At 38.4% G+C, this 72089-nt stretch overlaps 1 protein-coding gene across 1 annotated transcript; it reads right to left on the bottom strand.

Annotated features, from left to right (window-relative positions):
* Positions 1–66276: 66276 nt before the first annotated feature.
* On the bottom strand, positions 66277–71429 carry LOC114256142 (receptor protein kinase TMK1). The gene is made up of 2 exons (XM_082893773.1): positions 68811–71429; positions 66277–67091 (listed from the first exon to the last, which is right to left on the bottom strand). The coding sequence occupies exons 1-2, from the start codon at positions 71134–71136 to the stop codon at positions 66562–66564; spliced, it is 2856 nt and encodes a 951-aa protein (XP_082749899.1). The 5' UTR covers positions 71137–71429; the 3' UTR covers positions 66277–66561.
* Positions 71430–72089: the final 660 nt, after the last annotated feature.

Genomic DNA, 72089 nt, shown 5'->3' with positions numbered 1-72089 from the left:
AGTTTCGAACCAAAAATCCAAGATTTGTTCAAAAGTCTATTTCTTTCGCAAGGTGGTTTTATAAAAACGAATAGCTAGGTTAAAACTCATAAAGAGGTGCGAAGAATCCCTCCCTGAAGCTTAAAAGTGTGAAAGACAAGAAGTTGGAAAAACTCAACGTCAACGAAATCACGAACCACTCAGATTAATGGAAAGCTCTTGACGCGATCTACACTTTATCTCGAAGGATCAAGATGAGAAGACACCTCTAGGTAAGTAGATCTAAGGATTCAAGTGAGAAAACGTGAATGTTGAGAGAGAGAGAGAGAGAGAGAGAGAGAGAGAGAGAGTTACGAGTGACAGAGGGAAAAAGAGAAACAACTTATGAGAAAAGAAGACTTTGGTTCGATATATAGTGACTAGGTATTAGTGGAATAGTAGTTCCAAGGTCAAATGAAAGAATAAGTCAAAAATCCCCAAAAAGTAGGGTCCAAGCCGAACAAAATCTGGAAAAAGAGTCACAAGGGTGGACCCCTGCGACAGTGGTGTCGACCCTAAGAAGAAAAGCAAAAACACTTGTATTAGGCAGCAGACAAGGTGTTAACCCTTGTAACCAAGGTGTCGATACTAAATTCCAGTAGGCAATCCTAGATTCTGCAATAGACAAGGGTCGACACCTCCCAGACTAGTGTCGAACCCAAAGGCCAACAAGAAAAGGCAGGTGTCGACACCACCAGGGGCTGGTGTCGACACTAAATTTCAATAACGATCTAGGCACACATCAGCTAGATGGTGTAGACACCTCCAAGGCTGGTATCGACCCTTGGAGCAGAAGAAAGCAAGGAATAGAAGGCAGAGTCGACACCAACAAGGAAACTGTCAACCCCTGAAGCCAAAACCAAACATGAAGAGAAAGGAACGACCATCACAAATATAGTTTCCCAGATTCAAAAGGAATAAATGGTTCCGGTCTAAATCAGGATCGCTATAACCTCCCCCCTTTAAGGAATTTCATCCCTAAAATTTTAAATCAACATAAAACCAAGTTTATACCAAATACAACCATAACAGTAAGTCAATCATCCCCATAACCCATTCACCGGTCAATCACTCACATCACAATGATAACCAATTTCTCGAAAATTGATATACAATTCACATGTCCAAAAATACACAATGTTTATATTACATTAACATAACAAATATTCAATACAAGTTCAAATATTAACAAATAGGTCCAGATACTTCTCTCAGACTTTTAATTCAAGCTCCTAAGTGGCTTCCTCAACCCCATGATGTCTCCACAACACATTCACTAAGGAATTGTCTTGCCACACAAGACTTGGTCTCAAGTATCCAAAACTCTAATCGATCTCTCTTCATAAGAGGCATCTTCGTCTACCTCTAACTCGGTCCATTCCAACACATGTGATGGATCCGATTCATACTTCTGAAGCATACAGATATGAAACACGTCATGAACCCCGGAAAGCTGTGGCAGTAAAAGCAAACAATAAGCTACCTCCCCAATCAACTCTAGGATCTCAAAAGGTCCGATAAATCTACGTGACAACTTCCTACTCTTTCCAAACCTCATCATACCCCCCTTGGGTGATATCTTCAAAAAGACGTGATCTCCTACCTTAAAGGATAATAGTCTCTTCCTACGATTGACATAGTTCTTCTAATGACTTTGAGCCGTAACTAACCTCTTAAGAATAAGCGCAACCTTTTCTGTCATTTCCCGAACTAGCTCAAGACCTATCATAGGTGCATCACCCACCTCGGCACAACATACAGGTGATCTACATGGTTGACCATATAAGGCCTCAAATGATGCCATGCCAATACTCGACTGAAAGCTGCTGTTGTAAGCAAACTCCACCAAAGGTAAGTGCCTCTCCCATGACCCGCTAAAGTCAAGGACACAACCTTGAAGTATATCCTCTAGGATCTAAATGGTACGCTCTGACTGCCCGTCAGTCTGAGGATGATAGGCGATGCTAAACATCAACTTAGTTGCCAAGGTCTTCTGTAGAATTTGCCACAACCGAGCCGTGAAATGTGGGTCTCTATCCAAAACAATAGTGTAGCTCGACTTTCTTCGCGCCCCCTTTTCGGAGAGCTTGAATTGGTCCTACAGTTCGGACTCCTGTCACGGTTTTGAATCTAGTCTCACAAAGTGCAATGTGAACCTGATAAACACCAAAGAGTCCAATCCGACAAATCATTTTGAAAAATCGATTTTGAATCAAATAATGCTAAAGCTGGACTGATTTGCCAGATTACAGAGTCGCCACCTTAACATTTTGTTTTTTGAAAATTTAGAAAACCCTGACTCGTGCCAAAGGCCACGTGTTCATTATCACCAAAGTTTTGGCTCGGGAACTTGGGTAGAAGAGGGGAAGGTCTTGAACTGAGCACCCCCGCTTGCCCGATCAAAGATCGGCCTCTACTAATCATGATATGTTGTGTTTTATAAACATTATGTGTTCTTGTTCCGGTTATTAATCTAACTTTACTATGTGACGCACACAAGCAAGTATAGACTAAAATCGCAAGAATTTGAACGAATTCAACTCATGTTTGTTTTTGAAAATGGGTTGAATTTGACACCCTCAAGTGGGCTAAAACGCGGAGTTGCCACCCTCAAGTGGGCTTAAAACATGATTTGATACTTCGCAAAGTGGGTTTAAAACTCACACTTGTTGATTTGTTCCAATTCAAGCAACAAAGCCTTCATCCACAGGCATTCATGCCGTTTAGCATTTAAGCACATAGCCTCATGGCAAGTATGCGAAACATGGCAACACTCACACTCATGCAAGTATGCTAAAGCATAAAAGCTTACCGAGTACTCCAAGCCAAAACAAAAACTAGTTAGAAACAATGCATGATCCTAACTATGTTAAAATGCCTAATGCAACACATGTAATATGCAATTAATAGGTTCGGCTACTAATATGGCATATGATACAATTTGATAACATGCTTTGAAACACATATTCAAATAAGTGTATGAAATTCAATGCAGTTTGAATGATGTGCAGAACCTCGGTGTATGCAATACAAATGAATGATGCAAACATGCGAGCATAAGGTATGCTAATCGAAAATGTCCCTAATCTAACCATCAAAAGCGGTTAAGTAAAAGGGAGAAAGACGCCGGGTTGGAAGACATGCACATACACACGCACACTTATTACAACATTGTGCCCTCGCGAAGGAGTGTCCAAATGAATAAGATAAGCTACACTAAGCTAAGCTAAGCTAATCAAATTAATCTAATTAAACTAATTAGACTAATTATTACAAACCAAACGAATAACTAGTAAACTAATTACTAATTATTACAACACTTTAACAAATTAGCAAACTAGTTAAGCAAATGTATACTAACTAATTATGCAAGATATTTAAACTACACTCCTCAGCTCTACCTCGGGTAATGGAGGATGCATGTACTCAGTTTTCGCATCGAAAAGCCTTCCGATTTGCTCTTGAGAGGCTTTGTTTGCTGGGTTGACTACACTCCAGAACCTTCTGCTCCAACTTACCAATTCAATGCTAAGGATTGCACTAGTGGCCTGCCGGCCATGAATGCTTGCTGCCGACCCCCTGTCGGCCAAAAATGTGCCTCTGCTGGCCAAAGGTGAGCCACTGCCGACCACCAATGAGCCACTGCCGACCACTGGTGCTCTAAGTCACCACATTGCAACAGAGCACAAACAGAGGAAAATTGAGGGTTTTCCAAGGGTATGTTTGTACTGTGCCCCCTCTTTATCATCTCAAAACATCAAAGGAGTGGCACTCTTGGATCCAAAACCACCAATCAAGCATTTTCAATGCATGATGGCCAAAGATCCAAGGAGTACAATTTTAATAAATGCACAAAACAAGACTCAAGACCACTATCTTGTCATGGATGATCAAAGGCAATGGAGACTAAGGAGATTGGCTCATTTCATCACTTTGAGTATGAAATGCTTCAATCTACTTTGTGTTTAATATAACATCCGATTGAACACATGCAATGCAAACACAACATGCTTATCTTGTTCATGTTTTACTAGTCCAATTTTTTTTTACACATTTTACATTACCAAACCATTCTTTAACCAGTTAAGTCCAACGTGAGTGTCCTCTAATGAGAGGGGTGTCAACCAAAGGATGATTTAAGACATGAGAGAGATCATGCCATTGGTTAGTAGAAACCCTCAACAGAGGATTAAAACCATTAAGCACAAGTCTCAATCTCAAGCTTGAACACAACCTTAAGGCTAACCAATCCTTAAAGCAAATGAAAAAGTGAAGAACTGAGGGAGGTTGCAGATGTTTCAGTACTGAAATGACATGCAAAATGATACTACAACATGCAAGCAACTCAGGCACAACATGTTCAAAAGCCAAAAACACCAAACTAGTGAAGATCACTACACTATAGGCATGCAATACAAAGCTCAAAAGGTACAAACACTTCAAAATAGTCCTAAAACAGCTTAAAAGGAGTCCTAAAACATGCTTGAAGTAAGCTAAAAAAAGACTAGAATGAAAGACCAACACATAGCACAAACTAGACTATTAAGCATAATTGCACTACAAGCATACAAAGCAAGCCTCAAGTGACTAAACCAGCTAAAAACAGAGCTAAAACATGCCAAAATAATAGCAAAAACATGTTGAGATCAAGTCACAAAAAGCTAGAAAAATATGCTCACATGTTAAGCTATCTACTCATGCAAACAAGACACAAGGAGGGAAGGCTACCCCCTCCCATTTTGGACCTCAAAATAATGTTTATACCACTGAAAATCCCCTGGATTTTAGTGGTTAAGGGAGCCAAAAAAGTTGTTTTAGAAAGCTTTGAAAGATGGCACAACAACTTAGCAAGCAAGCTACAAAAAGGGTGGACCACCCCTAGCTCCAATCAAACCTCAAACCACCATTTTCGTCCATGAAAATAGAGATTTTCAGAGGTTAAAACCAGCCTCAAAACAGCATGCAAAGATGGACAAACAAGTATTTAACTTAAGCTTAAAATACAAGTGTTCTACCTCTTGAAGACAAGATGCTATTTAGGCAACAAAGGCAAGTCAAACCAAGCCAATATCCCCTTTTAGAGCTCAAATAGGACCTCAAACAACCTCAACTCAATGGTGATCAAGTTTGATCAAGGGCTCACATGCAAGAGTGTAGAGAATTTAGGCTTTAAGGCATAAAATATCAAGAGAGAAAGGATTCTAGAGAGAGAGAGAGAAATTTTTTTATCTTCAAAATTTCCAACCCTTCACATGCAAGAGGAAGGCTTTTATATATAGAAGATACAAAATCCCCTCAAAGAGATCCAGCCATACACGTGTAAGAAGATGGCTCAACCTGTGCGAACAACTGGCATAAAATATCAGAAAATATCTACTGATACACTGGTGGCCGGCCGGCAGTGCCTCAACATGGCCGGCAGAGCATCAAAAATAACATGCTGAAAGGACCAGAACATGGTCCAAAAATGAGATAGAATTGATGCAGGGTTTGGAAAACTCAAACCTGTGGCGTTCCGTGGCAGATTTCGAGCGCTCAACGAGCAATCAAACCCGTCACTGGTTGTACCTGCAAGAACATCCAAGTCTTAAGGACAGCCAAAAATGGAGTGTCTACAAATAGTCACTGGGACCTCGTGAAGTTGAACTATGTCCCTAATGTAAAGGTTGGCAACATAATCTACTGAGTCATTTGTGCTCATAGGTACAAAGTACGCTGACTTAGTTAACCGATTAACTACTACCCAAATGGCATCATCACCCCGTTGAGTCCTCGAAAAACCCACAACAAAATCCATCATGACATGCACCCACTTCCACTCAGCTATCGGTAAGTGTTGCAACAAACCTGCTGGTCTCTAATGCTCGGCCTTCACTTGCTGACAAGTAAGGCATTCCGATACAAACACGGTTACGTCCTTCATTATACCTCTCTACCAAAACTGGTGGCTAAGATCTCGATACATCTTTGTGCCTTGCGGGTCACCGCACGGCATGAATGGTGAAATTCTCAGAGTACTTTCTCTCGACAAGACTCCGACATGAAAAGGCGATCAAGGTACCTAACACTCAATTCAGAATACACGTTCAAGCCCTTCTCAACCTTTCCACTAGAGATCTTCTCCTGGAGAGTTTCTACCTCAAGATTACCCCTTTGTGCTTTTAAGACTCGGTTCACAAGAGTAAGTGTGCAACGGCTATAAACAAAGAAGCTGACTCGACGAACTCGCCAACATCTCCCATTCCCGTATGGCAACACTAGCTATACTGCTAAAGGACTTCCTACTCATGATGTTGGCTACTACATTGGCCTTTCTGGGATGATAGTGCAACTCAAAGTCATAGTCCTCCATAAATTCCATCCATCTTTTTTGCCTCAAATTCAAATCTTTTTGCGAAAACATATATTTCAAACTATTGGGATTGGAGAATACCTCAAACTTCTCGTCGCACAAGTAATGTCTCCAAATCTTCAAGGCAAAGATCACAGCTGATAGCTCTAGGTCATAGGTAGGATAGTTTCCCTCGTGGGTTTTCAACTACCGTGAGTTATAAGCTACTACCTTCCCCTTTTGTATCAAGACGTAGCCCAAATCTTCCTGTGATGCATCACAATACACTGAACAGCCCAAACCCCTCTCCGGAATAATAAACACTGGAGTGGTGGTAAGTCTAACCTTAAGCTCTCGGAATGACTTTTCACAAGTTTCACTCCACACAAACTTGATTCCCTTCCTCGTCAATCTAGTCAAATGTGAGGCTAGTCTAGAAAAATCCTTCACAAACCGATGGTAATACCTGGCCAAACCTAAGAAACTACGAATCTCAAAGGCATTCTTAGGTTGCTCCTAGTCTCGCACGGCTTCTATCTTGGAAGAATCTACAGTTACTCCCTCCCCAGACACCACATGGCCTAGAAACTTAACCTCTTTAAACCAAAATTTGTATTTTCCAAACTTAGCATATAGTTTGTGGGTTCTAAGCAATTCGAGTACAACTCGTAAGTGTTCCTCGTGTTCCTCCTCGGAGAGTGAGTAAATCAAAATGTCATTAATAAAGACAACCACAAAACGATCTAGGAACTCACGAAAGATCTGATTCATTAGATCCATAAACACGGCGGGTGCATTGGTTAACCCAAAAGGCATCACTAAGAACTCATAATGGCCATACTACATATGGAATGTCGTCTTTTGGATATCCTCCTCTCTGACCCTCAACTGGTGATAACTCGATCTCAAGTCTACCTTATAAAATTAGCATGACCGTTTCAACTGATCAAACAAATCATCTATACAAGGCATTGGGTACTTATTCTTAACAGTTACCCGGTTCAACTTCCGGTAATCAATGTAAAGTCGCAAGGCACCATCCTTCTTCTTGGCAAAGAGAACTAGTGCTCCCCGAGGCAATGTACTAGGGCGGACAAAGCCCTTATCTAGCAATTCTTGGAGTTGAATTTTTAACTCACTCAATTCAGCAGGCACAAATCTATAAGGTGCCATAGAAATTGGTGTCGTGCTAGGCACTAAATCAATTAAGAACTCAATCTCATGATAAGGTGGCAAACTAGTGAGATACTCAGGAAAAACGTCGGCGTATTCACAAACTAATCTCGACAAATCAACATGAACTTCATCACACTCATTACCCAAGAAGTTAGAAAGAAGACAATTGAGCTCCTCCGTCCACAAGGATCATATATTGGCGATGAAACTTTATCGACTCTGTCCCTCATGAAATAAAAACAATCACCGTTCAAGGTACATACATTAACCCTCTGACATTAACAATCTATGATAGCTCGATACGACGATAACCAGTCCATATCCAAAATAGCATCAAAACTAGACATGTCAATTAACACAAATGCAAAAAGAAGTCGGCGACCGGAAACCTCTATATCATAACCCCGACATCCCTGCTCTAAGACTTTCTCACCACCAATAGGTAACACTACACTAAATGGATATGCTAACCGAGCCAACTCTAACCCCAATGCCAATGCAAATGCAAACGAGATAAAAGAATGGGATGTACCCGTATCAATCAACACATTGGCAATAAAATTGCATAAGAAGCAAGTACCTCTCACTACCGAAGATGTTGGTACTAAGTCTAGCATGGTAACAACATACACATGCCCAGTAGGTCTCTGCTCCACCTGCTCACTCCTCGGAGCATAAGTCTGGTGCACTGACTAAGCCGAAAAGGCTCCTTGATTGGCCCTTGAGGCCTAAGCTGACTGTACTGGCTGATGGCTCTGTGTCTACCTCTAGCCAGACGCTCCAGACGTGCTACCCAACTGAGGGCAAAACATTTTCACGTGCCCCGCCTTCCCACACTTATAACAAGTAGGCGGTTGCCTACTCCTCTAACTCTGGCTCTGAGAACGAGCCGACAATGGTGCAGACTGTTGCCCTCCTTCCTTCTTTGGGCAAACTATAGACTTGTGACCCAATTGGTCACACATGAAACAGGTAATCCCTCCCTACCAACCTCTTTCTTATCCAGAACTCAGAACAGGAAAAGAAGACCTAGACTGAGCTTCTTAGGACTGCTGTGGGGTGGAATCCCGCTGCCTCTTACTGTCCCGTGTCTCCCCCTAAACCTCTTGATTCCTTCTGAAGCTCCTCATACGTTCCTTTTCTGCCTGAACCACGGTCTCTAGATGCACTGTCACCTCCACAAGGCGCCCGTAATCCCTAATCATTAACCCGGCTACTTTGAACAAGAGCCTGATCCTCAAGCTCTTCTCAAACGCGATACAACAGTGTTCCTTTGTCACCACGAGTTCCGAGTGCGAACCTCAACAAGCTAGAAAAGGCAGCCCTCAAACTCAGCCACCGATGTGTTAAGCTATTTGAGCTTTAGAAACTGATCCCTCAACTTCTCCCTGGCAGTAGGAGGTAAGAACTTGTCCTGTAAGGCGTTGAAGAAAGCCTCCCAAGTCACTCCAACGCGCCCACGTGCATACTTCTACCATTGACTGGCATCCCCCTTCACCTGGAAGGACGCCGAAGTCACCTTCAAACCGTCATCTTCGATGCCAAGCATCTCTCATGTCTTCACCATCTATTCGAGTCATTCATCCGCTTTCAGTGGCTCCTTCGAATCCCTCACAAACTCATCTGGGTTAGATCGGAAGAACTTCCTTTTCAAGAAAGACGGCCCTGCCTCAGCCACCTGGGCATGGACTTAATTTTCAGCTCTAAGAATGTCCATAGATTCCTGCAAAGCCCCGGCCGTTTCACAGGCCAAAGCACTCATGTCCTGCCGGCCAATTGGTTCGGCCACATTGGCCTGACCGACCCCTTCTTCTCGCGCTGGAATTTCATCTGGCAACGGCACCTCATGTCGTCTAAGCCTGCCACGCCTACCACCGCAACATCCTCATCCTGACATTCTAATGAAGGTAACACCAAAGATTAGAAAATTTACAAATATGTCGAAGCTAACTCACTCATGTCCTAATGCGATGGACAACATTTAATTCATTCCACATAAGCACATAAACACATATGAACTTTTTTCTAGATAAAGATCGTCCCGCGGCATTACTAGAGTTCTAGTTAGAAGCAACGGTGATCAAGTGCTCTTTTAACAAGACTTCTAGAAACCCCGTAGACTCAATCAATATCTTAGAAATTAAATTATATACCCATATAGTCATATAAGCTTGTTATTACATAAGCATACTATACCTACAAATATCTGTATCAAGCGAGATAAACCCATTATGCTAAAAACCACATCCCACGTAGCCAAATCTAGGTATGTGTCTGCTAGCAGGCTATACAAGAACTACTCTTTTGTCATTATTACCGGTATTAACTGGAAGGCTCGACACCTATCCGCGCGGGTTTCTGGTTTTTCACCAAGGACACACAGACCAACTTATCATAGTAACCACACCCCTTACCCATATTCACCAAGTATTCACCATTTTCTCAAGACAATGTAATTATTGCAAATGTGCAAATGTATGACAATGCTTGATGCAATAGATGAGAAATAGTTTTCATTTCCCTAGTCCTCATATAATTTCTATAATAATCATGGATGTCTTCCACCAATAGCCTAAAAGAGATATCCCTAAATAAATAAAACAGTTTCCACAAAAATAAACTTTCCAAATTTTGAGATGAGAGTGGTAATACATACCCAACTCTACTATCTTAATCAATAACAATTAAATTCCATATTTCCAACATCTATATCATTATTTATACAAAATCAACATTCAAGGAAAAACCCCTCTTCCAAAATCACTTCCAAATTTCAAAACCAACCATGTTGTCACCTCTACACCTCATTTCCCAACCCCACAATAATTTCCATGAAACCATTTGAAAACCCCTCCTCTTAGTTTCAAACCCAAAATCCAAGATTTGTTCAAAAGTCCATTTCTTTCACAAGGTGGTTTTATAAAAACGAATAGTTAAGTTAAAACTCATAAAGAGGTGCGAAAAATCCCTACCTCAAGCTTAGAAGGGTGAAAAAGAAGAACTTGGAAAAACTCAACATCAATGAAATCACGAACCACTCGAATCAAAGGAAAGCTCTTGACACGATCTATACTTTATCTCAAAGGATCAAGGTGAGAAAACACCTCTAGGTGAGTAGATCTAAAGATTTAAGTGGGAAAAAATGAATGTTGAGAGAGAGAGAGAGAGTTACGGGTAAGAGAGGGAAAAAGAGAAACTACTTATGAGAAAACAACATTTTGGGTCTATATATAGTGACTATGTATTAGTGGAATAGTAGTTCCAAGGTCAAATGAAATAATAAGTCAAAAATCCCCAAAAAGTAGGGCCCAAGCCGAACAAAATCTAGAAAAAGAGTCACATGGGTCAACACTTGCAACAGTGGTGTCAACCCTCAAGAAGAAAAGCTTAGACACTTGTTTTAGGTAGTAAGCAAGGTGTCGACCCTTGTACCCAAGGTGTCGACACTAAATTCCAGTAGGCAATCCCAGATTCTACAATAGACAAAGGTCGACACCTCCCAGACTGATGTCGACCTCAAAGGCCAACAGGAAAAGATAGGTGTCGACACCACCAAGGGCTAGTGTCGACACTAAATGTTAGTAACAATCTAGGAACACAGCAGCTAGATGGTGTCGGCACCTCCAAGGCTGGTGTCGACCCTTGGAGCAGAAGAATGCAAGAAATAGAAGGCAGAGTCGACACCAACAAGGAAAGTGTCGACACCAACAAGGAAAGTGTCGACCCCTGAAACCAAAACCAAACATGAAGAGAAAAGAACAACCATCACAAATATGGTTTCCTGAATTCAAAAGTAATAAATGGTTTGGGTCTAAATCAGAATCGCTATACTTTGTCCCATCAATTCATCGATCATCACGCAACGAGTTTGCGTCACTTGATGATTTGCGAACCGAGTCTACCCCTCCCTTAATAAATCTCATAATAGGGAGAGGCAGAAAGGACAAACATCTCATGAAAATACTCTATTTGTGCTCTATTTCTTTTTTCTGTGGCAGCAAGACAGAGCCGAAAAATAATGGTCGGTCGGCCACCTCATTTTAGACCAGTAGTGCCATTTTCATGGCAAAACATAGCAGAAGTTGGGATGGAAAAAGTTTAATTTTTTTACTGCAAAACAGAACAGTTCTGGCAACAAAACAGAAGAAGTTTTCGGGCAGAAATTCTTATTCATGCATATGCATTTTCTTGCTTCCCATGGCTCGTGAAATTAGTGCTAATAGTGGTGTATTGTAGTTAAGTTAATAGTTCATCGAAAATTTGTAATAGTTGGTTACTTAGTTAATTAATTTTATGTTGTAATTAATTAGCCTAATTTTGTAATAGTTAGTTTAATTAGGACATTCATTCGGACCCTCCTGCGCAATGGCATACTTGTAATATTGTGTATGTCTCCCAACCTCCATTTCTTTCTCCATTTTATTTACTTGCTTACGATGAATAGCATATAGCATCATGTTTTCTTTAGCATTTTCTATGATTTGCGTCCATTCGTTTTGCACGCATGAACGGTTCAGCTCATCATACTAATCAAATGTTAATTTCAAAATTCCTTACTTGAATACGTGCTTTATCACATGCCTTGAATTGACTTACATGCCATATTAGTAATTGAGTCTATTATTTACATATTATATATGTTGCATTAGTCATGTTGCATTGCTTAAGATCATGCACTTTTCTACTTATTTTTGTTTTCTTTGGCTTGCATTGACGTACTAGGTGAGCGGTTTTTGCTTTACCATATTACTTGCGTACGATTGTTGTCATATCAAGCATGTTCACCATGAGGCTAAGTGTTTATTTTATATGTCTCTTGAACGCTAGTGGATGGAGGCTTTTCGCTTAAATTGGGATGATTTCATTAATGTACATACGAGATCACTTTTTCAAGTGGTACATATTCAAAACACACTTTGGTGATGACAGACTAATAACCTTTGGCACGAGTCATGGATTTCCTAAATTTCTCAAAAATATTTAGGTGGCGACTCTGAAATTTGACAAGGTAGTCCATTTTGAAATTTTTGATTAAAAAATGACTTTCCAAAAGATTTTTTGGATTTGGACTTTTTTGTTTTTTCACTATTTCACATTGGACTTATGAAATCAGATTTAAAACCATTGAAGTCCGAACTGTAGGGCTATCATATCCAAGGAGACTAAACCTCTCCGAAGAGCACGAAAAGCAGGCTACAATATGCAACAACTATCAATTTAATTTGCTCTAAATTTTACTATAAATATTATTTTAAAATTTAAAATTTTATTACTATATATCATATTTATAATTTAAAGAAGAAATTACACAGTGAATTTTTTATAAAATATTTACAAATTAGTAAAAAAAATTATGAATTTAATTATTAATGTTTATAGATTTTACTCTTGATTTAAATTTTGTTTTTGAAAAAATACACTGAATTGTAATTCTTTCTATTTTAAATAACATTTATTAATTTATATTGGTTTTCCTTTTCTTTTTTTTTTTCGAACGTGATTGACAGATAATGAAAGTAATCCCTACACTAATTAGTAGTTCTCACCGACCCAGAAAAAATAAATAGATAAAAATAAAAAACCGTTCTCTAAGGGCATGTTTGATTGTCTCACAAAATAAAAGTTAATTATTGATTTTTTGACAAATAATTAATTAAAAATCTATGTTAATTTATAAGTCTTCGATTCGATTCATTCTATTATTTTTGGTTGGGGAAAACCTTCATATACACCCTTATTATTTATTTTGGTAATATATGTTACATATTTTTGTGAAAACTTCCCGTATTTTCTTATAGAGTTATGATAATTTATAATTCAAAAATAAATTTATGCATTTTGTGTTTTTGTCATAATGTTACACATTTTTTTTAGGGACAATTGCTATTCAATGTAAATTTCAAAAACTAATTTTAGGTTACTAATAAAGTTTATATACATTAATAATTAAAGTCGTAAGGTTTTTCATGAACTTATAATTGTTTTGTAAAATCACCACTGGGTTATAACTTCTCTTCTTCTTTTTCTTTTTTTATGCGGATATCTTCTAATTGCACATAATCACAAAAATATGTAACATTACCACTTAAATGCAGTAACTGCATTTCTTAATCACAAATTATCGTAATTATTGTACATTAATAATTGTTTTGTAATAAAAAAGTAAATAAGTAATCTACTTCACATAGTTGTAACGCCCCGAATTTCTAACCCAAATGATAATACAACAATCATGGCTCTTTCAAGGAAAACTGAATATAAATCTCCAAATTTACAATACATGATACAATAGTTCTTCATACTACAATACATTAATCCAACAACAAGTAAATAAACAAATAAATACCTCCAAGGGTTTACAAGTTTCTAACGCTTGAGCTTGGTTACACAAAATGGTTATTCAAACCCACACACATACAGCTCTTGGCTTACACACAGAATCACAACAAAATGAAAGTCTCGTACTCTCAACACACATTTCCTCGCCTTTAGTTAGGCGGCATCACCACATCTTTTCCTACACAAAAATCCTATAGGGTGACCATAAAGCCCAATAGGAAACCCTTAACAATACATATACATTTTATACAAGTCTCAAGAGATGAAATGCACATGCCATGCTATGCCCTTTTTGAAAATAAATCACATTTTCATCTTTTGAAAACCATCATGCTCAATGATATCATGCAATTTCAATTGTTCAAAACTTAATAATTTATTTCAAGTGCGGCAAATACGACTCTGGTAATCCCTAGATCGGTGTCTACAAGTAGACTATATAAGTGTGGGGGCTGAATACATGGAAAAATCAGATGGTGCGTACCATTGGAAGACTGATATTAATCGGCTATATCCTACGAGAGTGGGGAGCCGAATATAATATATGTGCCGAATAAGTGTAAGTCCTTAGGGCCAAATAAAAGAAAGGACAATGATTAAAAAGTAGGCCCTGGCCCAGAGGATAAAAAAAAACAGGTATAAATACAAGAACAACGGTTATGGAAAGGTATGTAAGAATCACTTCACAAAACTTAGTAAAAAAAGCTACCCTGAGTATCTGAACTAACTTGTCCGTCGGAGTGCTAATTCCGGCATTCCCGACCGGAGTGTTTGTATCTTTTTAGGTGACTAGCTGAGGATCACTAGCGTCTCCTAGGATCCGAAGAGTATTTCCGAACTATTTCTCCACAATTGGCGCCGTCTGTGGAAATACTCAAATACATCTATGGCAGGTGTGACTGAAGATCCTCCGGCAGCCATTGACGAGACCGCACAGGGAGATGACCTCACTCCAGCAAATATGCTCGGAAAAAAAACCATCGCTGCAAGACGCGCCTTGAACTTCGACTTACCAACGACCTTAGCGCAAGAGACAATGCAGGCGATCATCGAACAAGCAAAGCAGAATGAACAAAGGCTGGAGAACATGATCGCTGAAAATGAACGTTTCCGTCACGATTGGCCCTCGAAGTCGCAAAATCGAGAGAAGCCATGCGCCAAGATCCCGAGCGACCTCCGAGGACCGGTGGACAACGACCTCGAGCCCGACCAAAGGATACTGATAGCGACTCCAACTCATTAACCACGAAGCTCAACAAGAAGGGACGATCCGAAACTTCCAGCTCCTCCGAAAAGAGTCTACATACAAGGAACAAGCGTAGGAGGAGCAATTCAGACGAAGAGGACCAGCGCGATCCTTTTGTCCGACGGATTGCAAGGGCGACCCTGCCCAAGAAGTTCAAAGCTCCGTCATTCACTCTCTACGATGGAAAATCAGACCCCACTGATCACATCCGTCACTACAAGCAGGCCATGACATTGCATGCAGACAACGAAGCCCTCATGTGCCGAATATTCCCCAGCAGCCTGGGGCCATTAGCTGTCAGATGGTATTACAAGTTGGAGCCGGCCTCGATCAAAAGCTTCCATCAATTACAGAAATCCTTCAAGGCTAGGTTCATCACCAACGAGGTGCAGTCGAAACAGGTCGACTCTCTCTGGGCTATGCAGATTCAGTTAGGAGAAACGCTCAGAGCGTATTCGGTGCGCTATTGTGAGTGCTTCAACCTCGTCGACGACGTTTGCAACGACTCCATGGCCATCACCGCCTTCAAAATGGGACTACATCCTAACAGTCCTCTTTGCAGTTCCCTGACCAGAAGACCCCCCAAAACAGTCTAGGCGTTAATGAAGAAAGTTGAAGAGTATTGCAAAGTGGAAGATGATGCCTTGAGAATAAAAGCCGGCCAAATGTCCAACAAAACGGCCCCCCCTGAAATTGCTAAACCAATAAGTTCCGCGCCACCTCCTAGCCCAGAGCCTCGGCAATGCGCTAAAAGACAAGAAGTACACAGAGTTGTTAGAACCAATCGCTGCAATAATGACCAAAGTCCAACACCTTCCATTCTTCAAATGGCCGTCAAAGATGGTGGGGCCGCCCGACATGCGAAGAAAGGATAGGCGGTGCAAATATCACAAAGATCACGGCCACGAAATGGAGAGTTATTATGCATTAAAAGATCACCTGGAAGAACTGGTGCAAGACGGCCGACTGCAACAGTACGTGAGAAAGGGAAAGCCAACCATGGCACTGGCCTTGAGGCAGGACTCACCTCCACTTGGCATGATCCATATGATCTACAGCCTGCCTGCACCCCCAACCGTACACACAATTCAATCGCATCCAATCCCCCAAAAGTAACGTATTCCGACTGAATGGCCCAAAGAAGCTCCGACAATTACTTACAATGACTCCGATCTTAGCAGCACAACAGCTTCCCGCATCGATCCGTTGGTCATTAAATTACGCATAAATCTGTTCACCATTGAACGTATTCTCATAGACTCGGGGAGTACTTCAAACGTTATGTATTACCAAACTTTCATCAAACTCGGCCTCAACGAGTCAAATTTATCTCCGGCGCCTCACCCATTGTTCGACTTTAATATGAATCCTGAATACACGTTAGGGAATATCATACTACCTGTTCGAGCGGGCTCCAGAACAGTCAAAGTAGAATTCCTGGTCGTAAAGCTCCATTCGCTGTATAATGTCATCATGGGGCGAACCTGGACACATATTATGAAGGCCGTTCCAAGCACTTATCATCAGCTTGTGCGCTTCCCGACAGCCCATGACATTGAAGAGATCCGTGGCTCCCCCCAATCGGCACAAGCAGAGATTTAATGAAAACCCTATCACTGACCCGACTTGTGGGCTTTGATACTTGTATATATATCACTTCTGTAATGCAAACCATTTTTCTTCGTGGCTCCATTCATTTCTCAAAGCTCCCTTGGGTGCATGACACCATAGGGCCGATTAAAGTCTTCGGATTCGAAACCCCCTTGGGTGCATGACACCTTAGGGCCGACTAAGTGTCCGGATTCGGAGCCCCCTTGGGTGCATGACACCTTAGGGCCGATTAAAGTCTCCGGATTCAGAGCGCCCTTCGTGGATATCACGATTGGCCGAACTAAGACTCCAGATTCGGAGCGCCCTTCGTGGATATCACGATTGGCCAAACTAAGTCTCCAGATTCGGAGCCCCCTTTGGTACATGACACCTTAGGGCCGATTAAAGTCTCCGGATTCAGAGCCCCCTTGGGTGCACGACACCTTAGGGCTGATTAAAGTCTTCGGATTCGGAGCCCCCTTGGGTGCACGATACCTTAGGGCTGATTAAAGTCTCCGGATTCAAAGCCCCCTTTGGTGCATGACACCTTAGGGCCGATTAAAGTCTCCGAATTCGGAGCCCCCTTTGGTGCATGACACCTAAGTGTCGATTTAGCCTCCGGATTTGGAGTACCCTTTGGCACGAACAAAATAAAACTCACCAACATCGCAAATAAGGTGCTTAACTAAGCATATAAAAAATTCAGAATAAGACGCAAATGTTCGAAATAAAGCATTTTATTGGATCAAACAGTTGTTACATAAACGCAACCCGTATTTGAGCATTACAATTTTTATTTAATCACACAGTTGTTACATAAACGCAACTTGCATTTGAGCCTTACAATACCCATTTCCAAACTTAAAAGCTAAAAAAGGGAGAAGACGCATTGGTAAAGCGGCAACGCCGAATCAACTCCGGTCACCCGGAAGTCCTCCGCAGTTTGCAATGCCTTGAGCCAACCGTGCCCAAGTCCTCCCCTGATACCATTGATAATGTCAAGGCAAAGATCCAGGACAAGGAAGGATAAAAATCCAACGGTCGTTGCCTTTCCTCTCGGGGTGATCTGCTTTGACGACTTGAAGATTCATGCCAACTTTTGGATGCCCTACTTCCCATACGGATGGGTCCTCTGCCGCGCTCCATGGAAACACCAAGATCGGCTGAACTCCAGTCTCTCTAACTAACATCCCCACTTATCCCACCACACATGAGTGATTGTTTATCTGTGCAAAGCGCCTACTCCTTTTATTTTCAATACTGGCAGCGATCTCGAGGCCCCAATCCCGAGGCGATTTCACTAACACTAAACTCCATGAGAAAAATGTCGGTTGACATTCGCCACGACGTAGTTATCCAAACAACTTTTTGAAGCACGTGCACTGGCCGAAAATCTAGGCCCCGAGCCGAGTTGAATTTGACGCAGCCACTCTACTCACTGGCTTTCGGCTTCCTCAAGTTACAATAGCCTCATTCAGGGATAAACGGCTATCACGTATGGGTCGACCCTGCTAATCAACGTTTATACATTCATTCAAACATATACAGTAAAACGAAACGCATACATACCAAATACGAACTGCAACAAAATATTTATCATAGAACGTTTTTTATTCGATAAAACAAGCAATATATTACATAGTTTTGAACGCGATCTGCATTTCAACCTTACAATAAGTATATTTATATGGCATCACCCTCATCCTCACTCTTCTCGACTTCAAAAGCAAAAAACGGAAAATGTTTACTATAGTAGAGTGGCGATGCCGAATCAATGCCCAACGCTCGAAGAGCTTCTGCGGCTTGAGATGCCTTGATCCAACCGTGCCTAAATCTACGGTTTTCACATCGGCAAACTTCTTCGGCAAGTTTTTCCTTGGTCTTTTCGATTCTAACTTTTCGGCCGTCATGAAAACCTTTCTCATAGACCCTCCCCTTCGTGTTCTCTATTGCGAACATACTCGCCGTCTCACGATCGGCAAGTGCGGAACTAATAAGCCGACTGGTAACCCTTTCTTCCACGATTGGGTTTCCGTGCCTGGCAGGTTGTGCCTGGGCCGCCTTGGTCTTCCTTAACTCGCGCTTAGCTGCCTCCGCGCGAGCCCCCAAACTTGGAATACGTTCCTCTTTCTTCTCCATCTCTCGGCGGGCAACGCGCAACCGCATGCCGATTTCATAGGCAGTGTAAAGCCCTTTCACCGCTCCGTGAATGCCTTCGCGAAATACTTTGTAGTCCTGACGACCTACCATCGATTGCTGAACCTCAGGAGGAAAAATTTGTCGAGCAAACTCGACCGCTACATTTGGGTCCCGAACGATCGAGTCCGCCTCTGTCATGGGTCTATTCCCCACAAATACCACAAAGCTTAATGGGTACGGATTCGAGTCAGATCCCTTCTCGACTCGAGGTTGAGAGGATCTGCCCTGCGACTGCTTGTCCCGCCTGGGCGACCTGCTTCGACATCGAGGAGACTGACGCCTCTCTCGATCCCTGGAACTCCTACCCCTTGTGCACGAAGGGTCACCACCTCAATGCATGTCTCCACCCAGCTCCTCTAGTGTCCTCGCTTCCCCTCTGCTGTTAAAGAAAAGTCTGTTCGACATTCACACGATACCTTCAAAAGCTGGAGTCAGTTGTTTACTGTATTCATAAAAGTTGTACCCTTAATCATTTATCCTTTACATAGGCAGCACCCTCGAGGCAATTTCATTAATTGTGAAAACCTCAATCGCCCAACGCCGATCGGATAGACCTGCCAGCGCCCGAATGATCATACACTGCCTGGGGCAAGGGTGTGATAGATTAATCAATCTATTCGGCTTAGGTGCCCTAGCCGGCTCATGAATCAACTTCAGAATGATCATGCGCCACCTGGGGCAAGGGCGTCATAGATTTATCAATATATTCGGCTTAAGTGCCCCAGCCGGCTTATGAATCGACTTCAGAATGATCATGCCCCGCCTGGGGCAAGGGCATGATAGATTAATCAATCTATTCGACTTAGGTGCCCCAGCCGACTCATGAATCGACTTCAGAATTATCATGTACCGCCTGGGGCAAGGGCGTGATAGATTAATCAATCTATTCGGCTTAGGTACCCCAGCTGGCTCATGAATTGACTTCAGAATTATCATGCGCCGCCTGGGGCAAGGACGTGATAGATTAATCAATCTATTCGGCATAAGTGCCCTAGCCGGCTCATGAATCGACTTCAGAATGATCATGCACTGCCTAAGGCAAGGGCGTGATAGATTAATCAATCTATTCAGCTTAGGTGCCCCAGCCGGCTCATGAATCAACTTTAGAATTATCATGCGCCGCCTGGGGCAAGGGCGTGATAGATTAATCAATCTATTCGGCTTAAGTACCCCAGCCGGCTCATGAATCGACTTCAGAATGATCATGCGCCGCCTGGGGCAAGGGCGTGATAGATTAATCAATCTATTTGGCTTAGGTGCCCCAGCCGGCTCATGAATCGACTTCAGAATTATCATGCGCCGCCTGGGGCAAGGGCGTGATAAATTTATCAATACATTTGGCTTAAGTGCCCCAACTGGCACATGAATCGACAACAAAACTAAGTTCGCCTCCTCCAGTGCCCGAATAATCATGCACCGCCTGGGGCAAGGGCAGATTAATCAATCTATTCGGATTAAATGCCCCAGCCAGCCCATAAATTGTTTCAGCATAATACCAACGAACTATTTGGCATACGAATGATAAGATTGCCATGATATTTAATCATAGAAAGGTCAACAGAGTAGTCATTCTAACTAAAGTAGTGAAAGGCAAACATTCTACACCAACATAACATCACAAACTGCGCATTAGTAGTGAAACAAGAAAATAATTTTCATTAATAAATTGAGCGCAGACAGTAGCCAATTTATACATGAAAACTACTCGGAACCAACAAAAGTCCTAAAAACAAAAACATACATTAAAAGGGAAAGTATTTCATAAAATTAGAATGACTCCTAGATCAATCCTCAGGGTCAGACTCAAGTGGCTCAAGGTCCACCTGCTCATAAGGAATTGGCAAGGCCAATGTAACCCCAACGGCATCAAGGGCCTTGAGCCATCCATGTTTGAACCCCCGATTCTCAAACTTGGGGACTTCATCTACGTATTCTTTGAAGGTGGCGCCTTTTCCTGCTTCGAATGCGGCAGAAGCCTCAGATTTTGCCTTTTCCTTGGCCGCCTTCAACTCTGCTAACTCAGTCTCCATCCTGTTAAGCGCCTCCTTAGCTAGCCTAAGCGATTCTTTGCTCGCATTCGCCCTATCTTCGGCATCAGAACGGTGCTGATCGGCAGCCCGAGCCCTTTTCACTTCGGCTTCGGTTCACACAGTCTCCATAGCGGCCCTCATCATCTCAAACTCGGCCCTGCTCTTTTGATCGACCACTTCTGACTGCAAACAGTCAATCCTCTCAAGGGCATCGTGTAGGCGGCGGCCCAAGTCGGCGATCATGCCGACCGTCTGCAAAACGAGTTGGGATCATTAGATGCCATAGGCAACCAAAATCAAAACAAGTCAAAGTTCACCTACCAAAAGGACCGACTACGCAGATAGGGCTATGGCCACCAAATCCGACACGACATGAAAGGATGCCTTATCAGCTGGTAGGGAGACTGATGCTGCCAGGCTCAAGGCTACCACCGGGTCAGTAATGATGGATGCGTCAGAAGGAATCGGCGTGTCTCTAATCTTTGGTTGAACAATAAAAAGAACAACCACGTTCGATTCTTCTAAGCGAGGCCTTTTGTCGACAAGACTATCTTCTGAACCGGCCTCTCCCTCAGCGCTACGCTTCTTGTCCCGCTCTTCCGGAATCAACCGTTCATCAATGACCGGTTGTTCAACCTCTTTCGCCGTTTCGGCCGCAACAATCTTAGCCGGCTCTTCAATAACGGGTTCGAAAGACTCAACCAAGGCAGGTCTAGAACGGGCGGCCTCGGCCTTTTTTTGGGCGGCCATACGCTCAGCATTTTTCTTTCGAGCCATCTGCATGAGGCTTTCCACAGCCATACCTTCAAAAAAATTGCCGGTTAAGTCTCCCAAACCTCCAAAAATATCTCCAAAAGAAAACTCCGCCCAACCCGAAGTGGATAGTGAGGTAGGATGACTACGTCTGGCTGCCTCAAACGCCAAGTTTAGGGCCTTGTCAACCTCTTCGGCCTCCTCAGCGAACTCTCTATCTGGTTCGGCGACTACCTCTACCACCGGCTCGATGTCTTGCCCCAAGTCAGAGGCTTCGAGACCAACTTGTCTGAGACTCTTGAAACTAGGGAAGATAAGAGCCGCAAGCTGTCGATCGCCAGATGGAATTGGAATATTGCCAGCGGCCGAAAAAGTAGTGTAAGTAGGCCCATATCGAAGAAGTATGTGGGCCGCTCTCCCTTGCTTCTATAAATTTGGACGGCTGAAGTATCCGAGTGCAGTCGTAACCTACGCAAGGACCGCTTCGTCGGTAGAAACCAGAATCTTCTTCAAATTACTGCCTGCAAAGGCAAAGGGTTAGACACAGGGGGAAAGCCGAGTAAAAGAAAAGTTCAGTAAAACATAAGGAGACACACGGCAACCTGGTTCACCCCTCCGTCTGGGAATAGGGTCTAGGCGATCCTTGCCTTCGCCAAATTCCCAGTTCCCTCGGATATTGACCATTACATCATCCACATGCTTGCCAGAACTGGCGAGCATGGTTACCAAATGATGGTTAGTATCCTTGGCCCTAAGAAAGTTCCGCCCAAGCCGACCAGAAGATTTGGCTAAAGCATAGCAGTGACGAATGGTCAGAATCCCAAGATCGATCCTGAGGTGCCGGTTCAATTCTACGATCCCCATTACGATTCGAAAAAAGTTCATGTTGGGCTGAGAAAGAATCAGACCCCAATAGCGGAGAACGGCCCTAAGGAATGGATGTAGGAGAAAACGGACCCCGCCCTTTGCAATGGATAGGAGGGGAAAGACGATTGAATTTTGATCCTCTCTCTCCATATCCAGAGTGTTGTCCGTCACTAGAGATAGATAAACATCGTCAGGGATGGAAAAGTGTCGCCAGAATCCAAAGACACGACCCTCAGAAAGGAGGTCTTTCAAGTGTTTGGCCATTTTCACGGGGAATAAAGGGTTCACCAAAATGAAAATAATAAACAAAAAGTAAGATTGCAAAGAAAAGAGAAGAAAACTTACGAGGAGCAAGGGAGACGAGGGTAGACAAAGAAGAGTTGCAGAGAATGCGAGTCAAAGAAGGGATATTTGCTGGCGGTCCAAGAGTCTCGAATACTCAACGAGCTGTGCATTCGAAAGGACTCAAATTTCAAATCACAATAAATGCGAGATGCACGATTGAGGTGGGAAAGCGTAATGATGAACGAAAAGGTGTGCGCATCTTGACATCTATATTGGGGTACGCAAAGCTGCCTGACCTATTTTAACCTTTCCAATTCAAGACCAAACACGCCGATTAACTTCCGTCAATGGGGAGTTCTGGGGGCAATTGTGGGGGCCGAATACATGGAAAAATCAGATGGTGCGTACCATTGGAAGACTGATATTAATCGGCTATATCCTACGAGAGTGGGGAGCCGAATATAATATATGTGCCGAATAAGTGTAAGTCCTTAGGGTCGAATAAAAGAAATGACAATGATTAAAAAGTAGGCCCTGGCCTCGAGGATCAAAAAGAACAGGTATAAATACAGGAACAACGGTTATAGAAAGGTATGTAAGAATCACTTCACAAAACTTAGTAAAGAAGCTACCCTGAGTATCTGAACTAACTTGTCCGTCGGAGTGCTAATTTCGGCACCCCCGACCGGAGTGTTTGTATCTTTTCAAGTGACTAACTGAGGATCACTAGCATCTCCCAGGATTCGAAGAGTATTTCCGAACCACTTCTCCACAATAAGTACTACCAATTTGTCATTTTCACCGGTATTAACCGGAAGGCTAGACACCTATCTATGCGGGTTTTCGGTCTTTCACTCCGGACTCTCAGGCCAACTTATTCTATATCATCTATACCACCTATCAAGACTTACCAATGTATTTACCCCAAAACCATTCCATGAAAACTTCGTTCTCAATATTCTTTTCTCAATGCAAGTTTTCAAATCAACTTTCAAAGCTTAATGTAATCAAATGAATTGATATGCCAATTTCACAAGATGAATATAAATACTTTTATTCCAATTCATCATTCAAGGAATAACACAAATTCCTTTTTCTCAAGTATCCTCAACAATTAGTTATTTCAAGACTATTTCAACGTTTTGAACAATAATTTTCAAAACGAACAACAATTCTCATATTCCCTAAAATTAATCATTTATATAAATATAAATAAGAAATTTTCCAACATTCATTTATTTTGACACACAAAATAAATATAATAACATCATTCATGGATTTTCAGTCTTCTTAAAAAAATTCCCAAATTCTAGGTTTTCTCACCAAAACTATACAACTCAAATCTTTTGAAAGAAAACTTTTCAAAATCATCTTTTCTTCAATCAACGAAGATCAAAACCCATAAGGTCATTTTAAAAGAACAAGAGACAAACACACTTTCAAAATCGCTCAACTTCTTGAATCAACAATCAAAGTTATCGAAAGATGATTTCGAAAATCATATAGATCTTGCAAATATATATATATATATATATAACTCTAAGAAAATCTCTACCTTAAGTTTTAAAGAAGAAATGAGATGAAACCCCCAAAATCAATGGTGTTGAAACTCGATCTTCATCACACACAACAAAGCTCTCGAGAAGTTAACCAACTTTGATGAAGAACTTATGGCAGAACTCTAATGGATCTTGAGAAATCAAGGTTTTGATCCAATTTGGCGTAGGAAAATGTAGAAAGAAGGGAGAGGAAAGGGTTTTTAGAGAGAGAGAGATATACAAAAGTGATTTGAAATATCAGATTCACGAACTGATATAACATGGTCCGTTCGAGCGTGGAAAGCCCCGCTCGAGCGTCAAATACACTTTCTCAGTATTTTTGCAGACAGGTCAAACTTCTGAAACTAAACATTCTCCGCTCGAGTGCATAAACGGCTGCTCAAGCGAACAAGCAACTTCTAATGCATTTTGCATTTTTGCTTCGAGGGTGCTGCCCCTCAACCCTACCAAGGTGCTACCCTAGGACCTGCCAAGGGGCACTGTCCCCTGGACCCCAGCGAGCTGACCGGCCAGCTCGATCCTTGCCAGGGCGCTGCCCTTGGACCTACCAAGGGGCACTGCCCCCTGGACCCCCGTGAGCTGACCGGCCAGCTCGATCCCCGACATGCTCAGCGAAGTGGCAAAACTAGGATTGCTACAACCTCCCCCTTTAAAGAATTTCGTCCCCGAAATTTCAAATCAAACTACCCAAACAAAGGGTTTCTAGCGATCAAAACCACACTATTTCATTTTCAAATCACAATACTAACTCTCAACCAAATTCCACCATTTCCACCATGGTTATCTCATTAACAACAACCTCCCAAATACGCATAAAAATGAAATTTCCTAAAAAGTAATGGTAACTCTAAACAACCTTATGCTTAAAACAATAACACACATATCAACATGTGGTTAATAACTTTAAATATGTTTCCCTCAACACTAGGGAATATTACAAAGAAAAGAAACTACCCTTGGACCCGCCAGGGCACTGCCCCCTGGACCCCCGTGAGCTGACCAGGTAGCTCGATCCTCGACATACTCAGCGAAGTGGCAAAACTGGGATCGCTACAATAGTGATATACATATCTAGTGTACTTGGATTGTGATTCTCTCCATTATATATTTATAATACGAACATTTAATGTGGTGTCCCTAGTCTTAGACTGAACCTATATTGCACAGTAAGATAGTTTGTTTTACTTCCTGTATTTTTATTATCATATTGGGTTGTTGAGATTTATTTTCTTCTCTTACTTAACCTCTCTTAACATTTTCAGGTTAAAAATTTTGAGTTTTGGGCGTTTGAACTTGTTTTGGGATGCGAAATAAATTTTTGGCCTTGGCTAGCTAAACTGCTTGTGCAGATTTGGTAACTGCTCAAGCAAAATCCCACAGGATTTTTTGGATTTTTTGGGCAGGAACCACTCGTGCGGATTTTAGTGAATAATTATGGGTTTCTCTAGAGCAAACTGCCAGTGGAAGCACAAAATCTGCTCGTGTGAAATTGGGATTCCGCTCGTGCGAAATTCGAACAGCTCGTGCGGATTTCGACGTTTCTATCTCGAAATTTGTGCTCTTTTTTTCAAAATAGATGCCAAAAACATGTTTGAGACACTTTTTCACTTCTCTCTCTCTTTATATATATATATATATATTCATCTTTTCTCTTCCTTCTCTCTACAAACACACCCAAATCCAAACTTCTCTCTAAGAGTTATATATATATATATATATATTTGCAAGTTTGTGCTTGTTTTGAGTATTTCTTATATGTTTGGACCATGGTTTTGGGTTGATGAACCCTAGATCATATTAAAAGTGGATTTTCTCTATTTTTTCCAAAGCTTTTGAGAGTTGAGCTATGTTCTGAAGTGTGGGTGTTGTTTTGAAAAAATCTTTTAAAAAATGAAACAAAAACTTAATTTTGGAGAAAATCCTAGAAATTTGGGAATTTTGAAAAAATGTTGAGATATTGTGAAATTCATGCTAGATAAATTATTATGTGAATAAATGATGGGTAAATTTCTATAGTTGTATCAAATGAGGGATTTCATGGAAAAGTGAGAACTTCTTTTTTTATTTTTTTTATTTTTAAGCTTGGTGAATAGCTTGTAGTTAGGTTTCCTTTGAAGAACCAAATGTAAAAATGATGATTTATATGTAGAGAATGCATGTATGATGATGTTGTTATATTATCTCTTAGAAGATGTATTATGATATTACATAGATAAGAGATGTGAGAATTTGATTACAGTGGAGGATTGTGTGGTGGAATTGAAAATAGAATTATATTAATGCATTGTTACATTTTGCATTGTTATTCCAATTAATCATTGTTACAATTAATTTTGAATCTTGCATTAGAAAATTATTGCTTTAATAAAAGAATTCTTTTGTGAAACAAGATCATTTCGATTTGTTTTGGGGTAAATACGTTGGTATGTCCGGATAGGGAGTGCAGTTGGTAGTGGTTAAGTTGGCATGAGTATCTATGGTAAAAGACCAAAAATACGCGCGGATGAGGTACCACGTGCTTTCCGGTTAGCAACTAGTAAAGTGGCAATTGGTAGTGCTTGTTATACCTACTTGTAGACACTAACCTAGGGATTACTTGAGTCATATTTACCACCCCTTGAATTACATTAAAGTTATTGAAATGTTGTGTTTTCAAATTGCATTATGCACTAGATTTTCAAAAGCTAGAGATATATGTTTTTTAGCATAATATGACATATGCATTCATCTCAGAAGACTTTATAAAATGTATATACTTTGTTAAGATATTCCTACTAAGCTTCGTGCTCACCCTATGGGATTTTTGTGCAGGAAAAGATGTGGTGATTCCACCGAGTTAAAGACAGGGAGTGTACTTAAGAGCACAAGGCTCTTTTCTTTTGTTGTAATTATTTTTGACAAACCAAGGGATTTACATGTACGGATTTGAAAATCATTTTTGTGTCACCAAGTATAACTCTTGGAACTTGTAGCCCTTGAGGGCATTGAATTTTAATTGTCGTGTTGGGTTACATGCTATAGATTCATATTCTAGGAATGTTGAATGTATAATTGCATGTGGAAAAATTTTATAAATATCTAGAATATAATGAATACAAATGTTAGAGATTTGATGATGATATAAATGATGAGGCTTTATATTCCTTATATATTATGCAATGGAAGCTATTAATTGGGAAATAAGATCATGTTATTGGAAGATGATGAGCCTAATTGTATTAATTTCTTTGGGGCGCTACAATTAATAGTCTAGTATTACTATCTTTTTTTTTTTTCTTTGAGATAGCAATTGTGAGCTTGTCAAACTATCTCATCGCACCAATTCAAATTTACTCAAATCAATCCGTGTAAGTAAAGGTGAGCGGATTACTTTACGTGGGTTGGATAATAAAATTTGACAAGTTGATTGGCCTGACGGTTAAAATTTATCAACTTGCTAGTAATTCTACCTAACCTCCCTAAATGTATATGTAAAATTACCTTCTACTTACACATAAATAATCCCTCCTTAATCCTATTACCTTCACTCATTTGTCATTTTCATCACATTTTGTTTTTCTTGATTAAATTGCATAGCATATTAATTTATGAAATATATTTTTCAATAACATTATAAATTTGTTCAATTTATAAGTTGTGTTTCAATATTTGAAATAAATAATAAAATTTTATCTAAATTGTGGGAAAAAAACCCTACTCATTTTGGTGTTGTTTGGTAAACTTTACAATTTTTTTGAGGCACTCTAAGATTTTTTTTTTTCGTCTTCGCTCGAACGAAGATTTGTTCATTAAGGCAGTCTTTTGAACTGTCTAGTACTTTGTCTGCAATCCAACATTTTGAGAAGCGATGATGTTCGCTCGGGTGTAGGTTGGTCTACTCAGGTGGTTTGTTTCTTGTACGGCCTAAGATTCTGGGAGTTGAGTTCTATGCTCAAGCAAAGGTTTTCCTGCTCAAGCGGTCTTGTGTTTCTAATTCTCGAGTTTCATCGCTCAAGCGGTCTGTTTGGGATCAGCACTTTAAAAAGTCACTTTTTGCTCACTTTTCTCTCACTCTTCTCTCTCATTTCTCTCTCTTTCCTCCATTTCCGAAAATCCTAAACTTTCAAGCTAAGATTTCATCTTCTTTCACTAAAAATCTCATCTTAGTTCTATATACCAAAACGTGGAGTACAGCGAGAGCTTCATTTTAATTTGAGTAGATCATATTTGCATCACCGTGGGTTTTTCAGCTTTTCTCCTCTTCAATTCGTAAGGTAGGGATTTCCTTGCTACTTTTCAATACCTCATCATAGATAGACTTGTGGTAGTTTTTATTGCATAAAAACATGATTTGTTATGCAAGTCTTAAAAGCATAAGTTTGATAGTTAGGGTTTTGGGTGTGTATGGGTTTAAACTATGTGTTATTGTCAATTTGCGGGAAATTGGTGTTACTTGAGCATGTTTAGGATGTTAGAACTTGAAAACCCAAATTTTTACTATTTGGTTGTGAATGGAATTTATCAATATTATATATATATATGGGTGTTAGGTTGTGTGTTGATATAGATGGATTGGGTTTTGATAATTAGATGAGAGATATTGGTGAGATCATTTATAAAATGCGTAAATGAAAATGAAAAGCGAAAGGATATTCGTAAATCCTTTTATGAATTGAGAAATGGAAAAGAGATGAAAGGAATGGGAAGTGGAAAGAGATAATGGTTGCTTTGAGATTGTGTTAAGAGATAGTGTTGTTAATTTGAAATCATAAAACTGATTATGAATTAACCTGTGAGAGTTGGGAAATTAACTAAGAGAGTTATGTTGTCCTTAGTTAAGAAATGTATGTTGTTTCGTGGTGATAGTTGTATATTCATGGGTTAGAGGTTTCGTCCTTAGCCACCAATGGAAGATGGTATTAATTGTTGTTGAATAAAATATGCTTGTTTATTGTTGTAGATTAATCGTGTAATCTAGAATGAAATGATTATGTGATGTGATTGATGTGGTTGTGCTATATTAAGGTAATGCATTTCTTCTAGTTAACACCCGGTCAAACAGGTGAATGTGCTATATTGAGGTGATGCATTCCTTCCAATTAGCACTCGGTAAAACAGGTGGATGTGCTATATTAAGGTAATGTATTCCTTCCGGTTAGCATGTGGCAAAGCAAGCTAGTGCTATACAGAGGTAATGTGTTCCTTCCGGTTAACACTCAATAAAGCAGGCTGACGGGGAGCTCTATGAGACCTCGGTTATGACTTAGTACTTGTGGAGACCAGGCTGACGGGGAGCTCTATGAGACCTCGGTTATGACTTAGTACTTGTGGAGACCATGGGTTGTTGTTGTTGCCTTGAGACTGTTGTTGTTGTTGCCATGGGTTGTTGTTGTACTTTGAAAATAGACTTTAATAATGGAGTTGGTAATGAATTCCAGTAATAAAAGTTCAAGGCGTGACATTTTTGTTTTTTGTTTACAAAAAATAGTAAACATATGTTTATTTTCAGTAAAAAGGAAAACAAAAAACATATGGTCATTGGCAATGGTAGGTAATGGCCAAAGTGATTGCCACAAGTAAGAGGCAGTTGGCAATGTCTAGAGATGGTTATTGGCAACAAAAAGTGTTGATGTAAAGTGATTGTCAATGGTCAAAGATGATGGCTGGTCAGTCACCTAAAGTGGTAGTTGAAAGTGATTTTCTAATAAAAACATGGTGGCCGAAAATGGTTACCGCCAGTAAAAGGTGATTGATGGCAATGGAAGGTGATTAGTGGTTGAGGAATATGCTAACCGAATGACAGTCAATAGATGAGGTCATTGTTGGTGATGGTAGCCGATAGTGATGAGAAATGAATAACGATGCAAGTTTGGAGTGGATATGTCGTCATCTGCTTCCATCCCATATCATATTGGGAGTGGGGGGATAAGTTAGTTTTGTAATTTTCAAAATAAAAAATTAACAAAAGCTAAAGGTAGTATAATATATTATAGATAATAATTTATAATTAATGATAGTTAAAAGATGTAATATGATAAATAAAAAAATAAAAATGAAATCAAATATAATATAATATAATATTTTATTTTTATTATATTAAAAATTAAATTAATAAATATTATATATATATATTTAATAAATAAAATTGAGGCGGAGACGGGATAGATCGAGACGAGAGAGCATGAGTGGAAGTCGGAAGGAGTGGGAAAAAGAAAAAGATATTAAAAAAAATTAAATCGAAAATGAAATCCACTTTTTTATGTATAAAATTTAATAAATTTTATGAACTGTTTACAATTATTTTAAAACAAAAATAGAAACTAAATAAATTTTTATTTACAACTTTTAAAAATTGTATAAATATAAATAATAAATAATAAATATTACCAAACATATCCAGTGTATTTCAAAATTTAGTTTTGAGGAGGAGTTTAACCTAAACCTACCCAGTCTAACAGTATTTCATGCGACTCAAACTTTTGCCGGTCTACACTAATTTGGTGCAAATCAATTTAATAAATTGAACAAACCAATAAAGGACAACCAAAAGAAATTGGAGTGGTAGTTCAATGCAAGCAAACATGAAAAGTTGGAGATAATAATAATAAAATAAAATAATAAAAAAATTAAAAAAAAAAAATAAACAGCTGTTTGCAAGCTGGAAACCATAATTCAACCAAAAACATATATTATTCTAAACATGGAAGATTGAATTCCACCGTCATATAGTCTTTGGAAGGGATATGAGCAGGATGAGAGCTACTCTGTCTATTTTGAAATAAAAAATATTTTTCAGAAAATGACTTGTGTTTGATATGACGAAAAATAATCTAACTCTTTGACTTTGGTAATATTTGATAAAGTTAAAAATTGAAAATTGAAAATTAAATATTAAAATTAAATGCTAAATTTTTTAAGTTAAAAAGTTGTTTAATAAAAATTTAAGTGTTAAATTAAAAACAAATTGTTTGATATGTGTACGATAAAATTTGAAATCTATTATTTTTAAATTGTATATTTTTATTTTTATGTTGTGATGATAGTGGTGGTGGTGATGATAGCAATAGTGGTAGCAATAGCGGTAGCGGTGGCATCACTACAACAAAAAGAATCTTTAGAGACGAAAACTAGTGACGAAAATAAATTTTGTTACGAAAGACGTACCTTTTAATGAAGAAAATAATATTTCATCTCCAAATGTACCATTTTTAGAAAGAAAAATAAAATTTCATCACTAATCTACATACATAATGAAAAAAAAAATTAAGTGACGAACTTATTTTTCGTCATTATTTATATTTTTTTGTCACCAAAGATTTTCCTACTAAGTTTTTTGGGTGGTGCCAAAATTGAGACTTTTGGTGAGGAAAAAATTGGTCACCAATTATAAAATTATTAGTGATGAATATATTTTCATCACTAATAATTTTTATTATTTTGATATCATTTAGTGAGAAAACTCTTTTTGTAGTAAATAATTTTGTCTTTTGGTGATGAAATAATTTTGTTACTAAATAAATGGTTTAGTTGCTAAAGGTTTTAGAGAGAAATGAATATATTGGCGCTTGTTATGGAATTAGATATATTGGTTCTTCTCTCTCACACACACAGATTCTATTTGACCACCAAACCACATCCCACATCACCTCACCTCGGCACAGACCACCAACCCTGCTCGCCACCGCCGCCGTCGCCGCCGCCACATCCTCACAGGTTCTCTCTCACTCACGGTCTGTCTTTCTCTCTGTTTGTCGCTTTGTCTACCTTGGTCACTCTCTCTCCCTTTCTGTCCCCCTTTCTCTATTTCCCTCTTTCTGAATCTTGCTCTAGGGTTGTTATGATTTCCTTAATTTAATTTGGTGTTGATCTCGAAAAATGGGTTTGGTTGAAGTGGTTTGATTTGTAAAGTTTTGTGGATTTGATGTCCTAAATGGGTTTAATTTTAGTGGTTTCATACATTTTCCCCTCTTTTTCCTTTCTCTCTCATTAGTTTCAAAGTCATAATCCATTAATTGTGTATGTATTTGCATATATATTTGGTCCCTCATTGTGCATGTATTCAAAGCCCTGATCTATTGTATTGAAAAACCTTCTTCTAGGGGGTTTTCACTCATTATTGGAAATGTTTGGTTACATTTTTTTTACCCTTTATGTACTTATTGTACAATTCTTATTCTTTTATTTATTTATTTTTTTTTTAAGATATTGTATGGTTCTGTGAAGTTTATGGGATGGATGTAGTGACTGAATTAGTTTCTTATAGAACACTAAACTGATGGAGGAAGTTACACTTTGAAGAGTTTGAACTACAGAAAGAAATTAGCTAAAGACAAAAATCAAGAACAAAATGGATTAATGTGGCAGAGACCTTGTTTTATTTTTGTGCATATATTTTTGTGTATTCCACTTTAAATAGGACCTAATATTTAAGCATATTATACTATTCTCCTTCTTCTTTTTTTCAATGGTATTTTGTGAATTTATCTGCAAATTGGATGGAGAGTAGTTGGGTAACTATGTTCCTCAAAACGCAAACACTTCAATAATGTTCCATTTGAAGTTCTATATAGATCTTGTCTGGCTCTCATTGAAATTGGAATAAAAATACAAGTCAATAATGTCAATGCAATGAAAATACATCAATACTTTATTCAGTATTCCTCTGTTTTCTCTCAGGAATTAAGATGGAAAAAGTTACAGAACATTTCAGCTATATATACTAATATAACTCACATAAATCCAGAATTATCATACAACTGATATGATTTGCAAATTAGTCACCTATGCATATATAGCAGATACAGATCGCTTATGACAGCACTAAAACCGGGATCTAAGTCACAAAGTGTGTTTTTGTTCATCTACTAGCTCAAATTAATTGTCCGTCAGATGGGTGTGGCAAAATGTTGCTATGCCTAATCAAATTGACCATTGTTAGGGGACCTAAAATATAATTTTGTCAATATGTTATAAAACAAATATAATAATGGGTCAAGTGGTTAATGATCAGTAGGAGGGTTGGTGTTTAATTTTGATTCATCTAATATTTTTGCTTTTTTTTTTTTTTTTTTTTTTTGGCTGTTGGCTTTGTCGAAATATTGGTACTTACTTGGTGTACACATTAGTTTGTATGGACACTAAGTCCAATCTTTACAATTGAATTAAATTTCACTTTTTGTTGATTTCTTTTAAACAAAATATATATATATATATATATATTAAAGATGTGTAGACATGTGGTGATTTTTGTTGATTTGTAATGATCTTTTTTGGTTTAGATGTATTAAAATTATTAATGACCATTTTTGTTAATTTTTATTCCTTGCTTGCATATAACCTTAGAACTTGTATAAGAATCTTTATTAAAGATCTGGACGTATATTTGGTGAAGCTCTTATTGAATTTTCAATTTAATTGGTTCATAACTACACAAGTCTATATTATACTATATTGTTCCTAATCTTTCATTTGTGATCAGACATGGATAAAAGTTGGATTGCGTTAGATAGGATGGCTAATGAAAGGATGAGTAAACTATATAATGATGGGGTCAAGTTATTTCTTCAATTTGCAATGGGGGTTTTTGACCAGAATGGTAATATTTTGTGCCAGTGTATAAAGTGTGTGAATATGTTTATAAACAAATTCTTCAAAATGTGGAAATTCATTTGCTCCAATATGGGATTATGCAAACTTACACTATATGGCACCAGCACGGAGAACCTCGTGTTTCAAACGAGGCTTATCATGATGATGAGATACGATTTGATGGTGATGAAATTTTAGGTGGTATTGAAGCCTTAGTGGAAGATCGAATAAGAGGGGAATTGACTAATACTACCTAAGGGGAGGAAGTGAGAACTTTTGATAAGTTGTTGATTGATGCCAAGCGTGAGGTTTTCCCGAATTGTACAAATTATACTTTGTTGAAGTTTGTGATCAAGGTGTTTAATATGAAAGTAACAAATCATTGGAGCGATAAGTCAGTTGACATGATGCAAGAGTTTTTAAGTAGAATTTTAGTGAAAGAAAAGTTGGCTCCAAAGTCAACTTATGAAGCTAAGAAAATACTACGTGACTTGAGCTTGTCATATGAGCTCATTGATGCTTGCATAAATGATTGTATATTATTTTGGAAGGAGCATGCAACACTAGATAAATGTCCGACTTGTAAGACATATAGATACAAGATCAATCGTGGAAGGGGTAAGAAGATCCCCCATAAAGTATTGCGGTACTTTCCTTTGACACTAAGGTTGAAAAAATTGTACATGTCAAGGAAGTGGGTTGAGGACATGAGATTGTACAAAGACAAACGAGTGGACGATGAGATATTGAGGCATCCCGCTAACAGTGACGAGTGGAAAGAATTTGATGCACAACATCCCGAGTTTGCCTTGGAGCCTCGAAATGTGAGGCTGGGGTTACCCGTTGATGGGTTTAACCTTTTTGGAAACATGAACAACTCTTACAGTTTGTGGCCCATCATACTCATTCCATACAACTTGCCACCTTGGTTGGTTATGAAAGATCCATTTTGTTTGATGTCATTACTTATTCCTAGAGAATTGCAACCAGGGATTGATATTGATGTCTACATGCGACCATTGGTGGATGAGTTGAATGAGTTTGTGGACAAATAGTGCACTAACTTACGATGCCTCCACCAATAAGACTTTTCAAATGCATGCAGCTTTGTTGTGGACAATATACGATTTGCCTGCATTTGGTGACATATCTGGGTGGAGAACAAAGGGTTATTATTCTTGTTACACTTTCAATGATGAACCATATTTTGAATCTTTGAGAAGTAAGACTGGGTACACTAACCATCGATGTTACTTGCCTGAGGACCACCCAGAAAGGTGAAAGAATAGGGCTTACAATGGTAAGATTGAGAAACAAAAGAGATCTTTGGAGTTACTGGTGGAAAAGATACAAGACCAGTTGGACAATGTGACAAGTGTCATATATGGAAAGAATCCAAGCAATAGAAAAAGGCCTCGTCAAGTACCTAATTGGACAAAGGTAAGCATCTTGTATGAGCTACCCTATTGGAAGAAGCAAAAACTTTGACACAACATTGATGTCATGCATGTGGAGAAAAATTTTAGTGAAAATGTTTTCGGAACTATGTTAGGCATTAATGGAAAGAATAAGGACACAAACAAGGCACGGTTAGACTTGGAAGATATGGGTATAAGGAAAGAGCTATGGCTAACACAATGACTCGATGGGTCATATGTCAAGCCTCAAGCAAGCTTTTCATTGACACCTGCAGAAATGGAGGATTTCTTTGAATTTTTAAAAACTGTCAAGTATCCAAACGGGTATGGGGCAAACATATCCAAATCAGTAAATGCAAGAAATGGTAGACTAACAGTCCTAAAAAGCCACGACTGCCACGTACTTATACAAAAAATTCTTCAAATTGGAATGCGTGGTTATGTGGATAAAGAAATTAGCACAACACTTTTTGAGTTAGGCAATTTCTCCTAAGACCTATGCTCTAGTACACTAAGACGGAGTGAACTAGAGAAATTAGAGGAACGTATAATACACATTTTATGCAGGCTTGAAAAGATCTTTCCTCCGGCCTTCTTGAATGTGATGATCCACTTGGCTATTCATTTGCCTCGTGAGGCTATTCTTGGAGGACTCGTAAAATATTGATTGATTTACCCAATTGAAAGGTATTTTCTACACTTATACTTGTAAATGAGATTTGAGTAAGTGTGTTGCATATGTAACTATACTGCTAATTCGTTTTCTCTTGAAAGTTTCTTGGAGCATTAAAAAAATATGTGACCATCCAAGCTCAACCAGAAAGTTCAATTACCAAGGCTTACATTGTCAAAGAGTGCATTGCTTTTTGTTAAATGTATGTTGATGGGATTGAAACGGTGCATAATCAACCAGAACGGAATGAAGATCGTGGTGAACGTCAACAAAGGTTGACAGTATTCGTAGAAATTGCACGTCCAATTGGTTTAATCACATGGGATGTTGAAATGTCCCAAGAAATTCGTTATATTGCTCATTGGTTTGGGTTGTACAATAGCCCAGAGATAGAGAAGTATTTGGAGTATGTGTTTCATTAAATTATGTTTATGTTTAGTTTTTTTATTTTTGAAACTACGCAGTAATCACTTTTTTTTTAGTGGGGAACACAAAAATCTATTACAAACTTGAGCTGGACATGACATAACCCATATACAACGACAAGAATTTCCCAAGTGGTTCAAAGAGAGGGTAAAACATTTATAATTTTTCGACATTTACAACTTAAACAAAATTAAATTTTTATAAAATGTTGTCATTTATAAAATATTTACTAATTGTTTGTTACATGTAATTGTAGATAAATAGATTGAGAGTGGAAGAGTCATCAGAGGTAACCGATGAATTGTGGCCATTAGAAAATGGTCCTAATTTGCTAGTGAAAGAGTACTCAAGTTGCATAATCAATAGCAGACAGTTCCATACTCGAGATCTAGATAACCGTCGTACGAGTCAGAATAATGGTGTGCTTATAGAAGGGGATCACGAAGGAAAATTGCATGACTTCTACGGTCACTTGTGCAAGGTTTTGAAATTTGACTACATATGTGAAAAAAGGTTGTTTTGTTCCAGTGTGAATAGTACAACATCGGTAACACTGGTAGAAACAAAACAATACGATTTGATACATATTGCACAAGCATTGACGTGAAAAGTCAGTGGTACCAATCTGACCCATTTATCCTACCTAGTCAAGCTAAGCAAGTCTTCTATCTGAATGATACCAAATTGGGTGAACCTTGGAATTTCGTACAAAGGGTGCAACATAGAGGTGTCTTTGATGTTCCAAAAGCTAGTGATGGAGTATTATTAGATCCTTCAGAAAATAATGATGTGTTCTAAGAAGAAAACATTGCAGATGTTGTTCCAATTGACATTAACCCAATTGTTCGATATTGTAGGGATGATGTTGAATTCAATGTTATTTCGATAGTAGGGTTATTAGATGAGATAATAGAAGAGAATAGAGATGATAAAGGAGATGAAGAACATAACATTCATGTTGTTGATATGGATCCTGATATGGATTATGATATGTAATTTTTATTTATACTTTATTTCTGACCAAATGTTATTAATTAATGTAATTTTTACTTTATATGCTTATGTTACTTTCTTTTACTTCTTTTATTTAATGGTTCATAATGACATTGTCTATATTTTTCAATTAAAGTTGAATTATGTTATATAGTTGTAGAAAATGGTCCAAGGAAAAAAAAAATAATGGTTGAAACCAAGTGATTTGAGAACTAAGAAGCTAACAGAATATGAGAAACAAAGAAATAAAAGAATCAAGGAGAAGTATGAGATAATAAGCAATCTTGGAGTGAAGAATATTACAAATTTTTTGGTGAGTGTGGTTCAGCCCAAATGTGCAAATGCAAAGGAAAAGGGAATTAGGGTTAAGGTGGATGATAATGATGAGTATAAACTATCAGAGAGTGAGGATGACAATGATGATGCGTCATTGGGTTCCTTTGACCGCTAGGTATTATATACATTATTTTATATTTGTGTGTGAACATGTCTTTTACTATTTACATATTCTTCACATATGTTAAACATCGTATCTTTTTTAAAATATATTTTAATTGTATTAAATATCTTTTTTACTATTTAATTATGTTATTTCAGGAACAAGAGATGCCACCAAGACTCCGTTTACAATCTCATTCAAGGCCATTAACACCCACCCCAGAAGAAGGGATGGATCCCCCAAGTCAGGAGGTCAGTAGCCAATCCTTACCACCTCATAATGTCCAACCTGAGCACGAGGTGACTGCATCTAGCAACGTTGGTAAGTTTGCAAAGTTGTTTTTAAGATTTAACTTGCATTTGTTTACTTACTAACTCAATTAATATTATGTCCTTATGGCATCACATGACAGACGTGGTCGTGGCCCAACACGCGGCATACAAGCTCATCGCATTGTCGATAAGGATGGGAAGATGTTAGTTCCTATACCTGAACAGTTTCGTGCACCAATAAGAGATAATGCCTCTAAGCTGGCCTCCAAGATTGGTATAGAGATTTGAACGCAGTTACCAGACCTGAGCATTCGTAGGTGGAAGAATGTGAATGCTGCTGATAAGGAGCCGATGATCCAACGTTTGGCGATAATTATTGACAAACTCTTGTCTTTGAAGTTGTAACATTGTTTGTGATAAGGCTTCAAATAATAGTGTCGCATAGGTGTTTATTCCAGTTTGTTGCTCGGATATGCTCAAGTTTTTGCTTATTGTGTGAAAGAATTACTCTCATTGTTAGGCCAACGCTTAAATATCAAGCTCTAGACCTGTATTTATTTATTTATCAATATTATATGCATGTTACAGCCACAGACTTGTTTAGAGTTCATAGGTAGATTGAATACTCTTGACAAGTTGGTTGTGTATAGGATTATGAGTTATGCTCATTGTGTTATGTGTAACCATCAAGATAAGGATCATGACCATTTATTTTTTTAGCTGTCCTTATTCTTCTAGTGTGTTGGACCATCTGTTAACTAAATGTAACATGCACTGGTGAGAGAGAAACTATAGGATTTTCTCATCTGTCCCATTTTCCCTTTATCATGTTTAGCATATTCAATAATCCAAAAGGATATGACTGTTCATTTCTTGATTTATAAAAGTTTGAACATATTGTTTTGGATGATTAGATATGGCCACCTTGAATCAAATAAGCATCTTTGTCTTTCCCTTTTTAATGAATTAATTAGTTATGGTTTTCATGTTTACAAGTTGTACTACATCATTTATCTTTTTATGTTTTGTCTCTTTTCTTTTAATTGTTTTATAATGAGCTATGCGTATGTTCAAGGTGTTGCTACACTCAGCTTTCTTACTTAAGAATTCATAGCCTTATTTTAAGCTGCACCTACTGGTTTTTAAGTTTGTATTTCTTTAATGTCTACTTTGTATTAGCTTCCTTTTGGTTGGTGGATAGTGTTGTTTAGTTGTTAAGCTCTGGTGTTTTTTTTTTTTTTTTTTTTGGATTATGCAGGATCAGTTTGATCTACAAGGCAATCGGAATGATGTAGCAAAGGCTTTAGACACACAGTTTGGTCAGCGATTTAGTGGCTTCACCTATAAGTTGCACAAACAATACAAGCAACTTAAGGATCCAAGAGGGGAGTATTACGCAAGAAGCCACCCACCTGCAAGAGTTACTCTTCATCAGTGGAAATCTCTAATTGACAAGCAGAATAGTAAAAAATTCAAGGTAAATGTTTTATGTTAATTGTCAAAAAATTTCTTCTTACTATCATTATCTTTTCCTATTTTTATGGGTGTTTCAATTGTGTAGGAACAATCACTAACTGATCTGAATAATAGGATGCAAATGAAAACAAAACATTGATGTGGATCAAAATCGATCCCGGTCAGAATATACAACTCGGTGTGTTCTACAAATTTATTTTATTGAATTAGTAGGATTTTTTATTCAAATATTTGAAATAACATTCAAAAACAAATGAATCAGATAATTGCAAATGGAAAAGGGCCCGATTTGGTAGAATGTTACAAGTCCATCCACTATAATTCGGACAAGCATGAATGGATTTCGTCAGAGAGCCAAGTTAATTATGTATGTACAAGGCAATGCATATTAATAGGCCATTGGGACTCCTCAAACACTTCAAAAGGGACCATTGTAATTTTGAAAATTTACATAACTAGCACAAGGGCTTCTAGTTTGAAAACTAAGTCAAAAAAGGCACTGTCCCAAAACTTAGGCTTGAAAATAGGCTATCAAGGGCCAAAATCGTGTAACAACCACAAGAAGGCTCAAGGAACATCTTGAACACCTCAAGAGGGACCAATGTAAGTTGTTGAAACTTATGAAACTAGCACGGGACTCCCGGTTTGAAAACTAAGTCAAAAAATGTATTTTTCCAACACTTAAGCTTAAAAATAAGCCATCGGGGAACCAAAATCGTGAAACAACAACGAGAAGGCCTAGGGAATACCTCAAACACCTTAGAAGGGACCATTTTAACTTGTGAAAACTTACAGAACTAGCACGGGACTCCTGGTTTGAAAACTAAGTAAAAAAATGCACTTTCCCAACACTTGGGCTTGAAAATTAACCATCGGGGGCCAAAATTGTGTAACAACCATGAGAACGCCTGAGGAACACCCTGGACACCTCAAGAGGGACCAATGAAAGTTGTAGAAACTTGAGAAACTAGCACAAGACTCATGGTTTGAAAACTAAGTCAAAAAATGTATTTTTCCAACACTTAAGCTTGAAAATAGGCCATTAGGGACCAAAATCATGAAACAATCACCCGAAAGCTTGGGGAACACCTCAAAAGGACCATTGTAACTTTTGAAAACTTACATTCCTAGCACGGGACTCCCGGTTTGAAAACTAAAAATATGCACTTTCCTAACACTTAGGCATGAAAATAGGTCACCGAGGGCCAAAATCATGTAACAGCCACGAGAAGGCCCGGGAAACACCCTGAACATCTTTTGAGGTACCAATATAAGTCGTAAAAACTTACAAAACTAGCACAGGACTGCCATTTTGAAAACTTAGTCTAAAAATACATTTTTCCAACACTTAATCTTGAAAATAGGCCATCGGGGGGCCAAAATTGTGAAATAACAACGAAAAGGCCTAGGAAACACCTTAAACACCTCAGAATGGACCATTGTAACTTGTGAAAAGTTACAGAACTAGCACGGGACTCCCGGTTTGAAAACTAAGTCAAAAAATGCATTTTCCCAATACTTGGGCTAAAAAATAGGCCATCGAGGGCCAAAATCATGTAACAGCCACGAGAAGGCCTAAGGAACACCTTGAACACCTTAGGACAAACCAATATAAGTTATGGAAACTTACAGAACTAGCACGGGACTCCTAGTTTGAAAACTAGTCGAAAAATGAATTTTTCCAACACTTAAGCTTGAAAATAGGCCATCAAGGGCTAAAATCGTGAAACAACCACGAGAAGGCCTGAGGAACACCTTAAACACCTTGGAAGGGACCATTTTTACTTGTAAAAACTTACCGAACTAGCACGGGACTCCTGGTTTGAAAACTAAGTCAAAAAAATACACTTTTCCAACACTTAGTCTTGAAAATAGGCTATCAGGGGCCAAAATCGTGTAACAGCCATGAGAAGGCCTAGGGAACACCTTGAACACCTTGGAAGGGACTAATGTAAGTTGTGGAAACTTACGAAACTAGCACGGGACTCCCGGTTTGGAAAAATGCACTTTTCCAACACTTAGGCTTGAAAATAGGCCATCGAGAGCCAAAATCGTGAAACAGCCACGAGAAGGCCCGTGGAACACCCCAAACATCTCAGGAGGGACCAATGTAAGTTATGAAAATTTATGGAACTAGCAACGGACTCCCAATTTGAAAACTAAGTCAGAAAATGCACTTTTCCAATACTTAGGCTTGAAAATTGTTAAATTGTATATTTGATTGATAAGATAATAATTGTCTTCCTTTTTCTTTTTCTTTTTCTTTTTCTTTTTCTTTTTCTTTTTATTTTGTTTTGTAGAGAGCAGAAGCTTGCCCATTTTGTGTTTTTGTTCATATTACCTTACATGCATTTTAGTTGCGTTGTAAATTTTATATTTTTGTGGGTATTAGGGGACATGTTTGGTAATCCGCACTTGATATTATATTTTTGTGGCTATTATGAGACATGTTTTTTGTGGATATTAGGAGACGTGTTTGGTAATCTACAGTTGATATTGTATTTTTGTGGATATTATGAGACATTTTGACTATGATATTTATGAAAATGAACAGAATTTTGTATTGATTTGTAATAGATATTTTATTGAACAGGTTATTAAAATGCACAGGGAATCTTTAGTGAAAAGAAAAATTGAAAATATTACCCTCATTTTAAATTTTTTTAATTATTATTAGTGACAAACAAAAAACCGTCGCTATTAGTTTTCAAACAATATGGCGAATAATTTTGTCACTAATGATATAGTTTCAAACAAATAATTTCGTCACATTTGCTAAATATTTCGTCGCTAAATTGAAATATTTGGCGACAAAATGTTTTTAATCATTGAAGAATTTTCTTTTGTGCTCATTTTAGTGACAACTTTTTTTGTCACCTTAATCTGTATCATTGGTGAGGATAAATTTCGTTACTAAAACCTCTACCTTCATATTTGGTGATGAAATATTTCGTAGCCAAAACAATTAAAATAAAATATTATCTAATTCTAGTGACGAAATTGATGTTATAGAGGATGAAAAATGCAACATTAGAGATGAAAAATTTCGTCCCCAAAAATGAAAAATAGGCAATGAAACAATTTTTCGTCACCAGCTACTTTTAGCGACAACGTATAGGCGACAACCGTGGTGACAAAATTATTTTGCTATAGATCACTTTGGTGACAAAAATTTGATGTTTGGAGACAAAATGAGTTTGTTACCAAAGGCCTTTTTGTTGTAGTGCGTGGTGGTGGTGGTAGCGATGATAGTAATAGTAAAATGATAGTAATGTTTATAGCAATAATGACAATGGTGATGAAGGTGATGGTAACAGTGGTGGTGGTGATGGTGGTGGCGACAGTGGCGATGGCATAATGGTGGCGGCAATGGTGATAGTGGTAGTGGTATTGGCAACAGTGTCATGGTGATGGTGGTAGTAATAGTGATAGTGATGGTGGTGACATGGTGGTGGTAGTTGTAGTGGTGGTAGTGGTTGCAGTGGGGGTAGCGATGGCGATGGCGATAACATAGTGATAGTGGTGGCGATGGTGATGGCGATGGCGATAACATAATGATAGTGGTGGCGATGGCGATGGCGATGGCATGATGGTAGTGGTGATGGTGGTAGTGAGTTTATAATAATATATATTGATATTGATATTTAAAATTTATAAATTCAGTCATAATTAAGTAAGTTTTATATGACTTCAAATTTTCTTAAATTTTAACCTACATTTTAAGAGGCACTTAAATTTTAAGTAATATTGTAGACACTTCATTTTTTACCGACCTTATGACTCAGATGTCATCATCTGTCCACTCGGTGAATGTGCATGTTTGTGCTCGTTTTGAGTTTCCGAAGCCTTCAACTGAGCGCCTTGTCTCGGGACCTCTTAACTTCCTCCTCTTGGCCTGGTTTTTGGACCACGCCTTGCTTCCTTTTCCTAAAGGGAAACAAAGGCCTGTAGGCCACTTTTTATAGCCGTAGGCTACCTTTCCCTCTCGTAGGCCACTTCTAGTGGCCCGTAGACTAGTTTTCGGGGCTTCCGGTTGAGTGTCTTGTCTTGCGGACTCTTGTCTTTCTTCCTTTTTGGTTTTTTTTTGAACCAAACCCTGTCATCCCTTGCTTGGAGGGTGGAACAGGGGTCCAGACCAGTTTCCCCCCCTATAGACCATTTTTCTTCCATGCCAGCCACTTTTGGTGGTCGGCCAACTAGGGTGGGTGGTCTGTGGACCACCTAAGGTGGTCGGCAGCCTGCCACCACCTTCTACTCTCTCTGTAGACCCTCTTCATCCCTTGTCGATTAGTTTTATTCCCTGTAGACCACTTTTTGTGGTCGGTCGACTAGGAGGAGTGGTCGGTCGACCACTTTAACTAGTCGGCGGCCTTTCTACACTTTCTGTAGATATTTTCCTTGCCAGCTGTTCGGCACAGAAAGCATCCTCCATACACGTGTATGGAGGGATTGCACCAAGCCTCTAGCTTGTCTAACAAGCTTGAGGCATGAAATTCTATATAAGGGAGCTTCCCCCCTCTTGTTCAAGGTTCAGAAATTTGTATTAGGGCTAAACATATCCCTCTCTCTATGAGGACAACTAAACTGCAAGCATGCAAAACAAAGCATAAATGCAATGAACAACCAAAAAAAAGTCCTTAAAAAGGCTTAAATAAGTCCTAAAACGTGCTGGAATTAAGACAAAAAAGCTAGAATAATAAGCTAAAGCATAGAGCTATGGAAGCTAGTGAACAAGACATAAGGAGGGGAGGCTAACCTCTCCAATTTTGGACTTCAAAACATGTTTTTACCCACTGAAATAACTCTGAAATTCAGTACTTAAAAGCTCAAAAAAATATGTTGTAAAGATGGGAAACACAAGGGTAAAGGCTAGAGAAGCAAGGTGGAAAGAAATGTGAACCACCCTTCCACCCTTTAAGGCCTTTCACCACAAGTTTCAGCCCAAAAATACAGAGTTTATACAACCCAAAACAGTAGAAAAATAGTAGGAAAAGAAGCAACCAAAGCAATGAAACAAGCTAAGCCTTATACCTCTTGAAGAGAAGCACACTTTTAAGCAACAATTCAACACATACACACTATCAAGAGCTCAAAGTAGGCTCAAAAGTACCTCAGCTCAAACATGGTAAGGTTTGGTTAAGAGTGTATAGGTAAAAGCTCAAAAAATTTCAAAAGAGAGAAAGAATTGTAGAGAGAGAAAATTAATTTTCGCTTTAATTTTTCTAACCCTCAAAAATGGAAGGGGAGGTCCTCTATTTATAGAAAAACATCACACTCCTCAGAAACATCCATCCATACACGTGTAGGTAGATGCAAACATCTGTGTAAACAACTGGCATAGCTGGCAGAAAATATCTACAAAACACACTTGTGGCCGGCAGGCCACCAATTCTGGCTGAGAGGCCAGGCATAAAGGTGGCTGGCAGCCAAAAGGGATGGCCGGCAGCCCACAAAAATGGGCCTGTAGGTCCTAGGTATTTTAGGTTTGAAACGTTGGGGTTTTGGTCCAAAAACAAGGCACAAGGTTTGCAGGGTTTTAAGGCTCAAAGCTGTGGCATTTCGTTGGGGACTTTTGAGCACTTGACATGGATATACATTCATCATTGGGTGTGTAAGTGATGGCGTCCAAGTTGTACGGGTGGTCAAAAATGAGGTGTCTACAGTTGCCCCTCTTTGGCAGAACTCGAAGTCATGAAATGACGTGAGTGAATGTCAAAGCCCAAAGACGACCCATTTTGACGAGGCTATAAGACTTGGGCAAAACAAACAAGACATAAAGTAAATGGTTGTGCTCGCAAGCAGCCTACATATCCCTTTGCAAGGAATCAAACCAGCGTAGTTCTGGGACAAGAAGCAAAACACATGTAGGAAAAATAACTTATGATCATGCAATGAAACAATGCAATGCAACATAAATTAAAGCGAAATGAATCAAGCCGTGTCTCACACGGAAAGATGCGAATAAATCAACACATCTCATACGATCGAGACAACAAAAGTGCAAACCAAACTACATCACACGTAGAAAGTATGTAAGAAAATATAAGCCAAGCAATGTCTCACATAGGGAGAAGCAAAAAACAAAAAAAAAAAGGTTCCAAATCCAAATTGCGTCTCGCACAAAGAGGGTGAAAAGATGGTATTCCAGGCACACCGGATGTCTTTTTTAATCGAGGAAAACAATCCCAACGCATCTCAAGCGAGAGGAGGAAAGGTGGTGTGAACACCTGGCACACCCGATGTTTTTAACCAATTTGAACAATCCTAACGCGTTGCATGCAAGAGGAGGAAAGGTTGGTGTGAACAAACAAGCACACTTGCTATTTTTAACCAATTTAAACAATCCTAACGTGTCGTACGTGAGAGGAGGAAAGGTGGTGTGAATATCGGCTGTACCAGACATTTTTAACCGATTTAAACAATCCTAACGCGTCGCACGCGAGAGAAGGAGGGGTGGTGTGAACAAACAGGCACACCTACTATTTTTAACTGATTTAAACAATCCTAACGCGTCACACGCGAGAGGATAAGTGGTGGTGTGAACAAACAGGCACACCTACTGTTTTGAACTGATTTAAACAATCCTAACGCGTCACACGCGAGAGGATAAGGGGTGGTGTGAACAAACAGGCACACCTACTGTTTTGAACTGATTTAAACAATCCTAACACGTCACACGTGAGAGGAGGAGGGTGGTGTGAACAAACAGGCACACCTGCTGTTTTTAACTGATTTAAACAATCCTAACACGTCGCACGCGAGAGGATGAGAGGTGGTAGTAACAAACAGGCGCACCTGTTGTTTTTAACCGATTTAAACAATCCTAACGCATCCCACACAAGAGAATGAGGGGTAGTGTGAACAAACAAGCGCACCCGCTATTTTTAACCGATTAAACAATCCTAATGCGTCGCACGCGAGAGAATGAGGGGTGGTGTGAACAAACAGGCACACCTTCTGTTTCTAACCGATTTAAACAATTTTAATGCGTCGCATGGGAGAGGAGGAGGGGTGGTGTGAACACACAGGCGCACCTGCTGTTTTTAACCGATTTAAACAAGTCAACAAAGGAACAATCAAACAGTTAGAACTTAAGCAAGATTATCTCTCCCCCAAGAAGGCCTTGGCCTCGAAAAATGAAACCCATGGAGATAACAAAACAAGATAACAAAACAAGGTATGAAGCGAACAAGTGCAATAGATGCACAAAGTGAACAAGATGACAACTCAACATAATGTAATGCATGTTCCATGCAAGACAGACAACCGATGTACAATGTTAATTGAAAGCATATTTTATGCAAGCATACTCAATGCATGAATCATGAACGATGCAGGGCATGCGTGCAACACAAGTGTATGTGAAAACGTATATTTGATGTAACAGAAGAGAACAAATACGTAATTTGACAGAACGAGCAAAAGTAATGTTCAGCAACAACCTTCAACTTACCTCTCGGAGACATTGCAACATGCTCAAAAAGGATACACCGCATTCATCTTGGTAAGTGGGGCACATTCACGCACTGGAATGCAACCATCTGAATCCAAAACAAGAACCTTTCATACACTACGCAGGAAAATAGAAACACAAAACAGTGCTAGGCCACAAATGAAAACCACAGGCCACCTGTCGGCCTCTTCAGAAGGATGTCGGCCACTAATGAAGCTTGCCAGCCACCCGTGATTCCTCGAGGCAATTTTGAGTTTCCATACTTCATTTCCTCTCAAACCCTTCTCCAAAAATCCTCCCTCTCTCTCTCTCTAGGTGCTTCCTCTCTCTAGATTTACACTTTATTCGCATTTTCCAACGCCCCACGTAAACTTTTTTTCGTAAAACCTTCTTGATTCTCTACGTTTTGAACCGAACAGAATTTGATTTCATCACTTTTTCTTACATTTTCACCACTTTAGGCTTGTTCCCCTCAAGTTTCTCTCGGGTTTCGTGAACTTTCCCGGGTTTTGACTTTTTCTCCTATTTTCTCTCTTCTAGAGTTGACTTTTTCCAAGTTTTCCCTCTTTTCTCCATTTTTCTTCATTTTTCACCCGCTTTTCATCTACTTTCCCAGATGGAAGACGATATTCCACATGACGGGATTCCTCCCAAGGTTCTGCCTCTACCATCACCTACTACTAAGGTTGAGAAGCTAGCGACGAAGGGTATTGCAGCTGACCTGGAGACAGAGTTTGCTCCAGAACTCGAGCCCGAGCCATTACCACTGGGGATTCGGCCTTTCGATCCAGAGGAGTATCATCCCCGCACACATATATTATCGCCCGGAGGCATCAGGCACTTCAGCGACTTTGCACGTGGTGTGCCAAAGGACCTTCTGTTGAGGGAGCCAGACTCCCATCTTTCTCGCGGCGCCACAAAGGTAAAAACTCTATTTTCATGTATTTTTCCTTCCCTTGAATTGTATTTCTTGCATTTCCTTCATTCTGACTGCTCATTTATCACTGTCATTCGCCTAATTCACTCTTCTTTGTCACAAAGAGACTCTCGTGCCTACAGGGGGTATGGAGTGGCAACGACCAAGGACTGGTACTATGAGCTCCCCGTAGGGGTCTGGAATATTGTCGATGAGGCAGGCTTCTGCCTTTTCTGCTCTAGACTTTCACGCCTCATAGCGAGCCGGCCCCTCCTCGGAGCATTGGTAGAGAGGTAGTGGGACACAACCAATTATTTCCACTTCTCTTCCACTAGGGAGATGATGATGACTCCCTATGACTTCTCTATGCTAATAGGCTTAGGAGTAGGGGTGATCTGATCCCCTTCGACATAGACATAGGCGAGTGGGAGGCAGCTTAGATCTTCTTACTGAGAGCGCGCCCACCTATATCCAGACCAGCGACAGTAAGGTATAACTGGTTTTCTGAGCATTTCTGCGGGAGTGAGCCCGTGACCCTGGAGGAGGTAGAGCAATATACCCGGGGCTTCTTGATGTTCCTACTCGGTACCACCATGTTTGCGAACAGGTGGAACACCATAGGATTGTATTTACTAAGTGCCTTAGTAACCTTGCCCTAGGTCCGATTCTATGACTAGGACGGAGCTGGCCTCGCCATACTTTACAACTACATGAGCTCTACTTTCCGCATGAGGAAAGGGCGGGTCGGAGGCTACTAGCGAGCCTAGGAGGTATACATTTCACTTTCTACTTTGCACTTATGCTTTCTACTTCACATTTTCTACTTTATATCTGTTCAACACCTATGCTTTCTGCTTTGCACTTTATATATCTGTTCATGCTCTGTGCTTTCTTCCTTACACTTTCTATATTTGTTGACACTGTACACTCTTTGTATCTGTTACACTTTCTATATCTGTTGACACTGTTAATAACACTGTTGCACTTTTTATATCTGTTGACAGTGTTGATAACACTATTGTCCTTTTCTTACAGTTATGGGTTTACGCATATTTTTTGGCCCTTGTTCCAGAGCCTATGGAGGAGATCCTCCCCCATAGTACTGTATTCGCGACGGTATGACGACCGGTGCTGGCGCCGGAGCCATGACGATACGACCTTCTCCTTCTTCCACCACTACTTCGATACAGTGGTCGCCGATGAGGTAACCCGAAACTCACAGTCATTTTTACTTTAATACTGCTCTGATTCATACTTTGGCAACTGACGGTAACTAACAATCTATACATCCTCAGTTCACAGATCACATGGTAGCCCTGGGCGATGATGCCAGCCGAGGTGAAAGACCAGTGTGTGGGGGCTTAGGGCATATCTCGCTTCCGAATTCTGCTGGAGGGCCCAGTCTATCGGGCTTGGTTTTTGAGCGAGTGATTTGTACTCCAAACGGTAGGCTCACCTAATCTAGTCATTCCCATGCCACCCCCAACGTCTATGCGGACTGCAGATAGCCTCTTAGTTGAAGCTATTATGTAGTTCATGAAGGGCCTGGATGCGGACTTCTTCAGAGTAGAGGGTGATAATGCGATGTTCATCCAAACTCATCTCAAGCCTCCTCTGATGGGTGTTCGCGCAGGCAAGGCAGTAGGTGCTCCCATGACAGGTGAGGCTCAAGAGGCCAAGGCTAATATTAGAGGGATTGCCCCCGTTGGGCAGATTATCGATTGGCCAGAGATTACCGCTGTGCTTACATATTGGAGGCCAACCGAGACAGTATATCAGATTCTGATTAAGCCGACAGAGGCAGGGCATGGGTATGTCAGAGCCAAAGGCGCACCTTAGGTATGGACCACACTTTACAATTTGCACCCCATGCTTCCCATTTCAGATATTGATCATTCAAATGCACTTGCAGGCACCTACTGGGTATATAGAGGGCCTCCTCAAGCTAGCCGCTTCCCTGATCGGCATGGTGCAGTGGAAAGAGACAATGCTTGGTCTCCATGATATTTAGGTGTTCTCTTTATTTCAACATACATTTCATTGATACATTGGCATTTCCACTGTAGTATTAATACCACCTCACACACTGATAAACTGTATTGGTACACTGTACTCATACTGTCTTTGTTTTCTGCATGACGCTCATTCTGCTATACTATATCCTGTAACTATACACATTGTATATGATATAACGACACTTGTGTTTTTCAGATCCCAGCTGTACCGAGAACACCTGTGATAGCAGCAGCATCAGCACCAGCAGGACCTCTTCCAACAACAAAGAGGCGAGAGAGACGGGTCCTAGTACGTAGCCAAGACAAACATCGCGATCGAGGTAGAGACAGGAGTGCCTGAGACCGGAGCAGTCCTTCGGAGCGCATTCTGAGTAACGATGATGATAACAAGGCCAATGCCTCAGAGGAGATAGTGCGTCGACATTTTGAGTCTGAAAGCGGGGACAATGATACGGGCTCAGAATCGGGGAGTAGAGATGGCACTAAGGTTGGCTTCAAGGCAGGGAGCAGAGGCTTAGAGTCTGATTTAGACAGCAGTGCCGATGGAGACAGTGCCTCTGAGTCCTCTCGGAGGAAGAGGACGCAAAGGGCCTCTCGAGCTTAAGATGATTGGCGCTATTTTTCAGACTTTTTTGCTTAGTTTCTTTTAGTTTGGTAGTTTAGCACATGTATAGCTTTAGATAGGTTTTACTTTTGCTTTTGAAACTTGTGCTTCTTTTGTAAAAACCATGATCGGAATAAAACCCTCGTAGTTTTTATGAAAAGAGTTTTGGTTCTACAACATGAGCACTGCACCACGAGTAACATACTTGCATGAACAAGAACACAAAGTTGAATTTGAAATCGAACATTCTTGCATTAGAATAATGTTCTTAATCGGTTAATGAGCAGACTAATAACAAAAATACAACATACAACTCTATTAATAAAGCAAAAACAACTCAAACACAGACCAAAAACAGCTATACAAACTTGCAAAAATCAAAAGACTCAAAACAAGGCCGAACAATACAAAGATCAAGACAAAAAACCAAGTTGCTAACACTACCCAGCACACAAGTGAACAGTAGGCTAGAAGAGGGAGTTGTCGGCCACAAAAGAGAGGTTGCCGTCCAAGAGAAGTGGCCTGCCGGCCACAAATGTGGAGAACCACCAGAAAGTTGACAGCTGGCCTCCACTACAACCTTATCTTCTACAAAAGGTCCTCCTTCGTGATTTCTTCTCCAGAACTTCATTTCAACTGTTGTTTCTTCCACAAATGGAGCCATTTCTTGCTGAGAAACTCACAGATTGGATAGCCACTTTAGACAGCACGGAAAAGGTAAATTTCTGGAGTTTCAGCATAAATGCGCTTTTTTCGTTGAGCCGCACTCCACTTTGTTTTCCGTTCCTCCATGCCGCGGTCCGATACTGAGACCCAATTACGTATGTCTTTCGCTTCGGAGCACAAGAAATATGCCCAACTCTTGAAGAATTTCAGGTGCTAATGGAATCCCGGCGCGATGAGAAAATCATACTTCAGCCCCATTTTGGCCATGCCTTAGCCTTGGGACAGATATGTGGGCTTACTTTGTACAAAGCTTGATCCTTGGCCCACGACTGAGAGCTAGATATACCCAACTTGATTCATCAATTTTCTGACATCAGTGACCGAGGCGACCTCTTCTAGTGAGGTTTTCGACATCATACCCTCTGCTTGTGTATAGTTGCACACCACCTTCTTGCCCCTAGTTTCGGAGGAGCCAATATCAAGTTGATTGAGGTAGCCCAAAGCCTGAAAGAAGGTAAGAGTTGCATCGGTTTGGCCTTGGCCGAGACCCTAATGGGTTTGGACGCTTTTCACCGCGAGAGACCACTAGGTTTGCAGGGTGTCCACTACTGCTCCAGGTATTGTTTCCCACCCTATCTTATATATATTTCTCGCATCACTCGACATTCACACTCTATTTTCTCTCAAAGCCCTTTCCATACTTTTCTCTCAGCGTACACCTCTCTATTCTTTAATCTCTCTTATTTTTCATCCCTTCCCAGGTTTGGCTAATGGACAAGCTGAAGGTAGTGAACCCTTACCCAGTTTACTCAGCTCGAGCTTATTTCTTTCGACACTGACTAGTGGATTTTCTGAACGAGGGATAGTGGTGCAACTGGATGTGCAACAGGTCTGCAGCTGACATAACTTGGCGCTGCCTCTGGCTTGACTTAGCCGAGATGAGCTACAGCATAACCCGACAGCCGGGTGTTCAGTTGATTGGCCTCACACACTGTGTGTTCTATTTCACCTTCCGGTTCAAACGCCAATTTGGGCATGATCAGACACGTCCAGATGAGGGGGTAGAATACCTGGCTTTATTCCCGATTCGTGCTTCACACTTGGCTTGGTACCTCGCCGCTTGGAGGACGAGAGAACTTCTGGCCCCTGCCCTTAGTTTCAATTATGCCCTTTCTAACAAATGCTTGGCTTGGCTCGAGGGCGAGGCACAAGCTGGACCAACTTTAGCTGCAAGGACTTCTGTTAGTACGAGTGGAGGGCGCAGGAACACCTGACTCATGTGCCCCTAGTTTTATTGCTTTGATCTTTCTTTTCAAGTTTTATGATGTAAAAGCAACTTCGATTTGTAGCAAAGAGTTGGAGAATGTACTTGATGTTGAAATCAATGGAATTAAAGTTGTGAAAACTAAAAAAAATTCCTTTTGGGCCCAAAATGGTATAAGTTGTAAAAAGTAAAATTTTGAGGAAAATCAACTTTTATTAAAACGTTTCAAAACTATTTTCGAAAACGATCACCACCTGACATGCGCAGAATCGATCCTCAAGATGTATAACCCTAAATTGGAAGATGAAAACTACCCCTGCTTGCATACCACCACTGTTATACGTTGTACAACGAGTCTTCTTTCCAAAACGAAGATCACAACCAAGCTTATAAATAATGAACAAAGATGAGCTAATTAAACCAATGGACAGGACAATTGAGTTAGAGATGATTACGGTCGAACTTCAAAATGAAGTTGCCTACATATCCCAAAGATGGGAATCAGGCCTTACGTAGTTCGGTTCAGGTTCACTCGAGTATTAACACTCTCCTTTTGCACTCTAACTTTTTCCAAATCCGCCCATTTCGGGGTTTTCAACCTTGCGAGCTATATTTATTTGATTTCTCATTTTTCATGCTCTAATTTTTTCCTAAGTCACCCTTTTAGGTTTTTTGCCTAACGAGCCTCTCAAGGATAGCATTACAACACTTGTGGTGAATTTGATCAATAGTCATCCTTGCCCTAACACTAGAACTGGCTTCGTCTTAATTTGAGCTTAGTTCTCCATTCTTTTATGCATGCCTTCTTCCTTTTTTTTACTCCATTTTTAGAGTTGGTTCTTCTCGTAATGTGGTACCTTCTTGCATTGGCTTCCCCGAATTCAGACAGAAGTTCCCTTTCTCACAATTGATTGGATTTCATTCCAATGGATGCCCCTAGCTTGATGGTTCACTTCTTTTCCTTTTTTCTTTTCTTTTTCCTTTTTTGTTTCTTTTTTTTTTCTTTTTTTTTCTTCTTTTTTCTTTCCTTTTCTTCTTTCTTTTCTTCTTTTTTGGTTTCTTTTGTCCATTTCTTTTGGAAGCAACAAAACACCAAAAGGAGAAATTCTACGATTGTGAGATGTGAAAGCTATTTTATATTTGCAAGTCCAAAAGCCACCTTGTGCTTGCCAAAATGATCGCCAAACAGCAAAGAGAATCCCTAGGACGATGTAGAATACCACGCACAATTCTGAACCCATCTTCGCAAGTTCTGCAAAAGAAACAACTTAAAACTTTTTGAAATCATGAAAGACTTTGTGCCGATAAGTCAGAATTCACTCAAACCATTCAGGGGATCCTTCTCCACACTCGAGCCTATTAACAGAATCTCATTCAAAAACAAATTTAAAGCATTTTTCTATTTGCAAAAGGTCACAGATGCATCACTATAGGCACAATAAAGTAATTAGAAACTTGACTCCCACTTTCTTATAAAGATAAAGACCTAAGGGTACACAAGAGCGACTCAAAGGAAAAGACTCAACTGACGCAACAACGTAAGAAAAGACAAAGAAAATAACACTCACAACATAACTATTTGCAGGACACAACTCAAAACAAAATAAGCATTTCTGAGACAAAAGGGGGTTTCCCTTTGCCAAGTCCATCTGTAGAATTTCAAAACAATTTCAAGTAGCTCACGGGAAGGTCCAGACCTATCTTCAATTCAGCAATACACATCCACACCCAGAAGGGTTGATTTTCGACTTTCAAATCGGGTCTCGCAGATTGAATCTCATAATTACGTTGTCCACACACATCTTCTTGACCGAAACAATTGCTTTTTCACGCCATGCCTCTAGTTCAGAAGGTCCTTCCCAAGTGCTTTCGACAATTACCCTAGCTGAGACTGAGATTCATCATTCCAACCACCAGTGCTAGCATTACTGCTTCATCAAGTTTGAACTCACCAAGATCGAGTAAACTTTTCATCTCTTCAAAAATTTTGTTTCTTTTGCTCAGATCAAAATCAAAAGATTCAGGAATGAACACAACGGGTTTGGGCTCATTGGGTATGATGCGTTGGCTAGGGTAATGGTTGGTTGTTGGCAAGCTGTAGATGGATTTTATGTTATGGAATGGCAATCTATTGCGGTCAGGGAGAGGGTTATTGGCAGCTTTGGGATTTTTAGGTGGGGTAAGGAATTTATTGTCAATCAAGTCTTGAATTTCATGGCGAAGGCGAAAGCAATGGTCAGTATGGTGACCGTATTGCTGATGGAATGCGCAATAGTAGGTAGAGTCATGTTTAGATGGGAGAGGATTAGGGAGAGGTCGAGGATTAAGTTGTTTGAGATACTATTTCTTCATCAGTACCTTCAATGCACAGGTTAGGCTTATATGGAGTTGGGAAAAGGTTCGTTTTGGGGAGAAGAAGCATTAGGTTTGGAAATATTGGCAAATGGAGTAGCGGGTGTTGATCAGGTATTCATAGGCTTGGGACTGGAATTAGGATTGGTGTTCCTCGTAAAGCATCCATTTCCATTGTTTGCCCCCTGATTCAAAGCTCTCAACTTGAGTAATAAAAGTGTCATCCACAATTTTTGCAACAACTTCGAGCACTTGCTGCTTGTTCATCCGTTTGACCTTTAAAGTCTTAATAGCCCACCGAAGTTGTGCATAGGAATCAATACTTGTCCTGGCTTTGTTCTTGCCACTTACTTCTGCTTGGCCAAGGGATTGGATGGCTATATCGAAGCGAGGCCCATTTGTTGTTGATCTGTCATCATCCAAACTTGAGATGGCTTCAGGTTGGCTCTTTTCAACTATAGCTCGCCCCAGGATTGGGGAGCTTTGTGACGGGATCGAAACCCCAAATGTTAAATCTGCCACCGTTCTTTGAATGTCTCAATCATTATGAACATCTCAATAGTAGTGGATTCAGCCATTTGACATTCTTGGCATACCCAAACCGGATTGGGTGCATCCATCATGCACAAATCAGTGCTTTCTAGAATGAACACCTCAAGCTTGGGTAAATGGACTGGGGTGATGTATATATTGGGGTTGAAGGTAGGAAGTAGTGTATGGATGAGGTTAAGGTGAGGAGAAGATACTTGGTCATGGATGGGAAATGGGTTGGTGGTAATATTGGGGTCTTGGGGTGGAGCTATCGTCTGGTTGTCGATGAGATTCTGAACCTCATAACGAAAGCGGTAGCAACGATCGGTGTCATGACCACGCTACTGATGGTACATACAGTATTTGGTGAGGTTATGTCTAGCAGGGAGTGGGTCAGGAAGTGGTTGGGAATCAAGGGGTTTGAGATATGCTCTTTCCATCAGGATTTTTAGTGCGCTAGTTAGGCTCATATAGAGAAGGGTGAAAGTTCTGCCTTGAGCTTGGGTTAGGCTAGTTGTTTGTGGGTTGGTATTAGCATTGGCAATTTTGGGATTGGTGGCGACGATATTGATTTCAATGGGTTCAAGAATAGTGCTACTACTAGCATTGGTACTCTCAGAAAACACCCTCCTTGTTAGTTCACCTATTCTTGGAATAATCCCTTTGTTGAATTCACTCTCAATCTGAACCCTCAATTCATGCCAAGTTTTGAAAGTGAACAGTGGAGCAACTATTTACTTTTGTAACATATCAGGCTCAAGGTTCTGCACCACTATCCACACTTGGTCCTTCTCAAAAGGTCGATTCGTCATTTGTGCAGCCTTTGCTCTCCACCTTGCAATAAATTCCACAAAAGGTTCTTCAGGATTCTGGTGGGTTGCTTCAAGCTCTTGGGTGGTCATTTCAATTTGGGTATTGTAAGAATACTGATTGACAAATGTCTCAGCCAAATCTTCCCAATTCTGCTTCACTTTATCCTCTAACTTGGCGTACCAAATGGCTGTTATACCCGGCAAGGTTCTTCCATACAGAGAAAGTTTCTGAGGCTTAGTCAGACCCATCGGTTTCAAGACATCCAAGAAAAGCCGGATATGTACCATAGGATCTCTAGACCCATCAAAACGGTCATGCCCATCCTTAATGTCGAGAATGAAGCTAATTCCCAGTGCCTTTTTGAATTGCTACTCAAGGTTAGCAAACAAGGTCGGGTCTGGTCGAGCTCATTAATATTAAGGCGATAAAGCCCCTCATTAGGCTACACCAGGGGTCTGAAAACTCGAGCCTAAGCCAAGCCTTCTAGAGGATCTGGACTCTGCAAATCTTCAGCTGGCAGAGGTGGCTTAAAATTCGGCTGGGGGCCCAAGATTGGATGTGTAGTAGATGTCCCAGATGGGCGTTACGTTTCAGCATTGGTCTCATCCTGCATGGCAATTCCCTGGTTTCGAGCCATTATCATGGCCATAACTTCTTCTGGACTCTATGCCATCACGGGTCTACTGAGTTGGCAACCGAGGAAATACATGGATGTAAGCTAAGAATTGACTAACAAGGATTTCGACACGGTTTGCAATTGATGTATCTGGATTGGATTAGTCTTAGACGGGCTCGACTGAATTAGGCTTTTTTAGAGTGGATCTTTTGGCATTGGCTGGATCTTTTCTGAGATAGCCTTTTAGGGGTCAGATGGATTGGACGTTTTGTTGAGTGAGGTTTTTTTTTGGGATTGGATGGACTGTGATAGGTTAAGGCAGGTACTGCTCCTTCTTTGGCTCAGACAAATCTAGCATTAAAAACAAATGTTCCATCAGATCCGGATCCGGATACCGGATATGCTAGTCAAAACAGTGTAAGATACAATTCTTGGCCTTGGCTCTGGTTCGGGTTCCGATATTTTTCCATTATATCAAATACAAACCCCTGGATTTTGACCCAAATTCTGATTCTGATATGACCCTCAACTTTGAAAGGAATCGCCTCAATATGAAGACTCTCCGAGGATTGTATCATACATTCCCAAAGAGTTCACAGTTTGCACAAAAACATTAAAAACACCCCTATGAGAGGTTTAGGGTTTTCCTATCCTAGCTTTAGAGTGATCTACAGTTTTACTACTCCGACAAGCGATATCACATCATCCTGCATATGGGAGAGTATACTGTCCTAAGGTGGAACAGTCACTATGGCTTTACTATATGCAACTAAGCCAAACGGTCAAAAGGGTACGTCAGCAAGACTACCTAATATATCTCAACATGACTTGGTGTCTATTAGTGTGGTGGCGGTGGCTTCTCCTTCTGTCATATCACATGACAAATTTTCCTATCTTAAAATAAAAAAATATTATTAAAAAACATGAGTAAAATTTGAACGCAAGACTCTAGGTTTCATTAAGAATACTCTTATAATTTAGACAACATATATATATTATAATATTAATTTTTTTATTATTTATTTTTATATGTATTTATTTAAATTAAACACATTATGTATGTCACCCATTAAATATATATATATATATATATATGCACATACATTGATTGAAAGGGCACAAAAATGAGACATGTGCGAGTCATTGTCGGAGTTTTGGAAAATATTCAAAGAAAAACCAACAAAATTAATCTGGCTGGCATGCATATCCAATAACCACTCCTCATCCTACATTTGTCTCCCACATAAATATTCCACCCAGCAAATGTAAATATATATATCTTATATTCCTGTACAGTTTGTCTTTTTTTTAAGTTGAAAATTTATGTTGAGAGGGTGTTTGGACCCGTAGGTCTGTTGTGAGTTTAATTTCAATGATTCGGATAGTTCAAGTTTTAAATTTCGTTGAAAACAATAAATATGTAACAAATTAAAATGATTAAATTTTAATAATTATATGTTTTAATCATATTTGTCATAAAAAAATATATGATTATTCTTAAAATTATATTTATCGTCTATTTTTTAAAATAATTGTTATTTAAATATATAGTTTCTGAATTCCAATCATTTTAATTCTTTTTACATAATTATTACTCTCAATAAATTTTAAAAACTAAACGATTTAAATTATCAAAATTAAAGTCACAATGGACCCAATTAGGTACAAATGCTCTCACAAGTTGGGGGGAAGCCCAACCGATCGTTGTAATCCACAAAGAAATATTCCAATGCAATATAATATCTGGTTGAAGATAATATACAAATAGGAAACGCATACTGAATTTTAATACAATTATAGGATTTGTTAATTACCTTCTATTTTAAAACAAAAATTTTGTTAATGTGTGCCTTTAAATTATATATATTAAGAAATTTAAAATTATTGTACATGTATATGAAAGTGAATACAATAAAGAATGTATCATATTTTCAAGTTTTCTTATCATGTGCTCTAAACACACAAGCTATTTTAGTAATTTTTTGAACTTTTATCCCACAAAAAAAAATGTGTAAAAAAATAGAGAAAGTGATGTGACAATTTGTAGTGATTTTTTGACTTTTTCACCAAAATATTTGGTTCCCAAACGAGGCCACATGATTTATATTTATGAAAATATTACTCACATCTTTTTTATAATTTTTTTATATGAATAGAATTAGAATAATTCCTTTTTATAATATATTTACTAGCAGTCTATCAGTGCTACGCACGGTTTAAATAAATAATTAAAATTTAATTTTAAAATTAAATAATAACATAAAATTTGTTTGACATGTGTAAGAAAAATAATTTAGAATCAATTAAATTTTAACCATTTTTATTGAAGGTTTTTTTTATTTAGTTATGGCATTAATTGTATGTTCTAGGTTTTTAATAAGAAATAAATATCATAGTTTAATTGGAAAAAAAAACGGAAGAAGAAGAAAAAGAAGAAGAGTATATTCCAAAAAATACATTTATGATAAAATAAAAAAACACTATATTCTATAAGCTTTTCAATTTTAATTTATCTTATGTCAAAGTTCACCCAATTACATATTAAATCATATTGAATAAAAGTATAGCTTCCCTTATAACTTTTACATAAAAATAGACAATAGTTGGACTGAGTAATTAGAGTTGAGATAAACATGATATAGAATTAGTTAAATCGACCTTTATACGAATTTTGCTCTAATTTAATCATTAAAACATTTTTTTATGGGCGTTTGATTAATTGATTTAGTACTTAGAACTAAATTTGTTAAGTGATAAATTTAAACTTATTTGATAACCATAATTTATATCACTTAAAAATTAAAGTGCCTCTTAAAATGTACACTAAAACTTTTTTAAAAAAAAATTAAGTCATATAAAACTTATTTAGTTCTAATTGAATTTATAAATACTAAAATATAAAGATCAATATACACTATTATAAACTCACTACCACCATCATGCCACCGCCACCATTTCCATAACCACTGCTATGTAACTGTCACACCACCACTACAACCACCATCACCATCACGCCACTGTCGCTGCCGCTGCTGCCACCGCTACTATCATGACCTTTTTCATCATTGTCATTGTTGTCATAAGCACCACTATCATTTTACTACTATTACTATCGCTATTGCCACAACGGCCACCACCACCACCACCACAATCACCATCACCATCACCATCAACGCTACCGCTACCAGCGCCACCACTATTATGCCACCACCATCACTACCACTAACGCCACCACCATCACACCATCACCACAACTATCACTACCATAACATGAAATATATAATTTTAAAAAATACATTTTAAATTTAATCTTATACATATAAAATAATTTATTTTTAGTTTAGCACTTAAATTTTTGTCAAGGAGTTTTTTAGCTTAAAAAAATTAGTATTCAATTTTCAATATTTAATTTTCAGTTTCAGCTTTGCAAACACCATCTTAGTCTATGTCTAACTCATGAACCACTTAATCCATTTATTTATTTAGTTATTAAATTGGCAAATACACATGTTAGTATTTGGTTTTTCTAATGAAATGGGTTAATTATCCCAAGACACCATCAACTACTAACAAATATTACTTTATTTTCTCTCATCAATGAATTCATACATATTGATCTCTTTAACTATAAAAATGTACACTACAAGAAAAAGCACAAATGGCGACTAAAATTCAGAATTTCGTCGCTGAAAGTTGACCAAATGGCGACTAAACTGGATGTAGTCGCCAAAAATGAAGCCTTTTGCCGACTAAAATGAATTAGTCGCCGAATACCAGGGTTTTAGCGACTAAACTGTTTGTTGGTCGCCGAATGTAGCAGTTTTACCGACTAAAGGTTGTTTGGTAGCCAAAAGCGACGGTTTTTGGCGACTAAAATAATTTAGTAGCCAAAAGTGATGGTTTTGGCGACTAAAAACCATTTTAGTCGCCGATTATAGGTCTTTTGCCGACCAAAAAAAGATTAGTCGCTGAAAATGAAGGTTTTTGGCTACAAAAAAAAAATTAGTAGCTAAAAACAGTGAATTGGCGACTAAATTTCAATTTAGTAGCCAAACCGGGACGTTTTTGGAGACCAAAAACAGATTTAGTTGCCAAAAGTGCTATTTTTAATTTAAACATATTTTTTTAGCGACAACAAATTAATTAGTAGCCCAAAAATCATAGAATTGGCGACTAAATAATTGATTTAGTCGCCAAAAGTGGCCTAAATTTTTTTTTAATAAATAATTTATTTTTTACATAATTTATATTGAATAAAAATAATTATATTTATATAATTAGTTTTGTATTAATACCGATTAATATACTATATAAATAATATATATTGCATATACATTCATGTGATGTTGTAGTGGCAGAGTGGAGGAAGTGTTTGGTTAAAGGTTTAGAATGTGAAAGGGTCAGTGGTTCGAAACTCAGAAAATGCAAAGAAATAAGGTTTTTTTTTTTTTCACGGAATACCTTTGGCGACTAAAATTAGTCGTCGCCAAAAGTGTTGCTTTGGGCGACTAATCACTTTGGTCGGCGATTCATGGCTATCAGCGACTAAAATATTAGTCGCTGAATGTATAATTTCCGAAAGTGTAATTCACTATTGGCGACCATCACTTTCGTCGCTGAAACACCTGTTTTTGCAGACTAAAACTTGTTTAGTCGCCAATACCTCTGCCGACTAAGTATTGGCGACAAAATGGGCGACTAAAAAATTTAGTCGCTGAATCTGAAAAATCCACTTTTGGCGACTAAAGAGGGACTTTTGGCGACTAAAAATTTAGTCGCCAAAGGTGATTTTTGTTGTAGTGGTAACACTTTCACCCCCTCCAAACCACCTCCAAAAGGTGTATTTGTATAATTTTCATAATTAACAGAGTCAATATGCACAGATTCATAGATGAGGGAGAAAATGCAACATTCATTAATAGTTGAAGGGATTTTGGTGCGATTAACCTTAGGAAAAAATAAAAATATATATATACATGTACATGCATATTTATTAAAAAAAAATTAAACTTGGGCCAAAATTTATATATTTATATTTAAAATTATTTTCAATTAAAACCATCTAATATGGGGTCGTCTTAAAATATAGGCTTTATTTTAATCTTACCTTGCACTTGATCTAAAAAATTGATTGGTTAATTAGTAAAAATAATTGATAATAATCAATTTAAATTTTATGTTTTAACTTATATCCTAGTCTTTGAGGTTATGACAAGTATGAGTTAATTTGAGAGTGTTAGTATTGGATTAAACTCAAAAGAAATTTAGAAGCCGAATTTGAATTAATTTTTATGCCAATGATCTAAATTTTAGAAAATTGTCTTTGCATGAAGGGAAAAAAAAAAAACAAACAAACAAACAAACAAACAAACTAGCCAATGTTAGGTCGACTTAAACTATATCCCTTGTTCTACCTTTGTTCCAACCTAAAAATTTGATTGTTCAATTGGTAAAAATAATTGGTAATAATCAATTAAAGACTCCTAATTTAAAGACCAAAAATTTTGAAAGCTCCTAATTTTAAAAAATAATAATAATCAAAGAGACTAAAATATTAATATGATTTTATAATATAAATTCTCTATGATTTGAAAATATTTAGGTGTCAAGATATAGGGTTATTAAGGAATGAGACTAATATCACAGAAACTTCTAATTACACATTTAATTTTTTTCCACACCCACCAAATGCGTTATAAAATTTAAAATTTAGACATAATATTAGTACATCTAAGTGTACAAAAAAAATTAAATATGGGTGTTAACAATTCTGTATATTAAGAAGTTTATGCAGCGCTAAAAATATTCAATAAACACCAAACATTTTGAGGATTCCTAATTTAAAAAAAAAATCAAATATACTAAAATATTAATATAACTTTGTAATATAAATTCTCTATTATTGGAAAATAATTATGAGTTAATTTAGGAATATAAATTTTAAAGGTCGGAGTATCCATATACTCTATCAATAATATAGTTAAGGCTAACTATTTGAATATTTGATAGACTTAATTTAGGAACAAAAATTGGTGATATTAATGATATTAAAAAATGTTTAATCAATCAATTATTTTAAGTCGTATTTAAAAATTTTAAAAATTTATGTTGAGAATTTGAAATTCTCACAAGAGTTATTAGAAATCGCATTTTCCTTTATAGAGACAGAGATAGATAGATATGTATGCATGCATATGAAGATAGTTTAATTTGAGAATGGGGATGAGCTGTGAAGCAAGAATGTCTTAGTCAAACTAAAGAATTAGCATATCATTCCAATACTTAACTTTCGGAATGGGGTATCCATACATACATCCCTCCCTGCACATGTTGATGACACTTTTTAATAGTAATAATAACTTCCAAATCTTTTGAGGATTTGATTAATCAAATGAATAATGCTTGGGATCCCTTTTGGGGGTCATCCCTCACCCCCCCTTTGCCACGTGGCAGGGGGTGATTGGAGGAGCAGGAAAAAAAAGAAAAAGAAAAAGAAAAGATAATCAATGAGAGAGAGAGGGGGTCAAAGTGGGGAAAAGGGGGATGAATCATTACTCTAATCAAATATGGTTGACTCAGGGGTTATTTGAAAAGTTGATTAAAAATTAATTTTTTAATTTTTTTGATTTTTTATTTTTTTATGTGTAAAAAATGTGAAAAGTAATATAATCTAAAATTAATTAAAAGTTAAAAACTAACTTTCAGCTAGTTCCATAATCACTCCTCAATCCCATTCCCAAATCATCACAAACATCCATCCCCATCTTCCCCCACCCCTTAACCCCTTTTCTCCTCTATATATAAGCACAAGAGAAAAATGCTTGGGGGCACTAATTAGTGCTCCCACTAATTAGGTGGCAGTGGGTCTCGCCATTAATGATGTGATATTTTGGTCTTGGAGTTGTGTTTTTTTTTTTTTTTACTTTTTTAATGCATTAGTGCTATTAGTGGTGATATTTTTAGTGGGATGAATCATTATTGAAGCACAAGATGGGTCACAAGAATTGACTTTAAAAAACCTACTCATGTGCATTTCCTTTAATTACGATAATATGTGCATAATTAAGACATAATTTGTTTGAAATTGTGATCCCATCACAGTATTATATCTTCAATGGCCGATAAGTTATTCAGTGAGTCGTAATTTAAAATTACAATCCAATATATTTAGATCATAACTTTGCACTCATTGTATTGTAATCTTTATCAAAATAAACTTTATATCATCATCAAAATAAATATGCATCACACAAGCCTTATTATGAGGTGCATACAATCGATAGACAGCATGATTGTTCAGTATAGTTTATAAAATTATTTATTTTATTTTAAAATTGTGTCAAAATGTTCAGTAAATAAAAATAATTTCAATAAATTTAAAAAGAATGTACTTTTAATTTTTATTTTTGGATAAATTACACTTTGTACCAAATTTCACTTTAATCCTTATACATGAAATTATAACAATTAACCTACTACGTTGCTAGTCAATATATCAATGCCCATCTTTTATTACTCCACCGTATAAGTTTTTAACAAAAACTGATAATGTGACAAACATATGATTACAAAATAAACGCAAAAGAAAAAAATTACTCCCATTTCCCACCTACATACCTTTCATTCCAAAATTTGCAAAAAATAATGATATATTTGGCTAAAACAAAATCCAAATTATGAACAATTAAGAAGATAAATTGGAATTTTGCAAAAATTGAAATCAAGAAGTTCTATTTTCCACAATAACACAATCCTTCGCCCATTCCTCTCCCTTTCTCTTCAATTTTGTTCTTGTTTTTTTGCCTTTTAAATTTTCAAAAGATATAGCTCTTACATACTTATCACATGAAACAAAGTTTTGTATTGGTGAATAATGAAGATGATTTTCTTTTTTGCCCCCATTTCGTAGTTAGAAATTTGTCACATAATTAGATTCTGTTAAAAATTTAAACAATGGTATAACGAAATATAGACATTGACATTTGACAAGGAGAGATTTGGGGTGACTGTTGTATTGGGTGTATAGTAGTCACTGTTGTGCAACCAAATGGGCCCTTTTTGAGGCCCTTTTCGAGACCCATTTCGATAATTCGAACCATTTACATTTTATAATACATCAAGTAAATCATACCTGCAAAAAATCAAGTTAATCGAATATCGTTTACCCTTTCATCCACACACATTTGTATTCATTTTAATACTTTAAATCTCAATTGTTATTTATTTTTATAGATACAAATGTGACTGGATGAAAGAATAAACGATATCCAATTAAATTAATTTTTTACAGGTATATTTTACTTTATGTATTCTAAAATATAAACGATTCAGATTATCAAAATTGGACCATTTGGCTGCACAACAGTAGCTGTTAGCTGTTGTGCACCCCGCAAAACAGTCACCCCAAATCCGACTAAAAATATAAAAGATTGACTGGCACAATTTTATTTGTAAGAATCAAAATAAAATTTGATGTAAAAGATAATTTATCTTTTATTTTTTAATTATCAATTTTTACAAGTTGAACTCGCATGCCAACATATGGCACATAAATGATGATTGTACTCTAGTAACACACGGTGTAATAATTCCTTGAGGTCATTCCAACAATGCTAGAGGCGAAAAATTATTGATTGGTTAAAGAGTATCACATCCCTTATTGATTTCAATTTATCATGTCTCCTTTTATTGTCCAATCATCTAATACAAATTCGTAAATCTTACTATCTCCACTAATCACAACACCATTAGATATCACCTGACGATACCCCAAAACCAATCAATAACTTTTCGCTAGAGACTCACATCTTACACCCACAAATGCATCCATAATGATGTGATAAAAGTGACAAGTCTCATATAATTGAATGTATGATCAATCAAAACTAACACTTATCATATCATATCATTATAGGTTAAATTGTGAAGAATTTTTTACAGTCAAACATTTTCCAAATAATTATAATAATAATTGACTCGACATTGTGATTGACACGTTTGTAAGGACAAAACCTTTGTTGGGATCGTTCCTGTCCATTATTTCAAGCCCTTCTTCACTATACAATTAAATAAAAGAGACACATCGTGAAATAGAGAATTCAACATCGTGCCCAAATGTACCACTTGATATTCAACTAAAAAAATAAGCTCAAGGAATGTATGCTCTGTTTATTTGAAAATTTTAAGGTCATATGAAGAGCATCATGCTCAAGTGTAATAGATATAAGCATAAGCTAAAATGGATATATACATTGCTCTGTTAGATACCACAAATTACACACTAGGATCATCAACAACATTCTAGTCATGCTCAAATGTATTCATTCAATCAAAACCTACCAAACTTCGTGAATAAGAATATGATTTTCACTAAAGCCAGATCACATATCTTCTGATAATTTCTCTTCGCATTTCCAAGACTTCTGGGAATATAAATAAGTATATGGCAGTTCAAACTTTGAACCAACGCAAAAAGTTAAGCAAACTACCAAAAGGAAAGAAAACCAAAGGAAAAAAAAAAAAAAAAAAAAAAAGAGAGCAAACCTTACAAGAGCAAACAAGGTGACAAGAAAGGAAGCAGAGCAAAGGAATGAACAAACCGAACCTCGCAAGAGCCATCAATCACAACAACACTAGCCTCTGGCAGTCTTGCTACTTCAGCTATTCTCAATTTCTCACCGCCCATCTGCAGACGTAAATGAATCCGCAAAGCCAGATGGCCTAGTGGGTATACTGGTTTGGGTATTGTCACCACTGGTAAGGAAAGAAGATGAAGAACCGTCGATGCCACTCATGCCCTCAAGCGCTTGCCATTTCTTGAGTGCCTGCGGTAACGTCATATCGAAGTCGATTGCGTATATGTCCTCAGAATCAGGGTCCGATGGTTTCCAGAGTTCAGCCAGAGATGAAAGCACATTGACTACATGACTCATGTCAGGCCTTTGTAAGGGCTCTCTTCCACAGCAGTGTCCAGCCAGTTCAGCAACGGTGCTGACACTGGCGAGCGTTTCTTCATCGAGCTCAATTGTTTGGTCGATGGCCTTATGGAATGTGTCCTTGTTGTTATGCATTCTTCGGAACCATGTGACAAGATGAACACTCTCCTCTGGCTGAGTCTCGTCTAGTGCTTTTCTTCCCGTAATCAACTCCATTAAAATCACTCCGAAGCTGAACACGTCAATCTTGGTTGTTACTCGCCCCGTCACTGCCCATTCATACATAACATTTTAGTTTCAATTTTTATTAATTTCATGAGATACATAATAAGACCTATAAACAGAGAAAATGATGCGCATGCAAACACATTGAACATTCAAAACGCGGAATTTTCAATGCCCAATTGGTCAACCCGGCCAAAGTTTTCAAACCAAAGAAGCAATTATTCATCTTCTGTATGGAGCCATCAAACAGATATGGATAAAATAATGAAATAATTTGATTATAACTTACAAATACAATCCTACTCTAATTTCTAGATTTGTAAACAGAACATAAGTAAAATATTTCATGTGGAGCCAAAAAAAGAATTTTGATTTCTTTCAACTTGATATCATACACCAATATGGTCTTATTGACCAAAGTACATCCTGCAAAGAAGCACGGACACGGACACGTGACACGACACGGATATGACACGAACACGCAGACACGGCAATTTTCGAAAATGTAGGACACGACACGTGGGGGACACGGACAAAATATATAATTTTATATATTTATCATATGTCATATATATGAACATGTCATTCTAAGACAATAAATAAATACATTATAACACTAATTTCTATAAATTGACGTTATTTTTCCTTTATCATCTTATTTTAAGTTATTTTGTTCAAACTTATAATTAGTTTCGTGTGTCTAGTCGATGAACACGCATGTCCTTCAAGTGTCCGAAGAGTGTCCAAGTTTTAAATTCTTTATAAAAATCAAGACATGTTTGGATGAGTGTCGGACACGTGTCGTGTCTGATGAGTGTCGGTGTCCGACACGGACACGACACAGATACGCCACCTTTTTAGAAGTGTCCGTGCTTCTTAGACATCCTGTCTTGCAAGGCTCAATTTAATGTCATTAAAAAAAAAAAAAAAAAAAAAAAAAAATGGAAAAGGGACAGACAGAGAGACAGATGGAGAGAAAGACGCTCCATCAGGTAAGCCCTTTTGTTCGAAGGTGAAAGTCACAGTCATGTTTTAAGTTAAAATAATATACAGTTCAACCTCAGCTGATAATTACATGACAATTAGGGGTTGTTTGGGATGATCTAAATAAGTGCAGTTTTTGACTTTTTATGAAATATGGATTGGGTTTGGATTGGGTTTAAAGTGATGTGTTAGAGAGGTGGTGTGACTTAAATGAGATGATGTGACTTAAATAGGATAGTAACTTTTTAACTTTTTGTCTTTTTCAAGACATGCCAAACTTGGCCTTAATTACAAAAAAAAAATTGTATTCGGGCATATGTAGTGGCAAATAATGGCTGAAAAGCATGTTGAAATAAACATGCTTCAAGGCCCCAATTTTGTGACATTGGTCCATCTTTCAAAATACATCCCATCATCCACATAGTCCATGTCACTATGTAATCATCTTCAAATTTTGTAAAGTCAGATTAAGACATTAGCTTCAACAATAACAGGTTGCACAAAATGTAAAGGCCAAGATGTTTAGCGTAACAAATCCAATCCTGCTAATAATGCTATTTCAAAACACTCAAACAACTAGCTAAAGTTGCTTTTCATGTTCGAGTGTTTCATCCCCGTATTGGTTTGGTGTTTCCCCATTGATTACGGCTGTGAAAATTCAATTAAACTAGAGTGTTTTGGTTATTTCAGACACAATAGGCATACCGATTTCCAAAACTAAGTGAATAATAGTTATGCAAATTATAATTTAAAAGCAATATTTGTTTTAGAAAGAGTACCTGCATATTCTGGTGCAAGATATCCAAAAGTTCCTGCTAGCTTTGTCACAACTGAAGCTTTCCCATCTGGAGCAAGACGAACAAGTCCAAAATCCGCTACTTTAGCACGCATATCATCTCCTAGAAGAATGTTGGATGGTTTAAGATCCCTATGAATAAAACTTTGATGGGCTAAACCATGCAAGTACTCAACACCTCTGGCCACATCAAGAGCAATGGTCAGCCTCTTAGACCACTCAAGGGGTTTCAACCCTTCCTCCTTCCAGTTAAACAAGAACCTACTAAGAGTCCCTTGAGGCATGTACTCATAAACTATTAGCCTCTCGTTTCCATCCAAGCAATATCCAAGAAGATCAACCAAATGCCGATGTCGGACCTTCGTAAGCACAGCTATCTCAGACTTGAACTCATCCAAACCCTTCTCAGTTATCACTCCTGACTCCATCCTCTTAACCGCAATCTTGGTCCCATCGTGCAACTCCCCTTTGTAAACAGTTCCGAATCCACCTCTTCCCAATATATTCTCTTCACTAAAATTGTTAGTCACGTTCTTCAAAACTTGAATCGAGATCACCATGCTTCCAGATTCAATAACATGAATGTCACTAGGTCCACTACTTCCATGACTAAATGTTTCACTTGTTGTCCCGCCATTAACACCTGAATTAGCGATAGTAATCTTAATGGCATCATGGTCCGATCCTGAAAAGCGAGGATGAACCACCATGGCATTGGGACTCTGCACCCTACCAGAATGCTTTCGTTTTGCCCTGTAAACACAGAACAATCCAACCCCAAAAGCAAAAACCACACAAACACCACCAATCACCGAACCAACAACCACACCAGTCGAAGACTTATTGCCACTGTTTCCCGAAGTCTTTGTACCATTATCCGAGGGTGTACTAGGTGTACTCCCTGGGGGTGTTTGGGTTCCAGGTGTCCCCGGAGTCGGACCACCACTATCCTTCCCAATATCAGGATTGCCATCAGTTTTTACAAGCACATTACTCTTAAACAATGGAATTTTCCCATAAAGCTGATTGTTGGAAACATCTAATTGTTTAAGATTAGGCAAAGTTGTAAGCTCATTCGGGATAGTACCCGTCAAATTATTATTAGCAAGAATCAGTATCTGCAACGAAGTAATCGAAGAGAAATTCGGAGAAATCGTACCCGTAAGACCCATTTTCTGAAAATTAACAACAGTAATGTTTTCATTACTACAACTAATCCCCAACCACGCTGAACAGGGATCATTACCCTTCCAATTCGCCGCAAAAACAGTCGGGTAACCAACAGATTGCGCAGTCAAAAGCAATGTATTCACTCGGGGATCGCACGGAACTCCGGTACCAGTTAAGCAGAAGCTATTTGTTCCAGGAATCAAATCAACCACAACAGAAGGGGGAAATTTCGGGGTTGGACCTTGCAATTGATTGTTGGTCAAATTCACAACCCTAAGCGATGGAAGATTCACAAAAGAATCTGGTACCGGACCCGTAACCGCACAGTCTCTCACACTGAAATTCTGCAACATGGTAAGGCCCGAAAGGTCCGGTAAAGGGCCCGAAAAGGAATTGGATTGTAACCAAACTTCGGTTAATTGAGTCATGTTCTGAATCACAGCAATTGAGCCATTGAGCTTAGAACTACTCGTCTGCCCATTTAGCCACAGAGACTGAATCGGAGAACCCGAAAAGCTCGCCGGAAGCTCACCCTCGAGATAATTGAAAGACAAGTGAAGAATCGTGAGGCTCGAGAAGGTGTCGCCGCCGAAGAAATCGGGGATTTTTCCAGTGATGTTAGCGGAAACGGCCGAGAAGACTTGGAGAGTCGAGGCGTCTCGGAAAGTTACCGGAATTTGCCAAGCCGAAAAGGGGTTGTAATCGAGATATACAGCTTGGAGAGAGGTTAAGCCGGAGAGGAAATCGGAGGGAATGGAAGAGAAGTTGTTGTTGTTGAGCAAGAGAAACTGGAGCGAGTTCAACCCGGCGAAACTCGGGAGCGAACCAGTGAGTTGGTTGGACATGACCTCGAATCTCAGTAAGGCAGTGAGTTTGTTGATTGAGGGAGGGAGAGAGCCTTGGAGGTTTTGATGCCCGATTTGGATCCGGGTGATTCGGCCGTCGTTGGAGCAAGCTACGTGTTGCCAATTGCAGGGGATTGAGTCGGTCCAGCCGAGTGAACTCGGTGGGTTGAGGCTGGTTTTCAGGTCCTGCATTACTGAAGCGTCGGTTGAGCTGGACTGAGACTGAACCGAGACGAGGAAAGAGAGGAGGGAGAAGAGAGAGAAAAGCATGGAACCCAGATGAGGTTTTGCCATTTTCTCGAGAAAGAAGGAGAAAGAAAGTGAAGGTAGTGATTTTTGGAGGGGGGTGATCAAAATGTGAATTTTAGAGAGAGAAAGTGAAAAGTGGTGTCTAAGATTGCAGACGAAGCGGCGGAGATAGAGGGAGAAGAAAGACTAAGATAGTGAGAGAAAGTGAGAGAAAGAGGAGAGAGAAAAGGTTTTGGGAGTTTTTCCATTTTTCCATTTCTGGTGAAGAGGGGAGTTTTGTTTTGTGTTATTATTATGGAGGAGGAGATTGAAAGATATAAGTATCATCATATATGTATATGTATATGTATATGTATGTATAGCTGGCATATATGCGTGTGAGCCCCACCTTTTTTTTTTCTTTTTGGGAAATCCTTAAATGGTCTATTTTCAAGTGGAGTGTTTGGGGAAAATATTCCACAATTTCTCTACCTCAATTTTCTTTTTGTCTTTTTTTTGTATTTATTCATTTTCTAATGCATTGGAAATTGAATTTTGGATTTGTGGTTTGAAAATATGATAATAAATAAAATTTAAAATATATATATGTCATTCATTTTTTTCCCAACTTTAAATTTTAAAAAGTCAGCCTTTTTTCAAACTCAATTTCAATTTCAAATTGAGTAAAAATTAATAGATAAATTCATAATTAAGCATAATTTTGAATAAAAATCTTAGTAATGACATAGTTGTAAATTTTAAAATTACAACAAATAGTCTTGATAATTTTGAGAAAACATTCAAGTCCTGGTTGATTTGGATTTTTTAAAAAATAAAATTTAATTTGATAAAAATTTGAGCCAATGAGTTGAGAGGTTTTCGATAGATTTTTATTTAAATTTAAATTTGATATAAGTTTGGTTAAAAGTTAGAGATGTCCTTAAAAAATAAAAATTTTAGCGTAAATTATGCTAATATTTTCTGATGTTTGGATAAAATACAGGAAGATTTACAGTTTT

Source organism: Camellia sinensis, chromosome 11, assembly GCF_055761805.1.
Source record: "Camellia sinensis isolate YWXY chromosome 11, ASM5576180v1, whole genome shotgun sequence".
In the NCBI taxonomy this organism is placed as follows: Eukaryota; Viridiplantae; Streptophyta; class Magnoliopsida; order Ericales; family Theaceae; genus Camellia; species Camellia sinensis.
The sequence above is the reverse complement of the archived record's forward strand: the minus strand, read 5'-3'. Positions and strand labels throughout refer to the sequence as shown.

Excerpts from the sequence above, each read along its gene's own strand:
- LOC114256142 (XM_082893773.1), bottom strand. The coding sequence starts at position 71,136 with ATGGCAAAACCTCATCTGGGTTCCATGCTTTTCTCTCTCTTCTCCCTC. Across the intron at positions 67,092-68,810 it reads TCTTGCACCAGAATATGCAG|TGACGGGGCGAGTAACAACC; the intron begins GTACTCTTTCTA and ends ATGAATGGGCAG.